The 72,089-nt window shown below is 44.7% G+C and overlaps 3 protein-coding genes and 2 pseudogenes across 6 annotated transcripts in view; 1 reads left to right on the plus strand and 4 right to left on the minus strand.

Moving 5' to 3' along the window:
* The window catches only part of LOC310770947 (proteasome subunit beta type-7-like), a 31,441-nt gene extending 28,403 nt beyond the window's left edge, over window positions 1-3,038 (plus strand). The window contains exons 7-8 of the mRNA XM_083663644.1: window positions 414-565; window positions 2,800-3,038. Coding sequence (XP_083519770.1) covers window positions 414-565; window positions 2,800-2,911 — 264 coding nt within the window. The 3' untranslated portion in view covers window positions 2,912-3,038. The remainder of the gene's footprint in view (window positions 1-413; window positions 566-2,799) is intronic.
* A 21,635-nt stretch (window positions 3,039-24,673) lies between these two features.
* On the minus strand, window positions 24,674-27,064 carry LOC310770948 (CCR4-NOT transcription complex subunit 4 pseudogene; annotated as a pseudogene). The gene has a single exon. The product of its transcript is annotated as a CCR4-NOT transcription complex subunit 4 pseudogene (transcript).
* A 2,051-nt stretch (window positions 27,065-29,115) lies between these two features.
* Window positions 29,116-48,798, minus strand: LOC310770946 (CMP-sialic acid transporter-like). The gene is made up of 8 exons (XM_083663643.1): window positions 48,703-48,798; window positions 46,041-46,218; window positions 44,567-44,726; window positions 38,858-39,010; window positions 34,583-34,649; window positions 33,252-33,428; window positions 33,022-33,156; window positions 29,116-31,596 (listed from the first exon to the last, which is right to left on the minus strand). Exons 1-8 carry the CDS (start codon window positions 48,710-48,712, stop codon window positions 31,463-31,465), a joined length of 1,014 nt encoding a protein of 337 aa, XP_083519769.1. The 5' UTR covers window positions 48,713-48,798; the 3' UTR covers window positions 29,116-31,462.
* A 2,749-nt stretch (window positions 48,799-51,547) lies between these two features.
* LOC310770949 (protein yippee-like 5 pseudogene) lies at window positions 51,548-53,307 on the minus strand (annotated as a pseudogene). Its single transcript has 2 exons — window positions 53,167-53,307; window positions 51,548-51,769 (listed from the first exon to the last, which is right to left on the minus strand). The product of its transcript is annotated as a protein yippee-like 5 pseudogene (transcript).
* Window positions 53,308-68,344: 15,037 nt separating this feature from the next.
* Window positions 68,345-72,089, minus strand: part of LOC310770950 (serine/threonine-protein kinase Nek6-like) — an 85,699-nt gene continuing 81,954 nt past the window's right edge. For both annotated transcript variants that reach the window (XM_083663645.1, XM_083663646.1), the window contains exon 11: window positions 68,345-70,637. In XM_083663645.1, coding sequence (XP_083519771.1) covers window positions 70,527-70,637 — 111 coding nt within the window. In that variant the 3' untranslated portion in view covers window positions 68,345-70,526. The remainder of the gene's footprint in view (window positions 70,638-72,089) is intronic.

The raw sequence follows: 72,089 nt of genomic DNA on the forward strand, positions 1-72,089 counted from the left end.
GTTAGCGATCTGGAGACTTTTTCTGACATGGGATTAGCATTAGCAGTAAGCAGGCAATGATGATAGGTCCCGCTAGCTTTGATGCTAAGTTAGCATCGCCTTTTAGCTGTGGTAAATAAAAAGCACATTTCCAGGGATGGCCCGCAGTGACAACAGAATGCACACGCAGGCTTGGGTAAAGGTCTTACCCATGTGTATGAGGGGGGCATAATTTGTGCTCATAACATGTATAACTAACGTTACTAAAGGTCTTACCCATGTGTATGAGGGGGGCATAATTTGTGCTCATAACATGTATAACTAACGTTACTAAGTCTATTCAAACTCTGTAGCGTTTCTATGTGCCTTCTTTGGCCAGGTGAAAACAGCATATTTAGAATGAGTCACTGACTGCTTTGATTGTTTGCTCGTAGGAGGAAGACGCCAAGCGGCTTGTGCGTGATGCCATCGCAGCAGGCATCTTCAATGACCTGGGCTCTGGCAGCAACATTGACCTGTGTGTCATCACCAAGGGCAAGGTGGACTACATCAGACCCCATGATGAGGCCAACAAGAAGGGTGTCAGGTAAGGAGCCAAGCCAGACATGTGACCACAGTGTCTGACTGTCAGGGCTTTCATTCTGCAGCACTAACTGAAAGTGCCATGTGCTCTGAAACATCCCTCTCCTCACTAAAGAACCCTCTCCTCACTAAAGCACCCTCTCTTCACTAAAGCACCCTCTCCTCACTAAAGAACCCTCTCCTCACTAAAGAACCCTCTCCTCACTAAAGCACCCTCTCTTCACTAAAGCACCCTCTCCTCACTAAAGCACCCTCTCCTCACTAAAGCACCCTCTCCTCACTAAAGAACCCTCTCCTCACTAAAGAACCCTCTCCTCACTAAAGCACCCTCTCCTCACTAAAGCACCCTCTCCTCACTAAAGCACCATCCTCACTAAAGAACCCTCTCCTTACTAAAGAACCCTCTCCTGACTAAAGAACCCTCTCCTCACTAAAGCACCCTCTCCTTACTAAAGCACCCCTCTCCTCACTAAAGAACCCTCTCCTCACTAAATCCGCTCCAGTCTTTTTCCAAGCCAACAAAAACACTGGCCAGCGCTATGTGGACACACACCCTTTACTTAGCTTTATTGACTGAATGACCAATTCATGTTTTTTGTGTGTGTGTGTGTCGTCTTGGCTGATTTGATAGAAGCCTAAATGAGCTTGAAGCCTTGCACCTGTGAGTAAAGACGTGTTTGTAGAATGCAAAGCTAACAGCAGTGTCAGTGTGGCTTATTTGACGACTAACCCACTTAACTCAGTTGTCTTCTCTCATTTTGTCTTGATACATTTTCTTTCTGCTGAATCTCAACATCACACAACTTAAACAAAACTGCATGGCTGTTTCTCTCCTAAACGTGTCCAGACCGGCTTGCTGTGATGATGAAGAGGACATTTTTGGCTACGTTCACACAGCCATCCTTAGTGCTTGAATCTAATCTTTCCCCCCCTAAGTGACTCAGATCAGTCTTTTTCATGACTGTGTGAACAGTACAAGTCACATTGAAAGTGACTTTTTTAAAGACGACCTGGGCTACTTTCAAACGTGGTAAAACATCAAATTCGAATCTGATGTTTTTGAAAGTGACTCCGGTGTGAACAGACATCTGGCCCATATCTGACTTAATGCTTCAATGTGACTTCTTCTTCTTCTGTTGAGTTTTATGGCAGTTGGCATCCTTGATGGTGATCCTATTCTGCGCTGGCGGGAGGAGGGAGGGGGAGGACCAACACGCGGGCATTGAAATTAAACCGTGAACAACAGATGAAACGACATCGTCAGCTACCGCCATGTTTACTGCGGTCTTCTTCCGGGTTTACGTAGAACAGGACTGCGCTGCGTGGGACGTTATTGTTGTTGTTCTGTTCACACTGGAGTCGGATGTGGGCCACTTTTAAAAAGTCTGTGTGAACAGCCACACAAGAAAATCAGATGCGAGCATCAAGTCATATTCAAGCACTAAGGATGGCTGTGTGAACGTAGCCTTAGTGACTCAGATCAGTCTTTTTCATGACTGTGTGAACAGTACAAGTCACATTGAAAGTGACATTTTTAAAGACGACCTGGGCTACTTTCAAATGTGGAAAAACATCAGATTCGAATCTGATGTTTCGGAATGTGACTTTGGTGTGAACAGACATCTGGCCAATATGAGCGACATTCGTCACTATTCTGCGCTGGCGGGAGGAGGGAGGACCAAGCGGGCAGATTGTGATTACAAACATGGAGGACAGCTGTGAGGCAGCTAATCAGTGGAGGGACAGTGAGGTTTTAGACCTTATAAGTATTAGCAAGAAGTAGCAGCTATTGCTCCACAGAAAGCCATCATTCAAATGTTGGCTCTCTTTCTCCTCTTCCTCACTATCATCTGCTCCCGTATTCGCTGGCTTCCACTGCACAATAACTTGTAAATTAAACCGTAAACAACAGATGAAACAACATCGTCATCTACCGCCATGTTTACTGTTGTCTTCTTCCGGGTTTACATAGAACAGCAGTGCGTAGCGTGTGACGTTATTGGTGTTCTTCTGCGCATGCGGGTCATGTCCGTGATCTGTTCACACTGGAGTCTGATATGGGCCACTTTTAAAAAGTCTGCGTGAACAGCCACACACAATAAATCTGATCTGAGCAAAAAATCTGATTGGAGCACTAAGGTTTGCTGTGCTGTGTGGAATCCGTTACCCAACCAGGGCTTATTGAATTGTTGTAAACTTCTCCTGTTCTGTTTCTCCTGTTCTGTTTCTCCTCTGTAGAACTGGTGACTACAAGTACAAAAGAGGAACAACCGCAATCTTGACGAAGGCTATAACCCCATTGAACTTGGAGGTGGTGGAGGAAAGTGTACAGACCATGGACACCTCCTAAAGCAGATCTACATGGTGGTGTTTTCTCGCTGTAACTTCCCCTCCCCAGCTCCCCAATAATTACTTAACACAAATAGCATGTAGTTGTTTTTTCATGGTTTTCAATAAACAGTTTGAGTTGGTAAGCATGTTTTGTCAATGACCATTTTTATGCCTCCGCCGGCGATAGCCGATCTGGAGGCATTATTTAAGTTTGGGAAGATGCCTTAAAATGACATGTTGGTATATAGATACAGTCGGTCTGTGTGGGAACGCCCACAAAATGTTACTATGGCTGGCGCGTGAGTGGGGTAAAATCCCCCATATATCTCAATGGGCTGATTCACCAAAGGACGGTGCTGCGGCTCTACACTACAGGATTGGGGATTCTAGAGCAGGTACATAAACGTCTGTTCAGATGTGCGTTTACTGCAGTGGTTGAATCATCAAGCCGGCTGGGCTGGGCTGGGCTAGCGGCTAATCGCTAACTATGCTGAATGGGGAGAACGGGAGGATTTACCCCACCCTGACCATGCCCCCAGCCAGCTACCCCATGACGATACTCTGCGCTTCCAGATTTTATATATATATATATATATATATATATAATATTTATTTGAAAAAATAAACACTTGAATATCATGGATCCTGTGTGAACTATATGTTTTTTGCATTAAAAAAAGCAAATATAACGGTACAAACTCCAGTTCATGACACGTCAACAAAACCTGACAGCTTAGTGGCGCGCATGGAGTCTGCTTTCACCTAGTGTTCATGGAAATTTGTCGTAGCATACTTATAGAATATTTATTTTGAGACTTTGAGATTTACCTCAATAAATTAGGACATCTATGCGATGCCACAAGTGAAATAACCTCTTGAACATAACTAACACCTGTTGAAAGATTAAAACAATTGTGAATCACACAATGCCAAGTTCTGTTTGACAGAGAAAATAAGTTGAGAAGAACACTGCTAAATGAATGAACTACCTACAGTACAAAATGTGTGATGGAGGGATTATTAAATCAACCGACCATATTTCAACTGACAAACTACACGATGCTGTTCTCTGTATGCTGAGAGAGCAGCGTTAGCTTGAAAAAACAAAACATGGCTTCTTCTGATTAGTTTATTTGAAGGTGACCTGGGCTCTCTTGCTCCCTCTAGTTGATCGGCTGTCAAATTTCACACTAGCAAAGATAATCTGGCTAAATGGCTTGTAGCAGGTTGCATAGAAGCATGGCTTAACAACAATGTGTTCTATTACATTATATTAGTTGCATTACACATAGGTGGCAGAACTCATTCTACAGACTGATTTCAGTCAGTTAGACCCTTAATATAATCGATGCAACTGTGCTTTATTCTTATTGCCATTGACTATTTCCTTTACATTCATTTTGAGAGTAGCAGAGGACTTTACATTGATGCATTAAAAAACATAAAAATACATTTTCACCAGAATGCAGGAAATGAAGTGACACATTCACTACTTTTACACCACCACCAGGTGGCGGAGCGGGTATCAAACCGGCCACCCACTGGCTCCTGCATCTCTCTGTGGTCAACAACTCACCACCAGCTCCCCTTCGCTCTTCTCTCTCTCCTCTGGCTCTCGCTATTCAAAACTGAGGCTCGAACCCACGACCTCAAAACTGACTGAGGCTTGAACCCACAACCTCAATACTGCTGGGCAGCAATCAAACTGTCTGAGCCACTCGGGCACAGTTTGCTTTTCAGTCTTTCCTCTGGGTGTCCACTTTCAAAACTGTCTAAAACTGACTGAGGCCATGTCCACACGGAGACGAGTTTAGGTGTATCCGCTAAAGTTTTTTCTCGTATAGACGTTTCGTCCGGACGGAACCAGCGTTCTGAGAGTATACGCTAATTTTTGAAAACGGGTCCCAGAGTGAATAAATCTGAAGACGCCACCCTTGCATTTCCGTGTTTACAACCCATACGCATCTTTCCTGAACCGATGGCGCCATAGCCCCACCTCTCTCCACCAGCAACAATTTAGGCTCGAACCAGCCTGACCTCCAACTGGATATGTCGTTTGTACAAGCAGCTGAACACGACCTAGAATCACAGCCCAGTCACAGAATTTGGTTAAATAATATAACCGTGCAGGATTTGAACCTGGGGCAGCTGGCTTGACAGCTGCCTGTCGTAACCCCTCAGCTATCAATGCATTGCTGTCCCTACCCCTAACCCAAACCCACACCCTAAGTCACTGTTTCAACTTGCTTTTTGGGCAGAAGTCACGTAGTACTTTTTCTCTGCCACTGAGGTGCGCTAGTCTAGCAGATGTGGTATAGGGTCGTATTGCAGTGATACGACGTCATTGGTCGTATGAGTTGGAGGATATGTTGGCTCGAACCCACAACCTCAAAGCTGTCATGCTGCTGTCAAACTCTGTGAGCCACTGAGCCTCACGAGGTCAGGTCATTTCTGTCACAGCTTTTCAGTTTTCACTTGAGAAGTTCTTCAAAGGTGTGGTGTGGGTTAGGGTTAGGGCTAGGTTGGGTTAGGGTTAGGGTTAGGTTTAGGTTGGGTTAGGGTTAGGTTGGGTTAGGGTTAGGGTTAGGTTTAGGTTGGGTTAGGGTTAGGTTGGGTTAGGGTTAGGTTGGGTTAGGGTTGGGTTAGGTTGGGTTAGGGTTAGGTTGGTGTGGCCATAGCTGTCAAATGGGTTAGGGTTAGGGTTAGGGTTAGGTTGGGTTAGGGTTAGGTTGGTGTGGCCATAGCTGTCAAATGGGGACATGTCCCCACTACTTTTCAACACAAGTGATGCCCTTTTGTACTCAGATGTCGAATATGGTCTGACAGAGAAGTCTTGGAAAGTAATGTCAGTAATGTATTGTCTTACAGTGTCGGGGTAAAGCATTAAAGTAACTTATTACCAATAGGATTTCAGTAATATCCTACATGTAGTTATTTTGTCAAGTAACACAAGTTACAAATTGAGTTACATCATCTTTTTATCAAAGCATATTTAAATAAAGATACAATGATTTCCTAATCAAATTGTGTTTTTATGCAAATAACCACTATAGATGACAATAACAAAGGAAATGGATAACATTTAGAATTTTGGCCGGTTTACACTGACTTCAAGACGGTTGAAATTCTTTTTCGGGATGTTCCAGGCGGCGATGTCATACTGCTCCTGCTTAATATATTGATAGTATTCCGTTACATCACCACACGGCCATCTTGGTAGGAAAATAACAGATGATTGTAATCAATTAACAGGTGATTACAATCAAATGACACAAACAGCCAATGAGCTCTGTGTATTTTAGCGCCATATTGGTAGGAAAATGTTAGTGACATGGGAATACTATCTATATGCTAATATCAATCAAGTATCACATGACCTTGATTGCCGAATAACTTTTCCATTTGTCAAGCAAATAATTACTAACCTGAATATCTGCTACACACACACACACACACACACACACACGTGTTTATGTAGGCCTATAGTACTATATCAAATACCGGCAATGTTGGGGAGTAGTGAACTACATGTGGTTGAACTACATTTTGTAGCAGCTTGCTGGTAGTTCAACTACATTCCTATTTGCGTACTGACTCAAGAAGTTATACTACTTTTTGGTCAGTTTGGTGTAGTTTAACTACTCAAACTACAAACTACAATTTTGAGCAATAAAATGAAAGGAACAGGCACGGCTCCAGGATTCTTTCGAGGGGGGGGAAGGCGGGGCTCGGGGGAGGCTAGACCAATCTGTGGGGGTGCTAAGAAAATAGTCAATTTTCATGACTTCAAAGTTACTTTATAATGAAGTCCCCCCCACCTCCAAATAAAACCAGATATGGCACCCAGCACATTAGCACATTCAAAATAAATTTAGTTTTTAAATTAATTTAGCCAAAGATCTTTTTTAAGCTCTAATACTACAAGTGACCACAAGGCAATGGCAAAAACTTTCACATGCAAAGGTTTAGGCATGAGGAGTGATTGGTTAGGTTTAGGCTCGCAGAGTGATGATTGGTTGGGTTTAGGCATGATTGGTTAGGTTAATATCAGGGTAAGAAAAAGTCCACAATGGAAATAAGCCTTTTGATTGATTGGTTGATTGATTGATTGATTGGTTGATTGATTGATTGCATTTATTTGATAATTGATAAAAAGATAGATATACAACTGCCCAGCAGGAATTCATACAGTACATTTTAAAAATCATTGAGGCTGAGAACACAATAAAACATCAGGGACCATGTTGGAAATAAGTGTTTACACTTTTACATGTTATCCCTTGGATCTTTTATTGTCTCTATATCCATGAAACACGATTTCAGATGGCAGCCCGTCTTTATTGTCACACGAACACACTACAACACATGCATGCGGCCACTACACGCACTCATGCTGACGGTGGCCGGTGAAATATGTCCTCTGCATTTGACCCATCCACTTTCCTCCAGGGGGCAGGCCAGGAGCAGTGGTCGCTATTTCTTTCCAGCGCCCGGGGACCTTCATTGGACCAACTTCAGATGTTGTCGTCACTGGTCGGATGACGATCTTCTGCATGTATTTAGGGGGGGGTTATGTACGGAGGAACCCCCTGGGGGGTACAGGGAGAACATGCAAACTCCACACAAAAAGGCCCTTTCGACGAGATAGCCCACCTGGGCAGTGGGCACTGAAGATATGGGGGGTCACAACTCCAGCACCCACAGCGTCCAAGGTGGGAATCGAACCCAGGACCTTCGAGCTGTGAGGCGACAGCGCTTACCATTGCACCACCGTACCCCCAGAATAAAGTCAATCAATCAAAAGGCTTATTTCCATTGTTCTTTTTCTTACCCTGATATTAACCTAACCAACCATCACTCCTCATGCCTAAACCCACAGATGGGAAGTAACTAAGTACAACTGTTAGTAGGATTTTCAGGTAACTGTACTTTACTGAGTATTTATTTTTCTGACAACTTTTTACTTTTACTCCCTACAATTTAAAACAAATATCTGTACTTTCCACTCCTTACGTTTTCAAAACAGGCTAGTTACTTTAATTTTAATGCATGACAGACAAATGTAACGTTGTTTGTTTGTCTCTCTCGTCTCACACTCCCCCAGCTTTTACGCATTATGTGCACCTTTTTCGTGGAAAAACCATGTCACAAACTGACAACTACTACCAATCATAGTGTAATGCCTGAAGCTCTAAAAGAAACTTCTGGAATTGCTGAACTAGAAGGTTTACCACTCGGAACTAAAACCCTCTGTCTTCTGATCCAAAATCATACACCTTGTCCATTAGGCCAGGTGATTTGACTGCTGGGTAACTTCTTATTTATTTGCCACTAGAGAAAATGTTTTTGTTAAGTGTCGAAAAGCCCATCATACAACTGTTGTCATCTCCCTCTGGGTCCTCAGACTTTGATTGGTGTGCCACTTGCCAAGGCTTGAAGTGTAACCAGCAGTCCCTCAGTTTAGCACATGGTCTTTATAGCCTTGGCAGTGGACATGGATCAGAGAAATCTGCAATAAGATGAGAAACTGATAATGAGATCCAAACTGGAGCCAAAAACAGCCGACAGAAGCTCACAGATGGAAAAGAGCTTTTGTCGTTATGGCCTCTGGACAATGGCCTGTTCACCACACAGAACCACTCCCTCACACTGATCAATCAGCATCCAGATCTAGTGGATCCCAGCTGATTTAGTACCTGGAAAGATCTGGTCCAGATGACGTATCAAAGACTGCAGGATACCGTGGCACACACACACACACACACACACACACACACACGCGCGCGCACACACACCAGCTTTATGTTAACTGACAGCTGAAATGCTGAAAAAAGCTGATTTTCTTTTCTTTTTTTTACCAGGTCAAACCTTTTACAGCGGGATTTTGGCTTAACTCTGTTCTCTCTCTCTCTCTCCATGTTTCTCACTCACACGAAAGCGAGGCTACCTTCAGGTACATTCAGCTTGGGGGGTGGTGGTGGCTGCTTAAACCTGCTCTAAACCTCTGGTGTCACTCCACATTTACTCTTTAGGCTTTAGGGCAAGGTTCCACAATGATCTACTGGAAATGTCTTGGACCCAGTAATGTTGTTTCTTATGAACCTTTATGATTGAAATGTAATATTTATGCCTAGTGGATGAAATTCAACTTGGTTGCTAAGAGTTGCATGGCATAACAATCTTCTTTGAGTTTTTATTCCACTTCTAATTAATTTGAGGATACTAAAGTGTTAACATAAATGTTCAATAAACTATACTGCAAAGGAGGGTTCCCACAGCGAGTTTTGATCCCTAGTCTATCAGAATAGAGACAACTGCACTCACCACTCAGCCACACAAACAAACCCATAAAGCTCAGGCTAGTTACACATCCATGACACACAGAGGGAGAGAAAACAAAGAATTTCATAAATATCTGTTTGAAATAAATTAAAGATTTGTAAAAAAAAAAAAAAACGTATTTGGGCTTTTCCGAATACCGGATTCGGCTCCACCCCTATTATTTTGTGTGTGTGTGTGTGTGTGTGTGTGTGTGTGCCATTTTTGCCTTTATTTGATAGGATAGCAGCTATCCTACCAAATAAAGGGAAAATGGCCAACAGATAATATAAAAAAAGACATCCTCAGCGATATGAGGTTAAAAACATTGCATTTGGAGAGAGACCGAGCTATCATATTTAATTATTGATTATGAATCATGATCATTAGACTGTTTTTAGATGCCCCTTCTGGCACTTGGTGCTACACACGGCGTGTGACGTGCGTGCAGGCCCGTATCCAGAGTTTCGAAATTGGGGAGGTCCAGACATGGCAAGGGGAGGCGGATTTGGTGGTGCCCGAAAAAAATGTGAGTTTTTCCCTCCCCCCTTTTTTAGCCATATTTAGAGTAATATATCATTTTAAATAAAATAAAATGATTTTTTTAACCTTTTTAGCCATATTTAGAGGAATATCTCATTCTAAATCAACATTAGGATTATACTGTTGTGATGTCATTATTCAGTATATTCTCTTTCATGTCACCACCTGCTCAGCTCTCCTGTCAACATAATTGTAACTAACAAACACAAACTGTTTTAGCAAAATTCATATCAAAATGACACCTACAAACACAGGTACACAACCCAAGCCGTACACAACACACAAAGTCACCTCTTTTTGTTACTTATTGGGTCATGAAACTGAAACCATGCATGAAACAGCCACCTGCATACCTGACTTCGGGAGCATGGCACTGATTGATAACAAGCCTTAATTGAGCCTTCATCATGCATGATTAGCCAGTAGCTTCCCAACGTGGCACACAGGTAACATTACTTAAGAGACAGACTAGACACTTACTTTCTTGGTTGTTGCTAAAAAATCTGTCAGTGTCACTCACTCACCTCGTCTGTCGTTCACTCGCTCACTGTCTCGCAGCTCGCTCACTTTCAATTATCTCGCCAGGCAGTCACCATGTCTTCCTGCTGCTCCTACCTCCTGCGCTTGTCAAGTGAAATCAAGTCACCGTGGACGCGGTGTCAGATGACTTCCTGCCTGCCTGCGATCCCGTGTTTTCCATGCTTTCCATGGAGCTTTTTTTTTTTTTTTCTGAAATTCTTACCGAGGTCCGGACCTCGGTGACCTCATAGCTAGATACGGGCCTGCCTTCACCAAAACATGCAATATCCTGGTTGCTGATGTGGTGCCTCCTCTGGTCGTTAAGGGCGCCTGTTCGGAGGGAGGGGAACTGGTTGAAATAGCGTGAACCTCCCACGTGCTATGTCCTACCAGTGAAGCTTCCCCTGTCAGGTGAATAGAAGCGGCTGGCTAACTGCCCATGTCTCGGAGGAAGCATGGAGCCAGTTTCGGCTCTCCCCAGATCGGCAGAGGGTGGAGCAGCAACCAGGATAAATAAATTAGATTAGCACTAATGGGGGATAAAAATGGGATAAAAAATCTGGGGGGGGGGGGGGGGGGATGTTCCACTGCAACGTCATGGCTGGAGCACTGTTGTCCAAAAAGGAGAACTCTCTCAGCACGCTCTGCTGCTTCCGCATCCTGTGTGTTTTGGCCGAGGCTATATGGGTAATTTCCAGAGGGGCAATGGACCTCCTGACATCATGATGTCACACTGATCTAGGGATGCAGGGGTTAACCGGTTTGACTATTAACCACGATTTAAAACGTCACGGTTATATAACCGCAGAGGCTCCGCTACACCGAGTGTTTTGTTTCACAACAGTCCGTCAGTTTAAACTCCTGTGCGGCCCAGACAGCGCTGGAAGGAGAGGAACCTGTCTCGCTCGCTTTGTTTCCGCACAGAGTTTTTAACAGAGGCACCAAACACAGGCAGCTGCATCTCTCCCAGTAGTAGCCAGTCTGTAGCCTAGCCATCAGAATCAGAATCAGAATCAGATATCATTTATTCACCATTATGTTATGTAACATATAGGAACTTGTTTTTGCATTAAGGTGCATTAATCTTTTTTCACATAAGAGCACAGTAACGCCACAGCAGCCATGGGCGGCGCCGTCGATGATGGACGCCAGCCAAACATAAACGTTGCAATACATGTCCCGCAAGGTTTCTGAGATTAGGGGAAAGTCTGAGCTGGTGTTACGTTAAACCATACGTGGGAAGGAGGCAGCGGATTTGTTTAGCGTTAACATACAGTCAATGACTTTAACGTTAGCTGTTGTGGCTAATGTTAGCTAGCTGGCCGTGGCCTAGCGTACATATAGTTCAGCAGGCAGCGGTCAAGCTCGTTGTGACCAAACATCGCCGCACTCCCAGAGCTGGCGTAAACCATAGAGAACCTCGTGCTTTAGCCAAAATGAAACGTCCAGGATTTGTGTCTTAACTCCAAAAGCTAACGTTACATGTAGGCCTAAGAAACATGAAGCTAACGTAGCTAGCTGCTTGGATCACAAAATAATTGCTCGATTTCCCCCCCACAATTGCTCGAGTGACATCACTGATGACATCATTGGTGACATCACAATTGCTTGGTGCATCATGATGTCACAATGTGATGTCAGCGAGCACTGATGACATCATCAGTGATGTCATAACTCCTAGTGATTTTCAGTGATGTCATAAATCCCTCTCTGATGCATAGTGACATCATCGATGATGTCATGAAACCTCCCTTCAACAACTGGGCTGCTGTCTTCATCAGCATATGCGTCCTACATCCATCCAGAGCAAGCTACTATATTATCAGCCCAAATATGCCTCCTTCCATGATTGGTAGGAAGTATTAATGCATTTCATTGGTGGTGGTCTTCTCTCCCAATCCCCGTTTGGTGCCCATGCCGGGCAATTTGCATATAACCCCATAAGTGTCCTTGCCATTGCTTAACCTCAGTCAGACCACGTCCTGACAATTTGCACAACCCATTATCCCTGCATTCTGCTTAAACATCAGTCAGCCCATGTCCTGACAAGTCAGCCCCCGTCCTGACAATTTGCTCAACCCATTATCTCTGCATTCTGCTTAAACCTGTCAGCCCACGTCCTGAGAAGTCAGTCCACATCCTGACAACTTGCTCAACCCATTATCCCTGCATCCTGCTTAAACTTCAGTCAGCCCACGTCCTGACAAGTCAGCCAATGTCCTGACAATCTGCATAACCCATCATTCCGGCATTTGCATAAACCTCAATCAGCCCTTGGCCCCCTTTTCCTCATCTCTCCCCATCATCACATGACAAGATCCTGGTTCATCCTTCACTTCAAGACCACACTCCAGAAATGCAACATCCCTGCAGAGAACTATTCCAGTCACTCCTTCAGGATCGGAGCAGCCACATCAGCAGCCATGCAGGGGGTGTCCTCCGCCTCCCTTCAACAACTGGGGCGCTGGTCCTCATCAGCCTATGCATCCTACATTCGTCCAGAGCAAGACGCCATATTATCAGCCCAAAGATCCCTCCTTCCATGACTAAAGAGGCAACAAGCACTTCGTTGGTGGCGATCAAACTCTCCTTTTCTCTTCAATGCGCCCATGCCCGGGCTATCCACATCCACTCCCTTGCATCCCCGCTTTGCCTTAAAAAACCCCGGTCAGCCCCTCATCTCCCGGCATGCATAAATTCTCCCCCGTCAGCCCACGACCTGACTAAAGCATACCCCAGGCGAGCTCCATGACCCCCGTTTTCACTCTCCCAGTTCCTGAAATAACTTTAAATTCCTTTGGGGGATGTCCTATCTCATAAAGCACCGACGCCCTCTCTCATAAGCAAGAGGAGCGTCACATCATGGAGTCATACGCCATACTCAAACCGTCTATTCTGATTCAATAAAGTTTGTTAAAATTATATTAAGAGTCTCTCATGATTGAAGTGTAGTCGTAGACTGAATTTCAATCATGGAAGACCAAATAAGGCATTAATAGAGCACCCCATGCTGTCATACCCCTCAGCCCAAATGACGTCACTAAATGACGTCACCATCTCCGACGTCACCTTCTCCATGACGTCACCTTTGCAGTGTGACGTCAGTTGCCCAAATGACATCAGTTATGACATCATAAATGACATCAGTTATGACATCATAAATGCCCTTCTCCTGGTACTATATAAAGCCCCCATCACCACAGCTTAAATCACACTTGTGCAGTCATCACTCACATTGTGTCAGCATCACGCATTCATCCAGCATCTCCAGAGCTCCAACCCAAATCCTACCTTATCCAAAACACCAAAGAACAAGAAGAAGCACGAGTACAACCCTCAGAGTTGACGATGACGAGCACCATCCTACAGCCCACAGCAACCCAACCACAAGCAGCAGCCCGCAGTCACTGGTCCTCCTGGTCGTCTTGTTTTCCCAACCACAAACGGCGTGAGTGCCAGCTAACTACTGAGAATCAACTCATACAGTACTTTAAAGTCCCTGCAGGCCATGTTGGTCCTTCGAGCCAGACAGCAGCGCTTATCCCTAGCAGGGATTACAACAGAGAAGGAGCTCGTCCGAAGCATCAGGCCCGTCCTCTACATCGTTGGGACGACTATGAGGTGGACTTCATCGGCCAGAGACACTGGAGAACATCCAAAAGAAGTGCATCCAGCCACAGCAGATCCAGTAAGCGTACAGCGGACGAGCTCAATGCTGAGAAGGAATGGAAACGGCTAAACGACCAGGCCAAGGAAGCCCAGTGGCTCCAAGATGAAGCCCTCGACCAAGCCAAGGAAGCTCAGCGAAGTAACCAAGCTTGTTACCTTGAGAGATGGCCAAGCAGCTTGTGCTGAGCCTCCCAGTATGCCAGACACTTTCCTAGACGTTCTTAAGGTTGCGTATAGCCGCCTGGCTGACACACTCCAGTCCACCTCTCAGAATTCAGCACCCATTCAGCTAGCTCCACCACGTGCAGCTACCCGCCACAGGCAATTCCAGTCTTGACGGCCCCTCCTGCTGATGCCACAACAACCTGCTCCAGTGTCAGCACCTGCGCCTGTGGCACAGCTCAATACTCCAGCACGCCTGCTGCCTATGACACCTTCTGCCGCACCACCTGTCACACCACAGCTCTCTGTGGCCCAGCATCTGTAATGAGGCTTTTACTGGACCTGAGCTCCTGCCAACGCAGTAGTCACAGCCGCGGGTCAGCCTCCCTATGGCCTCGCAGCTCTAGCTGAGCAAACCTACAGGGGATCCAAACCAACCATTCCCAGCTTCACTCAGTGAGTCTCCTGAGTTGACCATCTTCTGACCCGCCGGGCCGGCTGGCCAGCGCCATGAAAAACGAATAAATAAATGGGGGGGAAATTAAGCAATTAAAGCAGATATACCAATCTTGTTCTGTATATCGTTTTTTTTATTCTTTTAATTAATTAACAAATTCATTAATTTTGTTATTCTTTTATTAATAATTAAATTATTATTGTCGCAATTTTAATGTTCCATACATGCGGGGGCGTGGCAGTGGGAGTAAACTTATAGCTGAGAGGAACAAGATGCTCCCTCCATGACATTATCAAAGATCAGGGAACTGTGCTGTGTGTTTACATATACATACTCTTATGCTGTGTGTTTACATATACATACTCTTATGCTGTGTGTTTACATATACAGTACATACTCTTTGTGTTTACATATACAAGTACCAAGTCACAACATCTGTTGAACTCCTAAAAATGTACATTACCAGTACCATTACCAGAAAATTCAACTGGTCCTCCCTCTCTCTTTGACACCGAGCCAAACTTAATTCCATCCTTTAGAATTCCAGGAACTCAAGCACAGACCAAGATGGAAAAACTGTGGTTGTGGTGAGTCTTCGTCACACTGAAATGAAAAAGGACTTTTTCACTTTTTTAGCTTTTTAGCTTATTTGACAACGCCAAAAAAGACCCAAAATATCATATAAAACAAGAGAGAAAAAGGCAACAAAAAGGCAACAACAATAAACAATTGAACCAATAAAATCACATATTTTGAACAATCCGTCCTGCCCCTCCCATAAAACATTTTTTCTCCCTAGCAGATATTCCATTGCTTTACACTTTTGAATGATCTATCAAATCACATTAACAAGATGCTCCCAAAAATGTTCATTCTCTTTAACAGCTCCAGAACCCTCCTGCTTATTTGACCAACATCCATCGTACATCGTCTGAAAAACTTCTGGCTGTTTTACATATATTCAACAGAACAAATACACAGACATATGCATGATACAATTTGCAACAAGCTTCGTATTGTGTTAGCTAGCTTACATTAGCTTTATGTTGCTCCTGGATAGCATCAGCATGGCATGACAGACTCAGACAACGTCAGTATTGGGATTTAATACACACGCAGAGGGGCAGCTTGTGAACAGGCAAGGCAGGCAGCTGCTTGGGGCCCCAGTCCGTTCGGGCCCCCTGAGGCCTTACAAACTTTACTCCACAGCAGTGACCACTACCCTCAATCCATTAAAGAACCAATGGAAAATTTGCAATGGCATTGAAACCTCCCTAAAGGGGCTCCATGTCATCCCCTGGCCTGGACAATTTTGAATGACGTGAATTCACTTTCACTTTCAATTCAAGTCAAGTATGTAACTCCTTCCCGTCAAAATGGCATGATTCACGTATTCTCTTGAATTGAAAGTGAATGAAGTAAATTAATTGATCTGGAAGTCAAAACGAAAGAGAAAAAAGAGGATGTGGGGAAAAACAAGTGGAGCAGATATGATTAGGCAGACAACTGAATACTGTTATTTTAGTATAACCTATGGGGAGATAGGCTATTTGAATAAATTCAGCTAGCAATGGTGTCACTTTTTCTTTTTCGTTAGTTAACCTGGCTAAGCTAATAGTTAAGCTATTAATTGCTATGAAAGCAGGGCACACAATTAGCACCAGTCACGACTCACCAGCCGAATGCTGGTAATAAAATCTAAATCTGCAAGTGGCTGGTAGGTAGATTTGATTCACTCACCACCAGCCAAAAACAAACAATGCTAATCCATTGAGTGGCTGGTAACATTTGAACATTCACTATTTGGCCAGTGGACAAAAAAGTTTACTTTGCACCATGTATGAAAGTTATGAATAGGCTAATAAGATATGTCCTAGGAACTTGAGAAATTCCAATGATAATATTGATGTATTTTTCATTGGTGTCAGGTTATTAATAAAATGGTGATGAGGATGGAGGGGCCCCCAGGGAATTTTTGCCTAGGATATCGACTGATGTAATAATAATTAATAATTTAATTATTCATTCTTAATTAATTATTATTATAATTATAATTATTATTAACCGATAGTTTTCTGGGCTATATTGTCCAGCCATACTGGAGACCACCCTTGGAAAGGAAGGGAAGGTGGGAGAGAGGGAGAAGTGAGGGGACTGGGGAGCTGTGGCTGTGTGGCTGCAGGTTTTCATTGAGAACAGGATGAGGAAGGCCACCATCAGACAGAAGAGACCCATAGCCTCAGACAGAGCAAGCCCAGGATGGCGTAGGAGAAGAGCTGCTGCTTCAGGGAGGGGTTCCTGGTGGGCTGTTCTGATCCCGGCTCCTGAGCCGGCCACACCCACTGTGGCAGCACCCGCACCGGTTCTGTTCAGGAGGGAGAACCTGCTGCTCCAATGTGGCTTCGGTTCTGTTCAGGAGGGAGACGGAGACTGGCTGGGTGAGGACTCTGGACCGCCCACGCAGCAGAGCAGGAGACTGGCTGGGTGAGGACTCTGGACCGCCCACGCAGCAGAGCAGGAGAAGTGACGAAAGTGTCGGAGGGTCCGGGTTGCTCTCACTCGCACACAGCGGATGTCAATGAATCAGGACCGCACTTTATATTTGATGTTAAAAGCAGTTATGTCTCATGTAAACAAGCAATTGTGATGTCATCATTGATGTCATCATTGATTTCTTCCACCATTCTTTTCTCATCTACATTTCATAAATGCTTATAAAAATAGTTTTACTTGGTCAAATGAAGCAATTCAGCGATATTTGGAATCACAGGAGACTATAGAACATTTCACTCAGACCAAAACTCAGACCAAAACTTTATTTTCTTTTTTCGGTGAAATATTCTAGGTCTCTCGTGATTGCAAATATAGCTGAATCGCTTGCATTGACCAAGTCAAACTATTTTCGTAAGTATCTTACGAAATATCTATCTATGGGGAAAAAGGATGGCAGATGAAATCCCTTGGTTCGTTTGCCTAACCTAATACCTAATAGGCGTGACTTTGGCTCTCTATGTAGTAGGTATATTTGTGACTGTTACAAATTTGAGTTTTTTTCCCCCTTTTTTAGCCATATTTAGAGTAATATATCATTTTAAATAAAGAAAAATGTATTTTTTTTTACCTTTTTTAGCCATATTTAGAGGAATATCTCATTTTTAATTAACATTAGGATACTGTTGTGATGTAATTATTCAGTATTTTCTCCTTTTCTCACTCATTCAGAGCAAAGAGGGAGATATAGAGCATGATGATAATGCTCTATATCTCCCTATTTGCTCTGAATACACCAGTTAACATGACACAGACTTGTGAGGTCTCCAGACCATATTTCAAGCAGAAGGCCACTCATGCATAATCCGATCATCCCCTGACGTCAGTCAAGTTCTAGCATAACGTGGTCAGTCAAAGTCCTAGTATGACGTCTGCTATGACGTCAAATATGACGTCTGTTAATCCTCATATATATAGCAAGGGTTCTACGCCACCTCTCTCTCTCTGGCCGATCATAGCAGCAGTAGCTTCACGGCAGTCCATCTCCCTTGAAGCCGTCCTCCGAAGCGTTGTTTTGCACCATATCTGCAGACCGAATCAGCACCCCCAAGTCCTCTCTACCCGTGGACAATCCCCGCGGATCTCTCAACGCTCCCCACTCCTGGTATGTCGGATCCCGAGCCAGAACAGTCCATGGGCAGCGACGACAGCTCAAACAACGATACTCTGTTCCGGATCGGCACGGAGCGCATTGGCCTTCCGAGACGGCCGGGCCGCAGGCTGCCAACGCGGGGCGCTCCACTGCGAGGGGCCGCCGTGAGACGCCATGTTCTACGTTGTCTTGCACGTCGTCAATCTTTTCCTTGCTATCTCCATTCACGGAGCAAATCGGCTCAAGCAAAGCGGCCATTTCCCTCCAGCCAGGAGTCCGCCCCAAGTCAACAACAGACTTTCAGACTGACAATCAGTGACTAACATTTTCGTTCAGCAAGCAGCATGCATGCAGCCCCACTATTCTTCATCGGACGGGTGTCCAGGCGTCCAAGCATTCAGGCTTCCGCACCGCGATCATCGCGTCCCCAGGCAATTCTCCAGGTAAGCAGGCAGCACCAGGCAGTCCCCTCAACCTCGCCCGTGGTCAATTGTACAGCAGGCGCGGATCCCTCTGCTATCACCGGGCAGTTAAGTCTTTAACCGTAAATAAACGGGAGTTTGTGTGAGTTGAAAGATGTCATGTCGCTGCCTGATGATCACCGCACATCGTATATTTAATTCCCAATTCTTCTTGACAGCACGTTGTTGAGATCACGTGATATGCCGGTAAAAAAAAAAAAAAAAAAAAAATCACGCAACGGGTTATTCAAAACACCCTTGGCCCATGGAGCATGTCCTAGCATCAGTTCGAATGAGTGTTATAACTTTCAGACCGAAGTCAGACGGCCCAGGGGATGCTGACGTCTTTTTCCGTGTCAAGCTACCCAGTCTTAATACACCACTTCCTGTTCTTAACGAATTTCAAAGTGAAATGCCTTGGCGTTTCTTTTACCATAAATAATACCAAAGCTAAAATAATACAGTGTCACGCTAGTCACGTAACAAGAGGCAGCGAATCTCATTGTTATATGTTGGCCTACCATAACATATCACTGCAAGTTGCAGCCATTGAGTTATAATATGAATGGAGGGAGTGTCCCTATCTCCTCCCCGTATGTTTTTGAAGCCAAAATCCGGCCAGATCAGTGAACCAGAGTCTGCGCAGTAGCACCCTTGATTGAGAACCTCTGAGAGCTCCACGCCCCTCTGAGCTGCTGTTTCTAGAATGCGCACAGTGCGTTGCATATTTATATACAGTCTAGCTCCGTAAATATTACACTTTAAGTTGTAATATTTTTGTCTCGCCGAAAGTAACCAGGAAGATTCCCACTACGAGATCAGTTTATCAAAATGACGCCTGTACGAAAATCTGATTTTGGTTGTCGGAGACTTCAGATCTCCGCACTGCTGCTGAGTGCTCTCAGCGCTCTCAGCGCGGGCCGGAAGTGGAGGCAGGCCTCACTCACCCTCAGCCCAACCTAACATTAGCCCATTGAGTGCGCGAGCCAGGCTGCCCGGTCCATCGCCTGGTATATCGTTACTAAGAGAGGAGCTTGTGAAGAACGAACATCCCCACAGTCAAAGCATTTCCCCCAGATATGCATATAAAAAACGTTTGTTGCTTTAATAGCCTACAAAAATAAAACGTCTGTTCGTACGTGATGCTAATCCGCTAGCGATGAGCTAACGGTGCGTGTGTAGGCCTACTACTAGGCCTCATCCCATGAGCCACCCCGACCTCCAGGCCTGCACTACCCAAGCTAAGAGCCCATCTCCCGGCCCCACACACCCAGCAGAGCCACCCGACCTCCAGGCAGCATTACATAACAATGAAGCCGCGTGTCTTGTCTATGACGATAGATCTATAATGTGAAGAGCCTGTCCAGCCAATGACGGCTCGAGACTGGCTGCCACAGCTGCCAATCATCCATTTTTATCCCCTTTTTACATGTCAAATAACTACTTAAAAAAAAAAAAAAAAAGATCAGAAAAATGACCACTTGCACAGGCATTAGCATGATAATGACTATCTAAAAATGATACAAACCACCTTTGAAAAAAAAAAAAAAAAAAAAACCATCTGACGTATACTGTGACTATTTCGGTTTTGATTTTCCCAACCACTAACATGAGGAGGCGGGCCTCGTGACCCAATGCTGGATTCAACCGCCAGAGCGGCGATCTAACATGCAGCGGCTTCACTGAACCAGTGTGATGCCCAGTCCATCTTATGATGGGTCCATGGTTGCAACTAGCAGTCTATGGTGCACTCGCAAGCCGGTGAAACCACTGTTTTTCTTTTACTTGTTTATTAACCAGTTCTTTATATCCCATGCATTAAGCATTACATTTCAGCTCTATAGGGTTGCCGCCAGAATGAACCGTTTGCCCCATGGATCTTCCGGTCTGTCCAGAGTGCCCGAGATGCCATGGCACTTCAGCATCAGTGCTTCTCCAGGCCGGGTCCCGTCAATCACCGTGAATCTGCCCAGACTTCCCCATGGGGGGAAAAGATGGTCGCCATCTGAGGACATCATCACCGGCCAGCACCGTATATTTTCATTCAAATAGCTACTAATAATGCTTGCATTCCCATGAATTACTGGCTCGTAATTCTGAAATAATCGTCCCTGAAAGGGCTGAGAGCGTTGAAGCTATTATCATAAGAATTTTGCATCGGGTGAATTCTGTCTGCCTCTCCAGCTAGCGATCCTGTCCATGTGTCATATTGTTTATTTTCAGCTCATCAATCTCATCACGTAATGACTGCTGACCCATACAGCATTGCAGCTAAGCCCAAAATCAGGGGAAAGACCGCTCAGGCCCCAGACCGGCCCCCGGCTCCCCTGTTCCCCATCGCACCTCGTCACCACATGACAAGATCCTGGTTCGTCCTGCACCTCAAGCGGACGCTCCAGAAGTGCAACCTCCCGACGAAGAACTTCTCCAGCCACTCCTTCAGGATCTGAGCGGCCACCTCAGCCGCCGTGCAAGGAGTGTCCTCCGCCTCCCTCCAGTAAACGGGCCGCCGGTCTTCATCAGCATTCTCCAGCTACATCCGCCCGGAGCGGGTGGCCATACCGGCGGCCCAAAGGACCCTCCTCCCTTCATCGGCAAGCATGGCAACGAACAGTGTCCCGGACTTCCGTGCCAAATAATGTCTCGTTGGTGGTGGCTCCCCGAAAAGCACGGCGCCCAGTAAGGCGCAGTAAATCTCCCGGTTAATTTTTGGGGGGAAAGAGAGAGAGCCAGAGAAAGCCAGAGAAAGTCAGGGCCAGTCAGAAGGCCAAGTCAGGGGGCCAAGAAGGCCAAGTTAAAATGGTGAGGCGCCAAGGCGGCCAAGTAGGCCAAGCTGGGAAGCGCCAAGTTAAACATTAATGTATCAAGATCGAAGGCCCGACCGAGTTGGGAGCGCCAGCCGCAAATAGCTGTAAGTCGCTAAAAGGTCGAAGGCCAGAAAAGTACCATCAACTACCGGCGCCTGCAGATCTCAATTAACCTCCGGTAATCAGATCTTCCTTTTGGGGGATCCCCTAGCCTATGCAGGTGCCCTCCTCTTGCCTCAAGAGGAGCGCCACTGGCCAATGGAGTCATGCGCCAAAGTATTTGCATGCCGATTGCTAAATAAAGTTTGTCAAATCCTACCAACTGGCCTCTCATGATTGAAGTGAGGTCTCCAGACCATATTTCAAGCAGAAGGCCACTCATGCATAATCCGATCATCCCCTGACGTCAGTCAAGTTCTAGCATAACGTGGTCAGTCAAAGTCCTAGTATGACGTCTTCTATGACGTCAAATATGACGTCAGTTAATCCTCATATATATAGCAAGGGTTCTACGCCACCTCTCTCTCTCTGGCCGATCATAGCAGCAGCTAGCTTCACGGCAGTCCATCTCCCTTGAAGCCGTCCTCCGAAGCGTTGTTTTGCCCCACCCACCTCCCCAGTCCGCCACCAACGAGTCTTGACTCCTGATCCCACGGGGGGGGATCTCCTAGCCTATGCAGGGGATCTCCTAGCCTATGCAGGTGCCCTCCTCTTGCCTCAAGAGGAGCGCCACTGGCCAATGGAGTCATGCGCCAAAGTATTTGCCATGCATGCTGATTGCTAAATAAAGTTAGTCAAATCCTACCAACTGGCCTCTCATGATTGAAGTGAGGTCTCCAGACCATATTTCAAGCAGAAGGCCACTCATGCATAATCCGATCATCCCCTGACGTCAGTCAAGTTCTAGCATAACGTGGTCAGTCAAAGTCCTAGTATGACGTCTTCTATGACGTCAAATATGACGTCAGTTAATCCTCATATATATAGCAAGGGTTCTACGCCACCTCTCTCTCTCTGGCCGATCATAGCAGCAGCTAGCTTCACGGCAGTCCATCTCCCTTGAAGCCGTCCTCCGAAGCGTTGTTTTGCCCCACCCACCTCCCCAGTCCGATTGCTAAATAAAGTTTGTCAAATCCTACCAACTGGCCTCTCTTGAAAACATGATAGAAATATTATCAGCAAACTTAATGACTAGACTAATTATTCTGATCTGAATGGCATATATCAAGAAACATTGACTCCTCTCTTTGCTGTGCGGTTAATTGTTTGGAACAATCACACAGAAGTGTAACAAATTGGAACAGTCCATCTACTGTCTGATAATATAACATCTAGAGGAGAAGAGAGGAAGAAAATGGATACATCAAATGAAATAAATGACCACCTTAGTCACTCTGCTCACTACAGTAGGTCATCAGTCCTGTAGCCAAGCTTTGTAATGGATGTTAAACATCATGGCCACTATTAAATGCTCCATGCTGGATTTAAATAAATAAACCACTCTGATTAATCAAGCTTGGCTACATGCACAAAGACCAATAAGCATTTTTTTTTTAGCTTGCTTGATTATTTTCCCATGTTTTGAGTGTGCAGCATGGATTTATTAAGATAATACCCGTTTCCCTATTCCATTATTTCAGTCTTATCCCTGTGATTGTGCTTATGTGTTTTTAAAGAGGAGCCCTTTTGGAACTTGGTATAAAATTCAAAAAATAAACACAAGCATTCCTTAGATTCATAAATGCCAAAAATATAGTTATATCATAATTTTATGAAACAAGACGAGCTGAAAGAAAGACTTCTTGTGTTTCCCATTTCAAGGACTTCTGATGATGCAGCTTTCACGATGGCAGCACATCTTCTCATTGCACTTTCTCCTCCGGGTTCACAGGAGCATGTGACATTATCGTTTTCTTCTGACTCACTTCGTTCTATCCTGACTCCTCCCCCTCCCAGACCGCTCCATTTCCAATCTTCACTCCCAGTAATGCACCTCTCTAATTGCATTAGGCGCAACAAAAAAAGAGGAAATGTATGTTCCAGAGGGAAAGTCATTTCTCCGCATCTGCAAGTGATCAAATTTGAATTGTTATGCAGAGAGAGAGGCCATTTATGATTGGATGTATAAAGTAGAGAGCGGGAGCAGGAGGACATGACCACCTCATTACTGGCTGTCACATTAACCACTATGTATACTGTTATACTCCTGGCTGCGACAGGGTCTGTAAGCTGTAACATTTATGATGTGGTGTGTCTCTTTAACAGCTAACATCCATACCTACACATGTCATGATTTAAGCCACCATTGATGTCCCTGCCCAATAGCATAAGCGAGGGTGTATAATATCTCTAATGGGGGTGAGTCAACAACAGATTCTATTTACAATTGGAGTAAATGTAAGAAAGAAAGATCAGAAACTGGAGCAATAATTCATAAATACCCATGATTGAATCAGAGGTAGGCTACACTCACCTGTAGTTGTGAGTCAGCTCCGCTCTGGACCGCATGGGCACCTCCCGGTAACAACCAGAAGTACCCAAGTGTTGCATCAGCGATGTACAGAGGCGTGTGTGTGTGTGTGTGGGGGGGGGGGGGCAGTTAGTGGGGCACCTGGGGGGCTAAACACCGCTCAAAATTTTTACAAAATTTTGGCAACGGAAAAACAGGCATGGCCATATTCACCTCAATATATCTGAATGATGATTGGTTCTATGGGTACCCACAAGAGTTGCAGACTGTGGAGTGGGGTAGGCGCGGCTGAATGATGTGCTCTTTAAAGGCGGAATTCATTTACCAGCAACACATTTTTGTTCTGAGCTTTTTATATTAGTTTCTGCAGATTATTTTAGACTAAATCCGACATATGCAATACAGAAATTCATTTGAGATTTGTGAGTATAATTTGTTTTTCTGCAAGTGCTTCCTCCTTTTAATCGCGGCCAGCAGATCAAAGCACTTTCTCCGATCAGAAAACTGCCAATTGGTGAGTGGAAATTTCCACGCTGTGGAAAAAAATATGTCACACAATTATAATGATTATTTAAAAACTAATGCATTTATTTCAGATCACATAACTTTTACAAGCAAAAACATAAAAAAAGCGATTATGCAAGAATCAGCTTGACCCTGCTATGGGCATGACTTTTTGTATAACCGCGGTAATGCGATAATCGTGGCAGCCCTAGCAAGTTCTGCACATACTCAGATGTAGGTATTGGGGGTATAGGATGAGTGGGTATAAGATGGTAGTGGGAATGGATGGAGTCTCTGCTGTAGTCTGTGTTCAGTGGCGGCACTCTGTAGCAGCTCTGTGGCAGGCTGGCCTGGAGGTCTGAAGGCTGTCTGGAAGCCTGGGGGAGGAGAGAGGAACTGGCTGGCTGTGGGGGGAGGCAGGTAGGGAGCCCAGCTGCTGGCGGCTCTGTGGTGGAGGGGGAGGTGGCCGTCGAGGAGGCCGCTGTGGAAGGGCTGGTGAGTGGGCACCGTGGAGCTGGCTGGGCTGCCAATCTCTGTGAGCGCCTGCAGGGACTTGATGCAGTGTGGCCGCTTGTCATCCTGGAGACAGTCTAAACTGCTGGCCGCTGAGGCAGGCATGCATGTGATAGCAGGGTCCATCCAACTGGTCGCGTTGTCCCAGCTGAGACTGTGTGAGATGCCTGCTAGCCCTACCGGTCCACTGATGTGGTTAACATTATTGGAGGATGAGGAGGATGAAGAGGCGTTTGGGAGGCACCTGAAGTTGATATTAATATTGGAGGGGAGAACTCTCAGACCATCCTGCCACTCTTTCACTTTTAAGCCATCTATGGAGCCACTGTTCTCTGAGATAGCGATCCCTCCCAGTCCCGTGTTGTGCTGAGGGGGCAGATCCAGGTGTGAGGCAGCACTGGTTGAGTGGTTCAAGTGTGTGAGGTTCTTGCGTGTGGGGACACTCATCCAGGTGTGTCTGGTCACTTGCTGCTGCTGACTGGCCTGGCTGTTGTGACTGCTGTGGAGGGAGGAGCTGTAGTGTGGCTGGGGGAGGTGAGGAGGGCCGCTGGGGAAATGGTGAGAGGCGCCAGGGTTTGGGCTGGGGGGCAGCAGGTTGGGGTCGTGGTGGGACCTGTGAGAGAGGAACCCTGGGGTCAAGGGGGTCTGATCCTGCACCGAGAGCTCCTTGTCTATCAGGTCGGCCAAGGCGTTAAGGGAGACGTTGCATGGGTCAAAGCCCAAATCATCATCCTCCTGTTTGGTGGATGAGCCAAAACCAAAGGCTGCCTTTGTGGAGGAAGACACTGGTATTGTGTCTGATGTGAAGAAGCTCTGTGATTCAGGCGTCATGGGCCAGTCAGAGGCACCACGGGGGGAGCTGAGGAAGGGGGACAGCCGGCCAGCAGGGAGATGGTTTGGATGTCGGAAATTGCTGTTGTCTGAAAAGACTGACTGGGACTCTGCTGCCACGCCCATAAAGGGCGAATGGTCTGTGAGGGCTGCCACAAGCATGGACACCACCAGGCTGGGTTTGGTTAAGCCCGGGGGGGCGCAGGGGGAGTCACTTTTGGGTATATGTTGTAAAGTCTCTCCATTTACCAGACTGATCGATTCTGGAGGCTTGTCACTGCGACTGTTGTCACAGTTACAGATGAAGGGGGACAGGGCAGTACCCTGGCCAGGAGCCAGCTCTGCATCTAGCCCATCTGAAGTCATAACTTCTTGATAGCAGTCTAGCAGTGGAGGGGACTTGCAGTCTTCTGAGAGCCCATTGGCTAGTTTGCTATGCCCCGCAAGTGCCCGCCACCTGTGTTTAGCATTTCCGTTGTTGATCCTCTGTGTTGAGTCACTCTTTGACTTTTCTGCTGCACATGCTGGAGGTTGTACACAGCTAGGGTTCATTTCATAGAGAAATTTGTGCTCACACCTTCTGTGTTTCCCTGCCTGTATATCCTCTTTAGTAAAGCTAGCCGCTTTGTCCCCCTCAGCATGTAGAAACATACAATCTGCTTTGGGACACAGCATACCTTTGAGGAAGTAACTGCAGTGTTTAGCTGTGCCTAAATAAACCTTGAGTGTTCTACCATCAACAACCACATTATTCATACACTGTATTGCTGTGAGAGCATCTTCAGAGCGGATGTAAGTGACATATGCGCTGGGATTTGGCCCATGTGAACCTGCATAAGATGTGCTGTTGTTGATGATCACTTTATGGATTTTCCCAAATTTCCCAAAGTGCCTTTTTAGGATCTCGGGGTCGGCAAGCCGTGGTGACATACCCAAAACAAACACCAGGTTTCTCTGGACCACTCTGAGACCTGCTAGATGCTTTCGGTTTTCCGTAACCTTCTGCTTCTTCTCTTTCTGCTTCCTCTTCTTCCCATTTGTCATCCTTTGGGTCATCTCCTGTGACATGGGCTTGTACACAGCAGGGTTCTCTGGGTAGCGCTTTCTGCAGGCAGGGCAGAGGCCGTTCTCCTCTGTGCAGATCTGGTGCCAGCAGAAGCTACATATCTGGTAGCTGCAGGTGCAGGGGAAGAAGTTGCTGTCATCAATATCCAGCGGCTCCATGCACAGGGGGCACTTCATGGGTTCGTCCTTAATCTCAGGGCTGTGGGACATCCTATGACACGGCATGGGTGTTTGTTGTAGCTGCTCTTTTCTTTGTTCTTCTTCCTCTAATGGCTTTCCGGCAGACAGGGTGCCTTGCAACACATTGCCTCTCACAGGTGGGTAATCTTCTTCTTCGAATCTCTTCTCCTTCTGATGGCAGATGACAGAACCTGTCTGTATTTAGCTAAGGTGCCAGTGACATCACCGATGACATCACAATTGCTCGAGTGACATCACTGATGACATCATCACCGCTAGCATAAGTGACCATCTGTGATTTATGACATCACTGAATGATGTCACAATGTCTGACATCATCAGTGATGTCATAGATCCTTTTCTACTTACACACGGAGGCATTGTGACTGACATCAGTGATTTATGATGACATCATCACTGATAACATCACAATTGCTTGTGACATGATTGATGACATCACTGATTACATCACAATTGCTTGAGTGACATCACTGGTGACATCACAATTGCTCAACATCATCACTGATGTCATGTTCTACAAGCAAAAGGCAGCAATGAAATACTTGCTTACTACAAAAAGATAAGCAGTTTTGGTGTCTGGCAAAATTATTTAAAGTGACTGCCACCATCAGTGACAGTGATGTCATCAGTGATGCGAACTTGGGCAATTGTGCACTGCACATGCCAATAGAGCAGGCGATTGTGCGCTGTGCATGCCAATAGAGCAGGCGAGACCACGCAGCAGCTGAGCTGCAGGCGAGGCCGCATAGCGGCCGAGCTGCGTCTGAGGGTTTCAGCCCCGAAGGGGGCAATACCCTAGTAATTACTATACTTTAACTATTGTTCAGCCCTATTGAAATGATGCTGTATGCGGTCTTTGTTAGTCATTTATAATGATAGCTTTTGTCTGATGATTTGTGTGGTCCGTGACAAGGCGCCAAGACAAATTATCTTTATGATTTACCTTTACTGCATGAGTATTAGGTGGGTTAATCTCATCACTCGTTCGAAGATAGATTTTGATGTATTTTAATCTTTACATTTGGTAAAACATCCATATAATTTTTTTGTTTCATGATGTGATTTACAAGCTCGTGCCTATTCTTTCAATAGCCTGCAGCATAAAAATATGGAAAATAAATGATCAATCTGCATAGAAAGTAACATAAGTATAGTATTGAAGTACATTAGTGCTAAATTATTTTGTTTGTTTACTTTATTTTTCTGAATTACTCCATGCCAAGGTATGACAACTACCAATCCACACCCATGAACTAGTTGGGCCCTAACTAGGTCATGGGCGTGGCTTGGCACAGGATTAAAGCATACCGGTCATTTCAGATTCCTGGAGCCTGCCAACATCAGAGGATAATTGTTCACAAATTGTTTGATAAATAAAATGCTTTCATCTGCAAAAGTTAATTATTAGTTTTAAAGATTTCGTTTCACAAATTTCACAACAATTTGTTGAAAATCAACAGGCAAGGTTGCGGCTGTTCAGTGGAGCCTGTTCAGTCCTGGCCAGTGGGATGAGGATCCTGGGCATCACACCAGTTGATGCAATGTGATGAGGATCCTGGGAATTACACCAGCTGAGTTAATGTGAGGATCCTGGGCATCACACCAGCTGATCAAATGTCAATCCTCTCAAAGTCTTGTATTATTTTAACAATGTCATTTCATGGCTGTTGATGCCATACTGTTAATTTTGCTGTAAATAAAGATCCTTCATATTTTAAAAACATCTCCTTTGATTGAACCCAGTTCCTCACAGAAGTTATTTCTGTTGAGATGGGAATGAGGAAACGGTTGACATCAAGGTAAATACTACACATTCATTGTTGAAGCATCGCTGACAGAAATATAGCGCAGTCCACTGAGGAAGGCTGTCACTTCAACAGGTTCAACTGTTCATGTCACCGTCTGTACTTTGAAACCACAACTATGGAAGTTATTTTGAAAATTAAATTACGCTGAAATAAAATTACAAATTTGAAAAAACAGCAAAACACATGATATTCAAGCTCAATGTCAGTAAAACACCCACAATACTTCAATTCATATATTAAATATAGCGTTGAAACAGTCATGTTGTATATTGAAAGTTTTCACATTCTGCAATGAATATTCCAGTTAGTACATGGTCAGTATTATGTATGTTCTGAAAATAATTCAGGCATGGCAACTGTAGCTTTGAACAGATTTCCATTGACTTAAGCTTTTAATAAAAGCTTTTAAATGCCTTTCAAAAAGTAAATTACAGATATGATAAAAAAAACACATAACCACAGAATCAAGAGACTGGAGATATGCTACTATACATGCAGTCTGTTGTCCTCCCTCTGTCACAGCAGTACTGTGTGATATGACAATGATAAGACAATATGTACAGTTCAAAACGGCTTGAAAACTTCTAGCAGTTCAATTGCTATTTCTGTGCGCTCTACTCTACAATATACTGTACAAGTCTTTACTTCACGCTCCAGCATGACTGAAGACAAGTTACTATTTCAGTGATTGCTTAGAAGTTAGAATTATTTCCAAAGCTTATGAGCAGCTAGTTAACAGGAAATCGACTGACAATAAACTAATTTGTGCCATTCCTTACTCCCCTCTAGCTGAGGACATGGCCACTGTCATCAGGTCCCACTGGCATATACTGGCCACTGACTCCACTCTCCAGAGAACACTCCATGTATCACCACGCGTTGTTTTTAAGAGACCACCGAACTTGAGAAACATGCTTATCAGAGCGGACTGCGGGGGGACTGCGGGGCTGCTGCCCCGAAACCAGCTACGTTTTTACCTCCACCTGAACCTGGTAATTATAAACGCGGACACTGCCAGCAATGTAATTTCACACACAAGACTCACAAATTTTATCACCCTCACACTGGAAAGGCATACGACATCAAAGGATTGATCTCATGTAAAACCAACAATGTAATTTACCTTTTGAAATGCCCGTGCGGACTGGCGTATGTAGGGAAAACATCTAGACCCCTAAAGAACAGAATCTCAGAACATCGCAGCAATATTAGGACTGCTGATCAGAAAAGCCCAGTTGCTAAACATTTCAATCTCGACACTGTGCTGCATCAGTGTCGCCTCTCTGAGCTACATTGGCATTGAACACGTCCAGCTACCCCGCCGGGGAGGCGATATTGATAATCTCCTGTTGAGACGTGAACTTTTCTGGATGTACACACTGAACACTGTATCTCCTGGAGGTCTAAATGAGGAGATGGACATTCGCCCCTTCTTATGAAGCAGATATGTGATTTGTGTGTGTTATCAGATGTTTATTCCAGTGTGCCCTTTATAGTGTGGTAAAAAATGTTGTGGTTTGTGTGTATATATATATACATTGCTTGTTAATTGTTATGTATTATTGTATATATGGTCAGTTGCTTCACACTTTTTTTCTCGCACCTTCACACAGGTTGAGTCGCCTTAGTCACACTACAAGAAACGTACTGCTGTATTGATTTTTTTCTTCACTCATGTGATGACAGAAGTATTCTTGACTACAGACTGTTGTTTCTCTCTTTGTTGTATGACATATGTAGTCTATGACTTTCACTCCTCTGATTGATTGTTATTATACACAGCTGCGTTGTTCAATCATGTGACCTCTTTACTATCAGGTGACTACTGTATTTAAGATGGCGTCTCACCTCTGTATAACTGTCTGACGAAGAGCTAGTTAGCTCGAAACGTTACCACCTGCACTTGGTGCAATAAAGCTATTCAAAAGGAGTCCTTGTAGTGTGCGAGCGATTTTTCATTTGTTTCACAGCTAGTTAACAGGGCCAGGTTTGTTGAAAACGGCCAAATAGGAGTCCTGTAACATCGCTTGAAAGATGATCTGAATCATTTTTGGCAAACCAGTTGCCTGGCTCGAGGCGGTGGTGTGTGTGAAGCACAGGTTGTGCTGTGAGATGAACTGAATACAGTGCCGTATTGTAGCATTTACTTTCTGTAATATGTAGCGCTGTGTGGCTAAGTCTCCTTCTTAGACTGCCTTGTATTTTGCACTTATCGGTCTCTAATGCACTTTAAACTACACTGGCACTTTTGAACTGAACTTACTTTGCACTATGTCGTGGTCTATTGTGTCTCCATTTTGTTTTTATGGTTTTATGGTCTTTTATGGTTTTTATAGTTTTATGGTCTATTTGTGTCTGCACTTTGTTTTCATGTTTTATTTCGAGTCTTGTGTGATTTTATGACTGTTTTGTTTTTTGCTCTGCTGCAACCCAAAGTGCCCTTCTGGGACATATGAATAAACTTGAACTTGAACTTGTCCCACCTGTTGTGTTTGAGAAATAACAGGAGGTGGGTCGCTCGCTGCGGGGGGCTCCTGGAGGTCCAACACAGCTCGGCTCCTCCGCTGAAAGAAGCGTTTCTTGTGCCTGTGTTAAAGCCTCACACGGTGATCAGTTTCTGTCTGGACTCCCTGTCTGCATCTAGCCTGGGCAGCTTGAGGGTGTCTTGCTTTGGGAGTCCGTACAGATAGATGGAGACGCACACCAGCAGGGCTCCGGAGGCAAAGGTGACGGCTGTGGCACAGTGAGGGGAAAACAACGTGAGACTTTGACACCATTTGGAAAAGAAAGAAAAAAACATTACGGAAGCAAACTGAAAAGCTTTGTGGAATGGGAACAATTGAGGATGCCGTCGTCAGTTTTGAAATAATGAGGAAGCAACATTTGTCTTGTTGGATGCAATGGTTCTTTTGGCTTTCAAAGCTGTGCTGTTTCTATGGATTAAATGATCTCGTCATACAAAGAGCTCAGCAGGCCAGATGAATCAGATGGCTGAACAGGTCAAGCTGGTTTTTCTGTCATGGTTGGTTTGTGAAGTTGACAAGATCAGCAAATGGCCGTATATTTAAATATGAACTATACTCTCAAATCACTCATGAGTATTAACAGCATTTTATTTAGAAAAACGAATAGTCAGGTAGACACAATAGACAATAGTCTAGAAACAAATATTTTTCCATACTCTTCCTTTTTCCATACTTTTTCAGACCTGGAAAATACTAAAATCAAATTCCATACTTTTCCATACCTGCGTAGGAACCCTGTCATATGTATACGTGTATGCCAGCCTACTAGAGAAAATCTTCAAAATAAATAAATACTTGACAATTCATTTTCTTTTATGAGTAACCGTTGTGCATGATCTTATACCTAAAACACAACAAAGGCCACGGTGTTTCCTACACCACAGGCACATACTGTAGCGTGCACCTGCCTGATGATCTTCAGTGTGTTATTAGTAGTCCAGTTGGTGCGCATTAATGTGGTTGTGAAACCCTGACGTGCTGATCTGTAGTCCAAACAAGACCACAGACACCAGAGATGGGAAAAGTACACACATTCTTTATGAAGAAGTAGAGTTACTGGTGTAAAAAAAGACTGGTAAAAGCAGAAGTTGTGAACTTGTTTACTCAAGTAAAGTAAAAAAATAAATAATAATTGTTTTATTTTAACTATTTATATGGCTGTTTTTAAGTAACCCCTTTTAAGGTAGCCTTTATTCTTCTCTTTTATTGTGTCTTGTCCTTAATCTGTGTTTTGTTTGATCTATCTATGAAAGGTACAGGTAGCACTACCTTCCAAACATGGCCGCTGACCTCTTTTCCTTCCAAAAAGACAGATTATGTGCATGTTGGATTCATATTTCATTGTGTGGTGAGTACCCGAAGCACATGTATTTTGGCGCCGTCAGATGTGTGTTTTGGCAGATTTTTAACAGCTGTACCATTAGCCTCCATTCTATGGCGATACTAACTAACTTCACGACTGTAGCTCACTGTCAACTGCGCCGACAGTGCCGGTAAGGCATGGTGTATCTTGGTTATGTGGGGTGGATGTGGCAAATGAGCTAAACTCCCGAAAAAGGGCAGTATCCCTTTAAGTACAGTAACAAAGTATTTGTACATTGTTACTTCAAGTCTCTGACAGACACGGACGTACTTATCTGTAGTCCAAACAAGCAGACAGACTCCACAGTTGAGAGAACGATGGCGGCCGCCGCAGAGAAGCCCTTCATGATGTTGTCCGTGTACTTCACCACTATAGATGTGAACAGACCACCCACAATGGCCAGGACTAACAGGGCACAAAAAAAAGACAACAAAATTAATGTACACACAAAACAAAGTGAAAACAAAGAAGAAGAGAATGTGGGGTTTGGCTTGACTTACACACTACAAAGCACACCCATGGTGTGTAACCAAAGAAGAAGCCTTTCTCCACCACCTGACCGCCATCAGTCAGATAAACGCCAAACAGGGTGACCACGATGCCAGACAGGTACATCTGGATGTTCCTCACCCACAGGGATGTGTCAGAGCTCTTCACGACCTTCTCAAAGTACACACCTTGACCAGGACAAACAAAACATCTTAAAGGGACAGTTCACATTTTTTTTAAGTCTTTAGCCCCATTTGCTACTTACCATTGATGATGTTGATTGGTAGAGTTCTTTCTCAGCACAATCCATCCTGTTCCTCATAGTAGCTCTGGAAAGTTGGGCAAAAATGAATGCAAGGTGAATGGGGTCATGCGCCTGTATGTACAAGCTGACTGAGGCTCACTGAAATGTCATCCACAGTGCACATGAAGTAAATTTCAGTGAGATTCAGTCAGCTTGTACATACAGGAGTGTGAACCCATTGACCTTGCATTTATTTTTGCCCAACTTTTCAGAGCTACTATGAGGAACAGGATGGATTGTGCTGAGAAATAACTCTACCAATCAATCAACATCATATGGTAAATGGTAAATGCATTTATATAGCGCTTTTATCCAAAGCACTTTACAGTCAGTAGGTACATTCACCCATTCACACACCGATGGCGGCAGGTTACCACGCAGGGACCAACGGGAGCAATTTGGGGTTCAGTGTCTTGCCTAAGGACACTTCGACATGCAGACTGGAGGAGCCGGGAATCGAACCACCAACCTCTTTTATCCAAAGCGATTAGTGGACGACCCGCTCTACCTCCTGAACTACAGCTGCCACATCATCATTGGTAAGTAGCAAATAGGGCTAGACTTTTAAAAATCTGAACTATCCCTAATCCCTGTAAGGCTCACTTATGCTCCCTGACCCTTTGTGTAGAAAAATAAATACATGCATTTCAACATCACTTCACAGATACTTCCAATACATGTACTACAGGGCAGTAGAGAGTCAAAAGTGTGAGTGTGTGTGGTACTGCTCCATTTTGTCTGTATATTTCAGAAAATATGCACAATTTTGCACGAATTGAATGCAGAGTATAAACAGAAGGCTCTGTCCATATCCGTATTTAACGGTGAGCGTATTTGAGCCTTTACAGGTCATATGAATTCAAAAATACTTCATATCTTGTGATCCGACAGCACCACAATTGAAGGAATACACTTATTTTGTGTCATCAAGTTACTGTTGTCTGACTGATGTGTGTATTTTAGGTCCCCCAATATTGGGCAAAAGGGTTAAATAGGCTACCAATCATTTCTAAAGGTGTTCTGATCGCACAATATTACCTGCAAATCCAGAGCAAACGACAGCAATAGCAATGGCCATGAACCCAACAAAAGGGTTTTGCTCAACCTGAAAAGACAGCGGTATATATGGATAAGGGCGGGGTGTAATCATCTAAACAAGGATGGAAAATGAACAAGGCAAGATGGTCAATATTGGCTGTGGGTGAAGGAAATACAGGAAGAGTCTTGGGCTAGAGCCAGAGCCACGTTACAGGGAGTGAGCACAGGTCATGCATCCAAATTTACTGAGCCGGCAAGACATGGTGGTCTCGACCTAGTTTCAAGATGAAGACCAGACACGCTGCCTCGCATCACATGTAATCTAGTGACCTCATCATATGTAATCCTAGTGTGACGAGCACAAGTGTAATCCCAGCGTGACGTCCGTGTGACGCACTTGCCTATATGACGCTGATAATGTCGTCAGTGCCGAGGCTATGACGTGGCAGTATTTATAGCCATGCTCAGCTTGTCATCGTTCTCTTTCCCTGATCTTCTGGTCGCTGTACCTGAGCTGATCGCATCCCGTTCTCTGAAAGCTGTGTTTCGCTCATTTTCAAGTCTCATCCATCCGCTGCCCTGTTCTGTTCCGGCCATCAAGCCATTCAGTCTCCCAGCGTCCGCTGTTCTGATCCTGCTAATCAAGCCATCGTAATCGCAGGTCCTCCTTAATCATCGTTCTCAGCATGTCCACGTTCGAGGCAGGCGCAGTTCCACGACGAGGACGGGGAATTCGGCTCGGACTAGAATAGAGAATCCCTTCCCCCCGTAGGGGATTCTTCAGGAATCAAGACATTGGTGGTGGACTGGGGAGGTGGGTGGGTCGAAACACAGCTTTCAGAGAACGGGATGCGATCAGCTCAGGTACAGCGACCAGAAGATCAGGGAAAGAGAACGATGACAAGCTGAGCATGGCTATAAATACTGCCACGTCATAGCCTCGGCACTGACGACATTATCGGCGTCATATAGGCAAGTGCGTCACACGGACGATTACACTTGTCGTCACGCTAGGATTACATATGATGTGAGGCAGTGTGTCTGGTCTTCATCTTGAAACTAGGTCGAGAAGACCATTTCAATCATGAGAGACCAGAGGGTAGAGTTAACAAGCAAGCTTTATTCAAGTATGGCATGGCGATAAGATCTATGGCATGAAACGGTATGGCAACTAATTCTGATGGCATGGCAGCATGGCAACTAGTTCTTTGGCGTAATGACTCCGTGGTAAGATGCCTCTCTTCTTGCGGCGAGAGAGGGCATCTGCTCGGACTAGAAGGGGGGTTTTAGGGGGTTTAGGCTAGGTTTAGGGGGTTTAGGCTAGGTTTAGGCTATAAGCTAGGTTTAGGCTAAGGGAGGGTTTTCCTTCTTAAATGCCAAGTCAGCGCGCCGAATTATGCCGGATTGGTCGATCACCCAGCGCCCGCTGTATCGCTGCGGCCACGCCCGGTCGGTGGTTTTCGTAAGTCGCTGTGCCGCCAAGCCAACCGGTCGGCGACAAGCGTTGCATTCCGCCCAGCGCCCGCTGTAGCGCTGAGGCAAGCAGACCGGTTGGCGGTTGTGGGTTTTTCTTTCTTTTGGGGGATTCTCTATTCTAGTCCGAGCAGATGCCCTCTCTCACCTCAAGATGAGAGGCATCTTACCACGGAGTCATTACGCCAAAGAACTAGTTGCCATGCCATTAGAATTAGTTGCCATACCGTTTCATGCCATAGATCTTATCGCCATGCCATACTTGAATAAAGCTCGCTTGTTAACTCTACCCTCTGGTCTCTCATGATTGAAATAGCTTTTACCATTTTAACACAGTGCAGACTGTGTTTCACGACAGCCCTACCTGGACTTTGGTGGCTTCTGCAGGTCTACTGTACCTGGACTTTAGTGGCTTCTGCAGGCGTACTGTACCTGGACTTTAGTGGCTTCTGCAGGCCTACTGTACCTGGACTGTGGTGGCTTCTGCAGGCCTACTGTACCTGGACTTTGGTGGCATCTGCAGTCCTACTGTACCTGGACTGTGGTGGCTTCTGTAGGCCTACTGTACCTGGGCTTTAGTGGCTTCTGCAGGTCTACTGTACCTGGACTTTAGTGGCATCTGCAGGCCTACTGTACCTGGACTTTGGTGGCTTCTGCAGGCCTACTGTACCTGGACTTTGGTGGCTTCTGCAGGCCTACTGTACCTGGACTTTAGTGGCATCTGCAGGCCTACTGTACCTGGACTTTAGTGGCATCTGCAGGCCTACTGTACCTGGACTTTGGTGGCTTCTGCAGGCGTACTGTACCTGGACTTTAGTGGCTTCTGCAGGCCTACTGTACCTGGACTGTGGTGGCTTCTGCATGCCTACTGTACCTGGACTTTGGTGGGTTCTGCAGGCCTACTGTACCTGGACTTTAGTGGCTTTTGCAGGCCTACTGTACCTGGACTTTGGTGGCTTCTGCAGGCCTACTGTACCTGGACTTTGGTGGCTTCTGCAGGCCTACTGTACCTGGACTTTGGTGGCATCTGCAGGCCTACTGTACCTGGACTTTAGTGGCATCTGCAGGCCTACTGTACCTGGACTTTAGTGGCATCTGCAGGTCTACTGTACCTGGACTTTGGTGGCTTCTGCAGGTCTACTGTACCTGGACTTTAGTGGCATCTGCAGGCCTACTGTACCTGGACTTTGGTGGCTTCTGCAGGTCTACTGTACCTGGACTTTAGTGGCATCTGCAGGCCTACTGTACCTGGACTTTGGTGGCTTCTGCAGGTCTACTGTACCTGGACTTTAGTGGCATCTGCAGGCCTACTGTACCTGGACTTTGGTGGCTTCTGCAGGCGTACTGTACCTGGACTGTGGTGGCTTCTGTAGGCCTACTGTACCTGGACTTTAGTGGCTTCTGCAGGTCTACTGTACCTGGACTTTAGTGGCATCTGCAGGCCTACTAGTCTCGGCTCCCAGACGTTTGGTGAGCTGCGCCACCAAACGTCTGGGAATTTCACTGTCAGAAACTGTCTGTCCGAGCCCGGCGAGAACGGCCGGCAGCAGACACGCCTACATTTATTATTAGAATTTTATTTGGTAGCGGCAATGCCATTTATCATAGTCCTAACACAGAGCATGAAGCTGATATGCTCCAAACAAAATTTATAGCTGTTGTTTATTTTACAATAATGTTTCCTACCCGGAAGTGGTCCGCTTGCTACTGTGAGTCATCAGCAGGCTCTGTAACGTTAGCCTCGGGAGTCTGGCTTATGGCTGGGGGAAAGACCTCTAGCCGCCGGGGCCGGATGAAACACGTCCTATTAACAGGTTATGTTTGTTTCTAAGTGATTAATATGTTTCTCCGCAAACGCGGCAATGTTTTGGGAGACACCGGTTCTGCATGAGCGTCACTGCCCCCAGAAAGCAGGCCCGCCCACAACACTCATGATTGGTTCTCCGATGCAAGGCTTCCAACAGCGCCACCTAACGTTATGCAAAGATTTAAATAGTAATATTCTCAGTCTTACAGGAGTGAAATGGATTAAGACTGAGGGCTGAGTCTACAGGCCTACTGTACCTGGACTTTAGTGGCTTCTGCAGGCCTACTGTACCTGGACTTTAGTGGCATCTGCAGGCCTACTGTACCTGGACTTTAGTGGCTTCTGCAGGTCTACTGTACCTGTACTTTAGTGGCATCCGCAGGCCTACTGTACCTGGACTTTGGTGGCTTCTGCAGGCCTACTGTACCTGGACTTTGGTGGCATGTGCAGGCCTACTGTACCTGGACTTTAGTGGCATCTGCAGGCCTACTGTACCTGGACTTTGGTGGCTTCTGCAGGCCTACTGTATCTGGACTTTAGTGGCTTCTGCAGGCCTACTGTACCTGGACTTTAGTGGCTTCTGCAGGCCTACTGTACCTGGACTGTGGTGGCTTCTGCAGGCCTACTGTACCTGGACTTTAGTGGCTTCTGCAGGCCTACTGTACCTGGACTGTGGTGGCTTCTGTAGGCCTACTGTACCTGGACTGTGATGGCTTCTGCAGGCCTACTGTACCTGGACTGTGGTGGCTTCTGTAGGTCTACTGTACCTGGACTGTGGTGGCTTCTGCAGGCCTACTGTACCTGGACTGTGATGGCTTCTGCAGGCCTACTGTACCTGGACTTTAGTGGCATCTGCAGTCCTACTGTACCTGGACTTTGGTGGCTTCTGCAGGCCTGAATTTGGTGGCATCTGCAGGCCTACTGTACCTGGACTTTAGTGGCTTCTGCAGGTCTACTGTACCTGGACTTTAGTGGCATCTGCAGGCCTACTGTACCTGGACTTTAGTGGCTTCTGCAGGCCTCCACTGGACGAGGGTGACGCCCCCACACAGCATGAAGACGGAGAACCACTGCAGCCGGCCGAGCGAGCGGTTCAGCATGAGCACCGTGCACAAGGCTGTGCACGGGATCTTCAGCTGATAGGTAACCTGCACAGAGAAACTCAAGTCAAAGCTCAAAATGTCCAAACTTTTTGTAGGCTATTCTACGTTCCCAACCTGGGGGTCCTGACCCCTACTGGGGGGCACCAAAGCTTCACGGGGGGTCGCAAGGCCTTCTTGGCTTTAAGGCAGTGGCTCTCAAACCTTTTTACATCAAGGACCCCTGAACTGACACAAATTAGACCACGGACCCCCATTTAACAAGATTTTGTCCCATTGTCCCCCATCTGAAAAGACATTTGCTTTTAGATGTTCTATAGAGAATAGGTATACACTCATGATACACTGTGCCACTCTCCGTTAACTTCAGTGTAAAATAGCAGTAGAAAAAAATCGACAGAGGAAAAAACTAGAACGACCGCAACGCGGACTTATGCCTCCGCCATTAGTTCATTCTTGAGTCCAAATCGCCATTTGAGGCAAATTGGAAGAAATTCCGTCAAGGCACTCCTGTGATGTTGCATTACAGAGCTTGGAAATTGGGTGTGTGAGGTCACAGTGACCTTGAACTTTGACCACCAAAATGTAATCAGTTCATCCTTGAGTTCAAGTGGACGCTTGAGGCAATTCGAAGAAATTCCATCAAGACATTCCTGAGATATCGCATAAACAAGCTTGAAAATGGCATTCGAGAGGTCAGTGACCTTGACCTTTGATCACCAAAATGTAATATTTTCATCCTCGCGTCCAAGTCGATGTTTGAGCCAAATCAGAAGAAATTCTATCAAGCCGTTCTTGAGATATTGCGTTAACCAAGTTGGGAATGACGTTCGTGAGGTCACAGTGACCTCGTTTGACCACCAAAATGTAATCAGTTCATCCTTGAGGCCAAGTTAATGTTTGAGGCAAATTTGACGAAATTCTGTCAAGGCGCTCCTGTGATGTTGCATTACAGAGCTTGGAAATTGGGTGTGTGAGGTCCAAATTTGACGAAATTCCGTCAAGGAGATATGGCGTTAACAAGCTTGAAAATGGCATTGGAGAGGTCACAGTGACCTTGACCTTTGATCACCAAAATGTAATCCTTTCATCCTTGCGCCCAAGTCGACGTTTGAGCCAAATTGGCAGAAATTCCATCAAGCCGTTCTTGAGATATCGCTTTAACGAACTTGGGAATGGCATTTGTGAGGTCACAGTGACCTTGACCTAATCAGTTCATCCTTGAGTCCAAGTCAATGTTTGAGGCAAATTTGATGAAACTCCGTCAAGGCATTTCTGAGATGTTGCGCTAACAAGCTTGAAAATGGCGTTCGAGAGGTCACAGTGACCTTGGCCTTTGACCACCAAAATCTAATCAGTTCATCCTTGAGTCCAAGTCGATGTTTGAGACAAGTTTGATTAAATTCCGTCAAGGCATTCCTGAGATATCGCATTAACAAGCTTGACAATGGCGTTCGAGAGGTCACAGTGACCTTGACCTTTGACCTTTGACCACCAAAATCTAATCAGATCATCCTTGAGTCTAAGGCCATGTCCACACAGAGACGGAAGCGATCTTTTTTTTTTCGTTTAACCCTTGTATCCCAATTATGAATAATCCTCAATTTACCGCTAAGGTCCATCTGATGGACCTTAACGCTGGGGACATACCAGACGCGAAAATTGTGCAGAAGTCGCTTAAAGTGTCCACACAGAGAGCGCAGCTCACTTTGCGCGCTCTGCTCGTCCGCTATATATTTTGCCCCAGATCTCCTGTCTTCGTTATCATGGCCAATTAAATGATGACATAAATATCTAAAGTAATAGGTTTGGGATAACAGTTAATGGCTACCTTCGTTATAAAATGCAATTGCATCATTTGTCTGTTCTCCTCCCGTTTTCCCAGTGCGTGCTGGTGCTGTTGTAGAGAGAAGGCGAGTCCTAGCTCTCTACTTGTTGCTCCGCAGGCAACGAGCCCCTAGAAGCCGCTCCCCCTCTCCCACTGCTCTTTCTCTCTTTTCACACTTCCAAAGGGGCAATCAACAACGTAAATAAACATTATTTTACTTTGAAATTGGTTTTATTTGACGAATGTCCGGTTTCAGAGTTCCTGCCTGCCCTTATCTGATCTGTTCAGCTTGACAGAGTCGCTCACGGGCGCAGACGGCCGCGCAGGAAAATAGAACTCCAGGCTGGCCTGAACGGCCCTGAGCGGCCGCTGAGCTGAGCTGAGCGGCGCGCTGCGCGCAATTCGGTGTGGACTGACAGATCTGTTAACATGGTGTCCTAATGAAAACTGGCTGCGCACAACGTCGCAAATGGTCGCGCCGCGCAGCTTACGTGCAGGAGACGCGTGCGGTGTGTTTTCACCGTAAGGGTAATACTGTAATAATTTATAAATATTAATATTCATTTTTTTATTTGAATGTTTATAATTCATTGGTAACTTCATCCCTAATACCTCATACCACCATTTCATACCTATTCGAATTTTAACCCCTCAAATGCCAGTGTACAGTAAGTACAGTAAAAAAAAAAAGTACAGTAAAAAAAAACAAGTTAATTATTTTCCTTCCCATAAAGTCAAACTGGATTTGGGTCTGATATTATGGGCAGGTTGGGGTGCTTTACAAAAGTCACCACTGCAAGATGCCTAGTGTCAAAGATTGGCAGGAATGATGTCACAATACCTATGACATCACTAGCCTATGACATCTTCAGTGATGTCATAAGATGATTTTGGTCAGACATTGTGACATCATCAGTGGGTTTTCATATTTTTTGTGATTTTTTGAAAAATAATATTTTTCATATTTTGAGCCAAAAATCCAAAAAGCACATGTTTTGGACTACCAGCCATTTTCCCCAAAACACACAAATGAGCTTTAGTCCAGCATCCATCCTGGTCTAAAGGCTTCAAATCAGTAGTGTGGACTGTCAAATTCAGTTTTCTAATATTTTCCCATCTTTGGCATAGGAATCAGTTTTTTTTACATTTCATGTAAACTGTATGGAATTTATTGCTATGCCAAAACTGGGGGAATATGGGGAAATAGCCAAACACAGTAGAAACTACAATTTTAACCGCTTGAGTCAAGGTGAGATGTGTAACATCAAGGAAATAATGATTTTTTGAAAAATTAGCTGGGAGTAAAAAATAAAATGTTGTTTTTGTGAAAAATTAACATTGAAACCAATGGGACAACTATGCAATGGACTTTGAGACCATGTAACTCCCCCAAATTTTCTACCAACTCCAAGGTTAGATATTAAGGTCAAATTTCAAGGTATTTGGTCCAGGATGCCCGCTGAAACAAATGAAATAAATTAATTTTGTAAAAATTTGCTGGGAGTACCAATAGAGTGTTTATAATGGAAGTCAATGGGTCCATCTGATGGACTAATGGTAAATTGATGTGTACTTTTGAAACAAGGTCTTTGGATGGTAGAAAGATGATAGATATGATTGATTTTTGTCAAATACCCCCAAAAAAATACCTAGCCTTAATTTCAGACCATTTACTCCAAAAATGTTGAAACGGCCCATAGGTGAATGTAGGAAATATCCATCAGATGGACTAGTGGGGTACAAGGGGAAAAGTTTTCCATAAACACGGAATCGTTTCAAGAAATGTGTGTATCCACATGAAACCACTGAATACCACTGAAACCGCTGTGGAATATATGCCAGGCTGGTAAGTGGCGCTGTAACGCTGCCACAAAGTACACCAAAAACAGAGAATAAGACAATCTCGTCAATAATGGCATTCAACCACTAGGGGCGCACAGTCTATAATGTGTATCTCACTGTAGCGAGCAGCTTAAACCCTTGGCTTTGCGGGGAGGTTTGCCATGTCAATGAATAAAATAATTAAACCTATACAGGCAAATGCAGAGCTGTTCAGCAGGGCTGATGGTCTCCCTATGCCTATAGCCTACAATATAGAACGTTAACTATCGGTGACGTTCCTGATATCATCCACTTCCATGATCTTTAGACATATATTGGGGCGGCTTTAGCTCAGGAGGTAGAGCGGGTCGGCCAATGACACAAGGGTTGGCGGTTCGATCCCCGCTCCCTCCTAGCTGCTGTCGTTGTGTCCTTGGGCAAGACACTTAACCCTCCTTGCTCCAGGGTGCGTGGCAGCCTGCCGCCATCGGTGTATGAATGGGTGAATGTAGACTATCTACTGATTGTAAAGCGCTTTGGATAAAAGCGCTATATAAATGCAGGCCATTTACCATATTGCAAACACATCCCAGCGTATTGGCCGCTCCTGCACATCACAGCACAGGCTAAATGATGCAACATAAATATACATTATATAAACTCATGGCATAAATGTGTTTTTATTGAAAAAGTGGCGTCAAGTAAGCTAAAGTCTTGTTGGAGTGGACACGTGCGGACATCACAGTGCAACCGTGTGTTCGTCAAACCTCTCACTTCACTATTCACGTTGTATTTGCAAGGGCTATATATACAGTAGGGCAACCCGAGTATGTCGGTTACACTCAGGGTTTACATTTCATTTCATTTAATTTTGTCCAATATTAAAATATTCCAGAATTGCACGTTGTATTCAAAATTAATATTATTTCTATCTAACACGTTAAGCCTGATTTTGTTTGTGTTATTGTACAAACTTAGCCGCCGCTAAGCCTTCTGGGAAATATCCGATGAAGGGAGGGGTGGATGGGAAGAGTCAGCTGTGGAGCCCTGAGGATGTTATACGCTGTTCTCCACTTGTTGCTGATGGTGGTAATAGAGGAGCATTATATTTTCCTGCAAGATCCCCTAACAGGCTCAGTAGCTGCTGTAGCACGAACGCTAGTGCCATGATTGTTATTGTTGCTGGTGGAGAGAGGTGGGGCTATGGCGTCATCGGTTCAGGAAAGATGCGTATGGGTTGTAAACACGGAAATGCAAGGGTGGCGTCTTCAGATTTATTCACTCTGGGACCCGGTTTCAAAAATTAGCGTATACTCCCAGAACGTATACTCCGAGAACGCTGGTTCCGTCTGGACGAAACCTCTATACGAGAAAAAACTTTAGCGGATACACCTAAACTCGTCTCCATGTGGACATGGCCTAAGTCGATGTTTGAGGCAAATTTGATGAAATTCCGTCAAGGCGTTCCTCAGATATCGCGTTAACGAACATCGTACGTACGTACAGACAACCCGGATCCATAATGCCTCCGGCCTGGCTATCGCCGGCGGAGGCATAAAAAACAGAATTTAATTTATAAATGACAGGGCCAGCGTGGCGAGCTGCAGGACGGGCAGGGCCACGCAGCGGCCGAGCCTTGGAATCGAGCACGCGAGATGCCTAGTAGTTAAAAAATAAATAATACAGAGAATTGTATAAAATGTTCTTAAACATCAGGAAGACTAATCTCTGATGCCATATTCACATAATCTGCTCAATATTCATCCAAATTGCTTACTTTACACAAACTTTCTGCAGTTATTGCATTGATGCGTTCACGAGTTGGGTTAATTGTACAGTTCTCCTGTGCCGTTATTGTTATGCATTGAATTGAATATAATATGAAATATATCCATAAAATATGTCAGTTGGTCAGGGGTCGTCAGTGATAGAATAGGCGAACAACATGTTCATACCTGATAGACAGCTGCATCCAGGTTGCTTAGGGCAAGAAAGGCCATGTTGTTCTGAACTGCGTACAGTACAGAGGGAACACTCAGCTTCAGCAGCTCTTTAGGACTCTGAAACACGTGTTCCACTATCGACCTCTTCAGCCGACCGGGGCTGCCCGTTTCTCTGGAAGAACAAATAGAAATACACACTTGTAAAAAAGAAAAAAGAAACCAGCGTGAATTCACAATAGCTGCGACCACATATGTGAGCATCCGAAATGCAGGACAGTGGGGCAGCCCAGCCTACTCTAAACTTGCCCACCCACTGCCCCCCTTTTAGCCAATTGGCATGGACACAAACACACGCCATCATGCCACATTTCACCCTCCTAGGGCAAAAACTGTTCCCGCTAAAGAGTGAACTTTTTGTGGACCAAGCAACCAACAGAGTGGCTTATAGAGCTGCTGGTCACAGGGTTACTCCATTCACTCAAATAGCATGTTAAGGCTTACTTGTGGTGAAGAGTCAGTGTCATCAAAATTGGCTCCAACAAGTAAAGAAAAAAACTGTACCACAAAATACTAAATACCTGCATGACTCAGTCCATGTTTCACATCACAAGACTGTTGTGAAACCAGTTCACCTGGTTCCTGGAACAGTAATCCACGTGTATGATGCTAGTAAAAATAACTTGACACACAGACTAAACACTTACGTCAGTGATACTCAACTTGCGGCCTGCGACAGGGTGCAGAGTGGCCCCCCGACCATTTTCGAATTCACAATGAAAACTAATTTTGAATAAAGTTTGTCTGAGTTCCAGCTAAATTGTAAAAAAAAATATGGTCTGCTGCCCAGGCACTGACAGTATATGTACTTAACTTAACCTAAGTAACTAGCTATCCTGTGTACACAAAATTGTGAGACTAAACTCTGGCTGACACCCCAAACCTACAATCCACTACAGAAAAATGAATATTAATGTTTGTTTGTTTATTTATTTTTAATGGCAGGAGGCCAGGGGGGCATTTTGCAAAAGTGGCCCGCGGACAAAGCAAGTTGAGTATCCCCGACTTAGGTAAATAAATTACTGAAATGATCTGTATAGGCTAGTTCAGAGGGAAACTGAAAAACAGAATTAAAATGTTATTCGTATCATCTTGGTTAACAAAATGTTGCTCTCACAATAGAATCAAGAGGAGAAAAAAGGAGCTTTGTGGATACTTATAGATAGGTTTTTAATTCACGAAGTAAAGTACATGTCTACTACAATAGTTAATCAAACAATGTACATCTTCAATGAACAGGGGCACAAAACGCAACGCGTTTCAACCTCTCTGGTCTTCGTCATACAGAAGACCAGATGTGATGGAACGAATGTCACCAGGAATACAGTTCCAAGAGACTACAGCCCTATAAAAAACAGCCTTCCTTAAATAGTTAGACCTAGGTCGGGGTAAAGTAATTTGTAATGGAACAACGGTAAGGAACACTTACTTTGCCAACATCCCCAGACTGAGTATTAACTTGATGACCTCAGTAATGCACACTGCAGTTGTGGAGAAATACAAGTCTGATGAAATAGTTCTTGTGTATCTCAAGGCCACTATGTGTGTTGCTGCCACCATTGTCATCACTGACAGGCAGTAGATCTTGAAGACCACGCTCACAGGCTCTGAAAGGACAGCAGCAGTACAGGGTGAATGGAAGGACAAGAGCAGTACATTAGTGTTACTAAATGCAATACAACATGACAGCAAAAGCCAGAGCAGCGCAAATGGCTGTTAAACCTAGCAAGGATGTAGATGAGGGGTTTTCAACGTCAGACTGTGGGCCCCCTTCTCCCCAGACAACGCTTGGGAAAAGGTGCCCCCCTTGGCCCTCGCTAAATTCCTGCCTATGCAGTGTAGGAAATTAGAAAATTATTTTGGGGGCAACTTTTGCCAAAAAAAATGTACAAAATTTCAGGGGCACTTAAAAAAAAAAGTAATTGGTGCATAAAGTTCAGGGTTGCCACGGGTCTGGAAAGTACAAAATAATCAAGGACTTAAAATGCTTGGATTTATAAAGAGGTCCTTGAAAGTACTTGGATTTAGCCTACCAGAATCTCTGAGTTTGAGCCTTGTGCACTCTTGTCATCTCAAAATGCACCTATGATACCATTTTGATATGTCATCAGTAGTGCTGGGCCAAGATTGATACACTTTCTTCCTACTGTACCTACACTATCACTCAGCAATTTGCTGATCGCTGAGCTGTCATTGGCTGTTGTGCTCTCTCGTAGGCGTTCTTAGCTCAAATATGCAGCTGGTCGCGTAGGTACCGTGCGGTGGATACATTTTGGATTTCAATCTCTTTTTTCCCAGGCTTTATTGCTTGAAAACTGCTCGAAAAGTCCTTGAAATGATTACAAAACTGTGGCAACCCTGAAGTTGCTAAAATGTAGTGTGTGTCTGTATTACCTTCTTCTGGCAAACAGCTTGCAGGTGCTGAGTGTGTGTTAGAGATGGACATGGAAATTAAATTAATTGAATGTAAATAAAATTATCCAAATCTTGAGGGCATTTTTTACCCCTTGATCACGGTTTTTAGGGGCATTCTGAGATTTCTTTGTGGCATTTTTGCCCTGGCCCCTGGCTAAATTCCTACACTGTGCCTATGGGATCATGATTATGTTATTTAGGCCAACAATTGAGCCAAGAAAGCCTGATATTGCCATTTGACTTCAGGCTATACCAAATACTTAAAAAGATCTGTCTGAAGGCATTTTTTTTGTTTGACTCTGGGAAAGTTGGGGAAACTGTTAATTCAACCAAACTACTGTTTCCCTGAACCAAATCTCACACATTTAGGATATTCTATGTGATCTCCTTTTGATAACTAATGTAACGTTAATATGTTTTCACTTCCATTCACTGAGCCTCCCCTGAAACTGCTTGGAGCCCCCCTGGGGAGGCCCGCCTCCCACTTTGAAAACCTACTAAGGACTGTGCAAAAGTCTGTCATATGTGCATAATTATGTCAAAGAAATCCATAAAGCGAAGATGCTTTCAAAACTAATACAATAGACCCCTTATACGCCTACGTCACAATGACAACAAGCAGCGTCAGATGCGCAAGACGGAGGCAGAAAGACAGACACTGCGCAGCCCTGTCAAGTAGTTTTCCAATGGCCCGAAAACTATTCGAGCTAGATATGTCTTCGTGTTGTGCAGTGCGATGCCAGAATCGGAAAGCTATTGTAGCAAAGTATTCGGGTCCGCCTATTCACACTTGGTTAATAAAATAATAAACGATAGAGCCAGGCTGTAAGGTTATAACAAGCTTTTCCCCACATATCCTGTTCTACGCAACTCGAGGGAACATACACAGCCTCGCACACACGCAATAGAACACAACACAATTCACTGAACAGTCTGTTACACTATCAACAAAGCAAGGACTAAAGTTTTACCGAATCCCGTCAACTCATACTGCTTTTAATGCTAACCGTAGGTGTCTTTGGTTGCAAGCCGAAAGAGGAAATCGTTAAAAATGCCCGACTTTGCAGTGCTCGCTCATTTCATATCAGGTAAACTGTACGTAGTAGGCTGCTAGTAACAGCCACATCGCTTGGTTAGTTAACAACCAAGTAACGTTAAATAATGTCATTATTGAGTTGAACTGATTGGAACGAGGACATCATTAAAAATGCCCGACTTTGTAGTGCTCTTCATAATCAGGTAAGCTGCCTGAAACTGTAGGCTGCTCAGCCACATCGCTCGGTTAGTTAACGACCAAGTAACGTTACATAATGTCATTATTGAGTTGTGTGCATTATCAACATAACAATATATCTTTGCAAGTTACAGAATAATTATCTACGCTATGCCCAGTTATAAAGGAATGCACGATATGTATTGCCGGCCACTAGGCTTGGCCAATTGACAGCGCCAGTGCATATGGGTCTGTAAGACATATCCCATTAAACAGCGTTAATTTCGATGCATAACATTGCTTATCACTAGGCGATAAGCTGTGGTAGTAAGCCGAGAACTGCATTTTAAAACTAAAATATAACTGTGTGTTGCAGATGGGCATAGAGCAGTCCTGACAGCGGGGCTTTTACACAGTTCTCACTGTCTGTCAATGCTGGGCTGACAGCTGATTAAAAACTCACCGTTAGCCATGGTTATTGTGCCGTGTGTCAGTGTGTGTGAGAGGAAGCCAGTTATCCACTACATGTCTGTTACAAGTCACTCAGGGCCAGCTCCTGTCTGCTTCTCCCAGAATGCAACGAGAACTTGCGAAGGGTCAGGTGTTGGCATAGATATTATATTACTATAGATGGGTCACCGCAGGCTCCGCCAATTCTAACAAATGGTAGCAGCAAGTCTCCTAAATTGTCACGTGACTCCAATAGACTCACAGACCTGCCGAAAGGAAGTGAGTTGAAGTTGGGCCGTCTTGCTTGAAATCCTATCGTCTTTGGTGTTGGTTATCCCCATGCAGAGCAATCTAGTAGGCTAAGTAATCTATATCCATGACTCAATATCCCTCTCTATTTCTCGCCTATGGGCGTGCTCTGTAGCTACTTAGGAGGGGTGCTCTGTACTTAAAGGGGCGTGCTCTGTAGGAAACTAGACGATAGTGGGCATGCTCTGTACTGCTCCGGTGTTTTTCTTCTTCTTCTTTTGTGCTTTATGGCGGTTGGCAAGCCAACTTAAATGTCCATTACCCCCACCAACTGGACTGGAGTGTGGAACAGCGACGGGTGTGTTTGTTTCTTAGGCCTGTATATGCCGGCGGCGGGAATCTAAAATAAAAATGTCTAGTAGTTTGATCACATTTCCAATGGGGAAAATGAAAGGAGAAATGCGGCCTGGAACCAGCTTCTTTCTTTCTTTTCTTTCATAGTGAATATAATTTATTTCCTTGGTAGCCTATATAATATAATTTAGACTTTTACAATGACAATGCACAGAACAGGAAGGACATAAGGCATCTCAATCATGCTGCTGGTGCTTGAAACTAATGATTACAGTGGATTATTGTCATCTTTATCCAGGTTGATGTAGACTTTGGGGTGGCCCAGGTGGCTCCTCCCCCTCATCACAGGACACCACCCTGGCTGTAATGTCAGTCTGGCTCCTCTGCTACCAACTTGAAGGCAAAGCACTTGTTCACCTTCTGTCTGCCAATGAATCTAGCCCTCTTGGGGGACATCAAACGCCTGTCCTGTCACTTCTTGGACTAAATCACCTACAATCCATCACACCCTCACCTCGCCACACTTGCACTTCAGTACACAGCCGCCCAAAATCAGGACTGGTTACACCACTCTGTTTAGAGCTGGCCTACACTGTATGTGTGTGTGGGGGAGGTTTACCTTTCGTTGGCGTTATATTGCTCGTTTACACCCCGTTTCACACACTTCTTACAATCCATGGCACACACACAGTTGTGCCAACACCTTTGTACATCCTTGTATCATCCATCTTCCTTCATCATCAATAAATTGTTAAATGGCCCTTGGATGCTCATGTTTAAATGTTCTCTGATCCATATATACATCTCCATAAGACTTGTGCATACAATAAGCAGCTGGATCATATGATTCCAATTTATCATTTGCAGTTTCTTCAACCACATCACATTCTCTATCTCGTTGGAAAATGCATGTTTCTCCTTCACATGGACACTAGAGGCCGCCCTACTAAACACAACAGTACTAGGTTTTTCCTTTCACCTGTTTTAAACATACAGTAGTGTAGTGTAGTCTTTGTAATAAATGGGTCTAGTTCAGTCTACTATTGATATCTTTGAAACTGCCAATAGCCAATATTTTGTGCCCATATTCAATGTCTTTAAATTTGACCATTTTCATGCAAAAATACACATTTAGTGTTTGACAGAATTTCATTCTTGGAATGGTGGAAAAACAATTAGATCATCATGGAACACTAAAACCATCTGGGATCCATTAAGCCTTTAATGAAGACGGAATTAAAAAATAAAATGCACAGAGAAAATAAAATGTCACTGCAGGTTTTCCATGCTATTTTTTGTAGCCCTAAAACCATCTGGGATATATTAAGCCTTCAAATGAAGACAAAATGAATAAATAAAATGCACAGAGAAAATAAGATTTCACTGCAAGTTTCCTGCTGTTTTTTTGTAGCCCATCTGTGGTCATAGGAACTTCTGTTATATCAGATGTGGATGACATGACAGGCAGATATCCAATATTTAGTAAAAGGCCAATATGAGCCATATATAGGCAACCAAATATTGGAAAACTCATATTACTTAGTCAAACTCTAACCCTACCTTTCACAAACAGGTCGTTTTTTTGTAGGGTTTTGGCTAACGTCTGTTTTGCATTCCTCTTGCATTGGCAAGCTGCAACCCTGGCAGTTGTTCTGACTCAAATGACTTTTGATGAGTCAGTACTAAATGAGTCACTTGGTCCTAAACACTGCCCAAGAATAACAAAATCCAACGATTTTTTTCAGCATAGTCTAAGAACTAAGAACTTTATGCCATTAACAGATGGAGCAGCATTTAGGTATTTGTGTGATTAGGCCTAAAACATGTGAGTCACTTAATTGGTTGCTGACCATTTGTTGTGCTCTTTGTCTAAGATGAATATGAATTTCATTCCACTAATAGCCTGTGACTGCATCATGTTTCAAAAGGGACTTGTTCTGTGCACTTATCAGGCTGCAGCACGTCCAGCACATTTCAAAGCTTCTGATGTTCCTCTGTGAAGATGATCTCGCTGAACACAAAGGTCACAGTTTCATAAACTTGTCTTAACCACAGACCTTATTCCAGGCATCTAACCAAAAATCCCATTGACTTCGAGACGAAGGAACCAGGCGATGCAAACTTTCGGGTTTTTGGATTCTTTCCTGCTGTGATGTTATTTGGGTGTGGTTGCAGCATATTGACGAATAGCAGACTGTCCATGCACTTGTTGCTGGTAGAAAGTTGCGGTAGGTATTTGAGGAGCACAGGTGGACTCAGGGCGTGTCAGAGGGCACGTGCACAAAGCCCTCGCTCTCCCTCACCAGCGCCCTCTCCAAGATGACGCGGCCCTCCTTGTAGCGCTGGCTGTCCTCCATGGCGAACTCATAGATCCAGCCCAGCTTGCTGTTGCAGTTCTTGCAGCTGACATCTCGCACCGTGTGCCTCCCAGTCAGCATGACGCGGTCCTGCACCTCGCTGTGCTGCAGATTCACCACCTGGAGGACAACATGGGTCATACATACAATCTGGCTCATTGAATCCACAAGAGTCTTAAGCTTTCCAGTCATACCCAATTCATGCAATTCCAAGACTGTTTAGGGACACCAGTATGCAGAAATATTCCAATAGAATAGGCAAAAATATATTTATACTGCATGCAAAACACTGCATGGTTTTTGCAAAAAACTGCATGTGATTAGCATAAAGTTCTCAAGTGAAAGATGTGCTCAACTCAGCCTTATAAAAAGTACATCGGGTGCCGGCCCAACAAAGCTTGAAAAGTCACGTGAAACAGAGAAAAAGAATCAAGCACACAGCAGCACTTCGGCTTTCCTCAGTGTTTCGCCTAAAGTGGGGCATGTCTGTAAAGGGGAGACTCGTGAGTACCCATAGAATCCATTCTTTCAGGTGAGAGGTCAAGGGACCACTTTGAAAATGGCCATGCCAGTTTTTCCCCTTACCAAAATTTTGCCTAACTTTAGAGCATTATTTAGCCCCCTTCCCGACAAAGCTAGCATGACATGCTAGCTTTGTACAGATTGTACAGATGTCTTGGGCCTTATCTTCGAGTTTTCATATGATGACAGGATATTCACTTTAGCTTTAAAAATGAGCCTGCTAGCAGACACCAGTTGATCCAATTTGAAGTTGCTCACCGTCTTCACTATTCCAAGCATACGTTACACAAGTTCTTCCTTTCTGTCTCGCCACTGTGTGACAGGTGTCAAGTGTTAGAGGATTCTGGGCCAAAATATTTGATTGGTACTCTTAAGGCCTACAAAATAACCCTCCAGCCGGAGGCAGCACTCACCATCTTCGGCTGCTCGGAGTCCTCTCTGAACTTCACTACAGCTGTGCAACAGTCTCCAACACAAGGGACTACTGTTGCAAAAAAAAAAAACATTCTGAAGGAATGAAGTCCCCCTCTTCACCTTCTTTTCAATGGTGGTTGACGTACATGAATTTGGTTATACGGTTGGAGAGACTTACATGTAGGTTCCTGAGGACCAACTCACTTAAGAAGTTTTAGGCTGTCTGGGGGTGACAGGTGACTTGCCTGGCTGGTTTCTCATATACCCATTGCATGGGATCCCATGCATAATATCCCTTACAAGCACATAAACACTTTATGTGGCTACTAGCACCACGTTGTAATGTTGAATGTCGAATATACCATTGTTTTTTTTCTTCTTTTCCGGTGTCTGAGCCTGTTCTGTCCTGCTAGTGTATTGTTCAAACAAATAGAAAATAAAACATTGGGGAAAAAAGAGCCTGCTACAGACAGAGTAATATCAGCTGCAGATGCACATTTCAATTGAGTGTGGAAGATATGAAAGTGAGGGTGCAATGCATGCCCGTAGAAGCGTATGTGAGACGAGTGCTTTGTGTCCACCTTGTTAAACAGGAAGGCGCGGCCTGTGGCCCCGGTGAAGCGTGTGGCGATGAGCTCGGAGCGGTTGGTCAGGATGGTGTCACAGTTGGCACAGGAGAAGAGGCGGCTCCCACCGATGTGGTCCAAGAAGATGCGACCCATGTTGCCCCCGCCAGAGAAGAACAACCTTATGCAAAGACGGAAGCATGGTTAGACACACGCACACGCACACAGTAAAGGGGGAGAAAATGTTGGCAAATTGGTTTTGGGTATAATCACAGAGATATTGTACTGTATAGTAATGTACTGTGGTGTGGTTATATAGGTTGTAATGTATAGTAATGTACTGTGGTTATATGACAGAGATATTGTGTCAACTGTTAAGAGAAGTCCCATTGGTAGCACGAAGAGATGGTACACGGCACGGCAGGACCACCAACACAAGATTGGCTGAAAATTGTGAATGGAAGATATGATATGGAACAGTTAACTCATACATAGGATAAGTTCAAGAGGAGCGATGTCAGGAGAAATGGGGAAAATGGACAAGGCTGACATCAATGGCAAGGCAAGACATTGGATGACTGAATATGTCACAGCATTAGTGGACTTTGTGGAGACCATGAAAGCTCCATGTGTTGTAGGGTGTTTAATTGTACTTATACCATGGTCTGGGTGAATACTCGATTCTGATTGGCTGCAAGGTGTCCATTAAAAAGTGATATTGTACAGTGATAATGGACACCTAGCTAAATGGTCTGTTCACCGTTCATATCAATGCGCCATAGTTTCATCAGTGTTATCAGGAGAGCAGTTTGAGCTCTATACCCCCGTTAAGGGTTAAAATGACAATTTTGGAACTTGAGAAAAAAATGGAGTCGGTCAAAGTAAGTATTTAAATCACCCCTGTGTGCTCAGTTTATCAAAAATAACTCTTATTTACAATTTTGATTTTCGTTTCGGAGATTTTTTAACCTCGCGTCATCAGGCTCTTCTCGGCGAGAAAGAGGAGATTTCCCTCGCTCGTGCACGAGCGGGGGCGAGCCCGGCCTTTGACACAGAGAGAGAGAGAGAGAGAGAGAGAGAGAGAGAGAGAGAGAGAGAGAGAGAGAAACCGGGCTCTCAGCTGTCAACTGTCAAACCTCCTGTTTACAACTTGCAGCAACCAGCAGCCAGGCGCTCTGGGAGAGCGCGCGCTGCCTCTTATCACTGATACAAATCAAGGGGTCCACCCGCTATGCACAAATCAAGTCAAAGAGGAAAAAGACGAGATCAACAAAAAGGCAGTTAACAGCAACACACTGGACTCCAACATACTGAAAGCAGATAGTTTTCACTCTACTCCTGCCGGAGTAGAGTGAGAGAGAGAGAGAGAGAGAGAGAGAGAGAGAGAGAGAGAGTTCTCTCTGCATGTCACCACATACAGCCCCCGCTGCTCTGTGTTACTTCCTGAAACTCGATCGCTCTTAAATGTTAATATACTTGGCCAATACGTATCTATCATACAAAATAAAGCAAGCTGCCAAACGGTAATGTCTTCATTTAATGTAGAACGCAAAACATCGTTAAACCCGCATTCCTGTGATAAAGTTAACGTTTGAGTCGGCTTTAAAACGGAGGGTGGTGGAATAGTGGGAGGGACTATTTTATTTCGTGGAAGACTGATTTACAGTATGAATAACAGACATTTAGCCATTTAGATTGCTTTATTTATTACACATGGAAATATAAATGACTGGTCTTATTGTTTTGTTGGCAAGTGACCATGGTATAAGCGGGTTAATGCACTTCGAGGTGTACATTATCACTTTTTAAGGGACTTCGCGGAGGCAACCATCCTCGGCTTCGCCTCGGACGGTTCACGCCTCTCGCGTCGTCCCTTAAAAAGTGATAATGTACACCTCGTCGTACATTAACCCTTACATATATGATCACTGTGACTATTTACACAAGTGGTTCTCAATTTTTTGTCAAGGACGTCTAAAATGACACAAATTAGACCACGGACCCCCAGTTAATACGATTTTGTCCCAGGGTCCCCCATCTGATACGATTTTTGTTTTTAGACCTTGTATTACAGAAAGTGTATGACACCGCATGACCAAAACAGTCATAGGCTACATGTTGTCATTGTGTTATGGATGGTATCAGGAAAATGTTATCCTCCTTTTTGTTGGGGACCCCCTGGAAGCCCCTAAAGGACACTGCGGTCAACTGAGCCGTCGTTTGCGAAACCACAGTCAAGCCAGCCGCCACTTGGTTTTTGATGCGTGTCTATTCGTGCTGTAACGGTACTGCTGCTTCACCGGTGTTCGGAGCGGGCTAAACAGTCGAGTGTCACAATTCAGCGATCCTTTCTCACATTGACTTTACCACACTAGATCGACATTACAACAAACAGTGTATCCAGGGCCGTAACCAGGGTTCCGAAATAGGGGAGGTCCAGCAAGGGGAGGCGGATTTGAGTTTTTTTCCCCCCCTTTTTTAGCCATATTTAGAGTAATATATCATTTTAAATCAACATTAGGATTATACTGTTGTGATGTCATTATTCAGTATATTCTCTTTCATGTCACCACCTGCTCAGCTCTCCTGTCAAGATAATTGTAACTAACAAACACAAACTGTTTTAGCCAAATTCATATCAAAATGACACCTACAAACACAGGTACACAACCCAAGCCGTACACAACACACAAAGTCATCATCGATAATAAAAAAAAACATACAGAGGGACATTTATTTATTCCTGATAGGAACGATTGAAAAATAAAATAAAATATATTATGTTGTTTTTAACTTTACACCACCTCTTTTTGTTACTTATTGGGTCATGAAACTGAAACCATGCATATAGCCACCTGCATACCTGACTTCGGGAGCTTGGCAATTGGCATCATGCATGATTAGCCAGTAGCATCCCAACGTGTCACACAGGTAACATTACTTAAGAGACAGACTAGACACTTACTTTCTTGGTTGTTGCTAAAAAATCTGTCAGTGTCACTCACTGTCTGTCGTTCACTCGCTCACTGTCTCGCAGCTCGCTCACCTTCAATTATCTCGCCAGGCAGACAGACAGTCATCACTCACCACCATACTGCTGCTCTCTCGGAATCAAGTTACCGCGGATGCGGCGTCAGATGACTTCCTGCCTGACCTGCCTTTCGTTTCAAAATAAAAGCGATCCCGTGTTTTTCATGCTTTTCCATGCAGATTGTTTTATATAAAAAAAAAAAAAAAAAAAAATCCTCTGAAATATTAGGGGAGGTCCGGACCTCCCCGTCCTCATAGCTAGTTACGGCCATGGGCTCAACACTGCTCCGCAACTCAGCCGCTCCTCCTCTGGACTCCTGCAGTCAAATCTGGCATCTCAACTCCGATCTGATGTTCTGTTTCAGTTCAAGCATTTATCCCTCACCTGTGGGTCCTAGTCCCTCCTCCCAGGAACATGATTGGCTCAATACTGCCACATGGTAGGCTGCCAGCTTAGTCAGTCAATTGTCTAAAATGCTACCAGCTGTTACCAACCCTCTTGCCAATTACAACATGTCTTTCACCTTCATACATGTAAAGATTGGGGCAGATTTGACCATGTAGCCTACAGTCAAATTACAAACCACCTTTGGTGTTGCCAGTGGGGGGTGCTATGACTATAAATGGGTATATTGGCAAGTAGATGTCTTCAAGTGTGGTGCAGACTGAACAATGTACATTCAGGTTTAACAACTTTCTGTCACGGCGAAACGGTTTCGCCATTCAATGAACATAGTCTTCACAATCAAGCATCATCAAGGTCATTCGGAAACAGCAGAGGACTTATGAGACTGGTATATCTGAACATCTCTGTGAATTATTGGACAGTAATTTTGAATAATCTGTCCTTGAAATATGCTTGAAATCTATTACAAAAGAGTGACTGGCAACCCTGCAGTAGTGAAACAAAACAGAGAAGGGATATGTCACAGATGATAATCCAACCCATTGAAAGACAAAGAATACTATAGCCTATCAGTACCCCAGATTTACACATGGATTTACAGACGTCATATGACATGCAGGGCTTTAAATTAGGTCTACATCCAGATGTGCAGTCGATCTGACGCTTTTCAAAGCTTGTCTAACAAATAAATACGAAGAAACAATATGTAAAATATCAATGTTTCTACCTGTTAAAAGAAAATCTATAAGTCACATTCACAATATTTCTTGTAGGCCTATTTTACTGTATTTCACATGATTTCGATAGGTGTATGCCAAGTCCACCTCTCCAGCACTAGTCTGTTGTCTATTTGTAGATGTGTCTAATTTAGCCACCCACTTAATCTCAGATTCTTTAGTTATTTGTTTCATTTTTTTTAATGTTAATTTACTATTACTTTTCTGGTCAATTGACTCAATCAATTTAAGCGAGCAGGGGCAACATCTCAATGATTCAAATATACCTTGGGCGGTTAGAGTATCTTGAAAAGGTAACTGATTATGAGTGTCGTGATTACAAAGATCCGGCTTGGGCCAGATAATGAGCTGGACCACAACATCTGTTCTAAAAAAAGACTTGATTTGATTTGATTTGGGATAAAAAAAAGTAAAACATAGGCTACATGGTAAAAGTAGGCTACTTCATGTGAATTTGACCCCAGAGGATAGCACAAGAAAGTATTAATTAAAACACTTATTTCCATTGTGGTCCTTCATGGAAACAAACATTAAAATCCAACAGTAAAAAGCGCAAGCAAAATTGGCACAGATAGCAGACATATTGAGATGAGATGAGATGAGATAAACTTTATTGTCCCAGGAGGGAAATTTGTCTTGGGCAAAAAGTTCTTGTACCAACATCGGTGTAACAGACACAGTAACACAGAACAGACACGGTCACAGTCACAGCATTGCACTAAAACACAGGAAGAGTGCCAGCTAGGCACAAGATTGCACTATTGCAAAGATAGCACATGCCCTATTGCATGGTGTGTTTAAATCATCCAAACCCATTAGTAAGGGAAGAATAAAATAAGCAGTAAAACCATAATACCATAAAAATCATAAAAATCATAAAAGTAAAAATCGGCAGCGGATTAGATAAAAGAATAAAAGAATAAACCAATAAAAATAGGATTAAGAGGTAAGAGAATAAGAGCAAAGTAAGAGCAGTAAAAACAAAAACAAACAAACAAGGCTTTAAATACCGCTCCTACTTGGATACCTACCTAACCTAACTGGAGTGCTACACCTGGGGGAAGAGCAGGCTGTTTGTTCAACAGTGCAATAGAGGTGGGGATATTGAGTAAGCACATCCACAAGTACGGCAGCAAAGCAGGATGCTACATGTAGGCTAGCACAAGCAGCAGCATACAAAACATGTCAGACATACAATGTAGCATTTAGTAGCAAAGAGAAAAAACAGACAGGCATACAGTCAGGGCTGCCGCTCCCTGCACGCGCACAACGCGCTGAGCCCTTGCAACCAACGTCTTTTCAAAGTGGCACATTTCTTTCCTTGTTGCAGGTGCTCCCCGTAGACTTTGGGGATCAACATTGAGCTACCCAAGACCACATTTCACCTTTCCCTCACCTACTCTCTTCTTTTCCCTGTATCAGGTGTTCTTTGTGATTCGGTTGATCGCGGGCCCCATGGCCAACGCCTTGCCACCCATCACCGACCCGGATCCCCTGATGGCGTGTGACCTCATGGCCGGCCGTGACGCTTTCCTGACGCTGGCCCGGGACAAACACCTGGAGTTCAGCTCCCTGAGGAGGTCCACGTGGAGCTCCACGTGCATGCTGGTGGAGTTGCACAACCAAAGCCAGGACCGTTTCGTCTACACTTGCAACGAGTGCAAGCACCACGTGGAAACCCGCTTCCACTGCACCGTCTGTGAGGTGAGGAGGGCAGGGTGGGGAAGTGGGCTGACGATGGGTTTGCGTTTGATTTGTGGAAACGGGTAGTGACTAAAGAGGAGATGTATGTCAGGATAGGCTTTGTGATGCTATCAGGAAACTGGTTATAAATCACTTCTACTCATTCCTAACCAACATCCATCTCATCTGTCTCTCTCTCTCTCATTTTAGGATTACGACCTGTGTAGAAAAGGCCCTCTCATACCGACTGATGAGACCATGCCTGGGAACACCCACAGGCCGGATTCAAACCAGCGACCCAACGATGATGTCACTGACTGTAGCATGTCATCACGGCAGGTGCACCTGTGATGTCATCGGTGATGTCATAGTTGTTGCTATGATGCCATCGGTGATGTCATCGGTGATGTCATACTTACTTACAACTTGTGCATCACCTGCTACAACACTTATTTTGGGGGATTATCTATCCTATACGTCACTGACGCCCCCCCTCTCTCATCTCAAGAGGAGCGTCATCATATCATGGAGCCATACGCCACACTTAAACTGGTTATTTGTTCAATAAAGCTTGTTAAAACTTCCTACAAGTCTCTCATGATTGAAGTGTGGTCTTTGACTGAATTTCAATCATGGAAGACTAACCTCTACCTCGTCATTCAGGGTGTGTAACTCCTTAGTGACATCACTGATGACATCACAATTGCTTGAGTGACATCACTTATGACATCACAATTGCTCAAGTGACATCACTGGTGACATCACAATTGCTCGAGTCACATCACTAGTGACATCACAACTGCCCCTTCTCCATTTCCCAATATCCAATCAGCTAAGGACATCTGTTTCTCCTGATCTGCTGAGCCAATCACCTAAGCAGTGGTGGTGGTATATAGAGCCCTTGCTAGTATGTTATTACTCACATTTGTGCCATCCTCCTCAGCTGCTGTTCATTATCACTGGAGCAGTTGAGCACAAGATGGAGAAGCTTGGCCTGGGGTTGGACAACGAGAGCAGCAATGCTGCAGCTGCGGCCACCCAGAGCCCTGGAGACTCTCGCCGCCTCAGCATCCAGCGCTGCATCCAGGCCCTGGTGCACGCCTGCCAGTGTCGAAACGCCAACTGCTCTCTGCCGTCCTGCCAGATGATGAAACACGTCATTCAGCACACGAATGGCTGCGAAAGGAGAACCAATGGAGGCTGCCCCATCTGGAAGCAGCTCATCGCTCTGTGCTGCTACCACGCCAAGCACTGTCAGGAGAACAAGTGCCCAGTCCCGTTCTGCCTGAACATCAAGCACAAACTCCGACAGCAGCAGCTGCAGCACCGGCTCCAACAGGCCCAGATGCTGAGGAGGAGGATAGCCAGCATGCAGGGAGTGGGCCAGCCACCTCCTGGAGGAGCTCCTAGGGGCAACGGGGGCTTACCCTCTCCTGGAGCCAACAACAGCGGAGCAACTGGCCCCGGTACCCCTACATCTGTGGGGACGCAGCCTCCCAGCCCGTAGACACCCACCCAGGGCACCATTCCTGCGCTCCCTCAGCAACAGGGGGTTGGGATTCGGATTTGAAAATGTTGTTACTCATCTTATATCCCTATATGTGCGATACTTTGAAATAAAAGTACTTGAAAAAAATAAAATCACATGATGAAATACTAACATAATATCGTATTTGCCATTATTATGGGTTGCATTATTACTAGTGGAATACCTGTCCCTGTGTGACAGAAATGACTTGACCTTGTGAGTGCACAGACTTTGACAGTTTTGAGGTTGTGGGTTCGAGCCGCAGTCAGTTTGAGCGTTTTGAAAGTGGACACCTGGACGAAAGACTGAAAAGCTCTGAGGAAACCTGTCTTAAGAAGTGTGACCCATTGGCTTAGAGCTTTGAGCTTGTGGGTTCAAGCCCCAGTGGCTTAGAGCTTTGAGCTTGTGGGTTCAAGCCCCAGTGGCTTAGAGCTTTGAGCTTGTGGGTTCAAGCCCCAGGCAGTTTTGAACGGCGATAGCCAGAGGAAAGACTGAAAAGCTCTGAGAAAGCCTGTCTTTAGAAGTGTGGCCCAGTGGCTCAGAGTTGGATTGCTACCCAGTGGTTTAGAACCTCAGTCAGTTTTGAGGTTGTGGGTTCGAGCCTGTCCGTTTTGAATGGCGACAGACAGAGGAGAGAAAAGTGCTCAGAGAAGAGCTGTGAGAGCCAAGGGGAGCTGGTGGTGCGATACAGTTACTGACCACATAGGGACGCGGGAGCAGAGATGGACAGTATTTTAAATACATGTATTTAAAATAGTATTTAAAATACATTTGTGTATTTTGTCATTTGTATTTGGCTGGACCGAGAAAAATAAGATGTAATTTGTATCAAAATACTTTCAGACCTTGTATTTTGTGTATTTTAAATATAATAATTTTTTAATGTCATTTTATCCTCGTATTGTTGGAAATTCCCCCAGCGAATTACTAATATAAATTGATGATTAGATATTGCATGCATTCGCCTATCTGCAAACGAAACGTTTTACTGCATAATTCAATATCATACAACTTACACAACTAATATCTTCTTAATTCAAATTGGCTAAGTGGGTGCTGTGGCAGCACTGTGGGTCACGGTTGTGATTTCATCAGTGATGTCACTTGAGCAATTGTGATGTCATCAGTGATGTCACGCGAGCAATTGTGATGTCATCAGTGATGTCACTCGAGCAAGGGTTTGACCAACTGTGATGTCACTCAGGCAGTTGTGATGTCATCAGTGATGTCACTTGAGCAACTCGTATGAGCTGATGGCGCACAGTTGCGCGATGGCCGTTAACATGTAGAAACGCTGCCTATCATCATCAGTAGTATGTAAATGGGAGCTGGGGCTCTGTTTGTTTCTCTGTCCCACTGTGATGTCACCACCACTACCTGGAGCTAGCCCCCCCGACCTCCACAGAGACATGAGCAGGGGATTATGAGAGAGGAAACCACAGCCAGCTGAACTTTGACCTCTACACAGCAAGCAGCTGTTTATCTAACTGAGCTAGAGTGAGGGAATGTCCAGTCTTCTTCATCAGCTTATTGATATCAGTGTTCAAACTAGTGATGATAAAGAAGCATCACTGCCGGCACCTTATCATGTGAACATTTCTGAAGCCATATCTGATGCAGGGATTGAACAGACAACCTTCAGCAACATATCCAAATCATATCTTGGTATTTTTAGGCTGAACGGTGACCCACAGGGGTGCTCTTTACACTTCCTGAAAGATTCAGCATGTTCGCACATAAAATGGCATAGCTGTGGCAGAACACAATTCTGATCACTCACACACACTTCACATTCTTATTATAGGATAGGATTTTTGTTATTCCAGGAAATCCACCTTCCCAAGCACAGGGATGCAAACTCATTGAGAGTGAAAAAGGTGACAGATACCAGGGCAGGCACAAAACCACTCAAAATCCATCTTTTGTTGGGGATCAAAAAGGTAACCGTCACCTAAAGGTGACTAGTTTGCATCCCTGCAAGCATGAAAATAAACCACACTTTGTACATAGATCCAGGCCCATGCCAAACCTCGTCCAAGTGAATTTGGGGCCAATAGTCCTGATGGTGGCACTACAGCAACCGTCTAAAAGCTTCAAACTTTGAAAACTCATAACAAACCAGTCGTACATGCTACAGCTGCAGCATGTAGACTACATGTACATGCATGTATCATCTACATCTACATGTAGACCCAAGTGAGGAGAAATGTTGAAATGCTTCGAAATGGCAGGAAATATGAAATCCATCACTGTTTTTATGCAAAAAGACAAGTGGAAAGAGTCAACGGTGCAACAAGTGAATATTTTTTCCAATGGTACAAACATACTTTATTGTACAATTAATTTATTGGCCAAAAAATAATGATAATCAGACCACCAAAATAACTTAAAAAAGAAACTAATGAAAATGGAGCAACAGTTTATTCATGTTTGCTTTCTCTCAGCAAGCACCAAAATTGTTAACAAGAACAAAAAAGTGGTCAGATTCCATTTGAATACTAAACAAATATTTAAATAGTCTTATCTCCAGTCTCTTTTTTTAGAAGAAATGATACAAACAAAACTATTTGTTCAGTTGCCATGGTTACAGTGATTCAGTATGTTTACATCTATATTCATGTACATGAAACATCTCTTCAAAACAAGGGGGGGGGGGGGGGGAGGAAATGGCATGATATACTCCACAGCCTCCCCAGGGCAAACTGAATGACTGTCTGCTGTGTCATTTTGCATCACCATAACATCTTCAATACGAAACAAAAGAACATGTTTTATCTAATAATTCCTGTAGCTTCAAGTTTTATTTCCCAAAAAATTAAATTAAATAATATATCTATATATAGACAGTTTTAACTTGACAACAATAACAACCGTCACAACATACAATCAATGGTCACAACCCACCTGAATATCCGGTTTACTTCCTGTATACATAGCTGAGCGCAGGCTGATATTCGGCTCATATTAAATGTTAACGTTAGGCCGTGTCTCCGACAAACACATTAGCAAGGTAGCCTATTTCGGTCTTTATGTCTTGTAGTAGTTAGTAGTAGTAGTTGTTGTTGTTGTTGTTGTTGTTGTTGTTGATAGTTGCCATAACAACCACCCCTGTCGGAAAGACGTGCACACGCTGGGTAGGAAGCGTTGTTGTCCCGGAGGCGATGTTTTTTTTCGGATGATGGCGAAGGCTATGCGAAGGCATAACGAGCGTCAAACTTCCATCCAAACACATTCGCTTGGCTATCCTGCATTACATCTCTTTCTACAGTCTGTGGTAGGCCTACTTCATTTGAATTTGATTATAGTACTGTGTTCATTTGGCACCCCTAAATTAGTGGGTGCAGTAATTCCAACAAAATTACCATGGCATTCGGCTACATTGAACAGTTCTGATAGGCAGGACGAACCCACCGCTCTAACCACGCTCTAATGTAATCACTATGGGAGATTTCTGCATTCTGGGCTCATTTCAATCTACCGTAGTATTAAACATACTTTCGGGTCATGTTTAAATAAAATCACGGCTTGTATCGATAAATATGCACCATCACTACTACAAAATGAAAAAATAATTTTGAAAAAGGCCGAAATAATAAGTTAAATCAAGCTCTGTTTAGAGGAGGAAATGCAGCGTTTCAGCCCGCTTGAATAAAAACGGCACAACAAAAAATCGTCACTCCTCCTCGCCTTTAAGAGTGGATTCCCAACTGGATTTTTTGATTTGTCCTTTGGTCTGTCACTTAAATTATAGCCAACCCCTGTGTACACGTCATGGTGAATGGTTCCTTTTGATTTGTTTGGGTTATACTAACTTCAACTTTGAGGAACCAGCGAGGTAAAGACATGAAATTGTCCGCCAACTTGTTCTCTTGAATGCTGTCGAGTCAGTCATGGCCGTATCTAGCTATGAGGATGGGGAGGTCCGGACCTCCCCTAATATTTCAGAGAAAAAAGAAAAAAAAGCTGTATGGAAAAGCATGAAAAACACGGAATCGCTTTTATTTTGAAACGAAAGGCAGGTCAGGCAGGAAGTCATCTGACGCCGCATCCGTGGTAACTTGATTCCGAGAGAGCAGCAGCATGGTGGTGATGACTGTCTGTCTGCCTGGCGAGATAATTGAAGGTGAGCGAGCTGCGAGACAGTGAGCGAGGCTGGCCAATCCCGGCGCTTGACTGCTGCGTAGGCGGGCACAGGGCGTGGTTGTTGCGTAACCTATGTGCGAATAGAAATCACGCGGATCTGACAGATAGTGCAGTCAGCAGCTATGATAGCAGGAGCCAATCGGGAGGAGGAAGTCGGGGGGAGGAAGTCCATATATGGTCCATCCGGTCATGGGGCACAGGACATTATGTCATCACAGGATATCGCGATTGGCTGGCTCTGTTCAAATCTGAGCCAGCCAATCGCGTTGTTTGGGACCGTGTATAAAAGGCGACCGCTGACTGGGGTGGGTGGGGGGAACCAGAGAGGCTGCTGGAGAGGAGAGGGGGAGAGGAGAGGAGGGGAGGGGAGGGGGAGAGAAGAGGAGAGAGGAGAGGAGAGTGGAGGAGGAGAGAAGAGGAGGGGAGGGGAGAGAAGAGGAGGGGAGAGGCGGGGAGAGGGGAGGAGGGGAGAGGAGAGGAGGGGAGAGAAGAGGAGAGAGAAGAGAGGAGAGGGGAGGAGGAGAGAAGAAGAGGAGGGGGAGAGAAGAGGAGAGATGAGAGAGAAGAGGGGAGGAGGAGAGAAGAGGAGGGGAGAGGAGGGGAGAGGGGAGGAGGGGAGAGGAGAGAGGGGAGGAGGAGAGAAGAAGAGGAGGGGGAGAGGAGGGGAGAGAAGAGGAGAGAGGAGAGGGGAGGAGGAGAGAAGAGGAGGGGAGAGGAGAGAGGGGAGGAGGAGAGAAGAAGAGGAGGGGGAGATGAGGAGAGGGGGGAGAGGAGAGGAGAGGGGGAGAGAAGAGGAGGGGAGAGGAGGGGAGGAGGGGAGAGGAGAGAGGGGAGGAGGAGAGAAGAAGAGGAGGGGGAGAGGTGGAGAGGGGGGGAGAGGAGAGGAGAGGGGGAGAGAAGAAGAGGAGAGGAGGGGATAGGGGGAGAGGGGAGGAGGAGAGGGGAGGGGAGAGGAGAGGAGAGGGAGAGAAGAGGAGGGGAGGGGAGAGGGGAGGAGGGGAGAGGAGGAGAGGAGGGGAGAGGAGAAGAGGAAAGGAGGGGAGAGAAGAGGAGAGGAGAGGAGAGGGGGAGGGGAGAGGAGAGGAGGGGAGAGGAGGGGGAGAGGAGATGAGAGGGGAGGAGGAGAGAAGAAGAGGAGGGGAGAGGAGAGGAGGGGAGAGGAGAGGAGAGGGGGAGAGGAGAGGAGAGGAGAGAAGAAGAAGAGAGGAGGGGAGAGGAGAAGAGGAGGGGAGAGGAGAGAGGAGAGGAGGAGAGTGCCGCCAGGCCAGCCACCCCAACCTCCAGACTGCCACCACCCAGGCTAAGTGCCCCTCTGCTGGGCAGACACCCAGGGCAGCCACTCCCACCACCAGGCTGCCACCACCCGCCCTGCCCCTCACCCTGCCCGGGTCCCACACCCCCGCCCGAGACCCCCCTCCAGAACCCCGCGCACCAGGCGGACCCGGTGCATGGCGCGACGCAGTAAACAAACTCATGTTTCCCTCGTCACCAGTCATGCTGGACATCAGTACAAGTGTGAGATCCCTCTCATTCCAGCAAATATGTAACATAGCCTACGTAAATACAGTGTTGTGTAGTGGACAGGTCCGCCCATAAGAGGGGGTAAAGGGGTAAGCTTCCAGGGGCGTCGCCACTAGGGGGGGGCGCTGGAGCCAGGCAATTTTATTTTTTACACTAAAATATATCTCCCATCCTGAAAATGCGGCAACTAATTTATTTTTTTGCAAGGAGTCGAACAAATACACAAAACACAGCAGCAGTAACAAGGCAAGGCATGCTTGGGCAGGAGTGCTCCTGTGGAAAATAGTGCCATTCTGATATAATCCCCCATCCGACCAGTGCAGTGAGAGGCAGCAATGTGCCGCAAGGCATCTAGTCTGCCGGAAAGCCAAAAGAAGAAGAAGAACAACAAGGCAGGCTTGGGGTGGACCATTTTGCTTGGGGCAGCAGCGCAGGAACCATTTATGGTGTAACACACAACACAGACAGGTGATAGCAAACAAAACAAGACCGGTGATGGCAAAATGCCAGGAGCAAAACAAAAGTCAGGATGCCAAAATCGCACGGCATAAAAAAAAGCGGGAGCAGGCAAGGGCTTTAGACCCAAATAATAATCTGTTAACAAACTTTTTTCAGTCAGCTCCGAAAGCTGCAGCGTTGATATGAGTAAAGCGCGTACGGGGGAGAGGGGGGGGGGCATAGTGGCTGGACCCTTCCAGGGGCACTGCCATCTCTCTGGGCGGCCCTGGTAGTGGAAGCGATCATCTTGCTCTATAATGACCAGAATGGGTGTTGTTCAAACTGAACATTTATTTCTTCAACATGCTGCAGCAGAAAGGGAGATAAACAGCCGACACTATTTTCATAGTTAAGCTATGAAGTAGCCTACTTCCCCGGGCCCCGCAGCATCGTGACATTGAATGAAAGTATAGGCTATAATGGCTCGTTTGAGATGACTTCTGGCTCGCCTGGGAAGCAGGCGAGAGCAGCCGAGTGCAGTCAGCCAATTAGAGGCAGAGAGGGGCGGGTCATGCCTTCGCCTAGCCTTCGCCATCATGGGAAAAGAAAGATCGCGTCCCGGAGCTAGCCTGAGAGGCTAATAAAAGCTACATGTTACAGAGTAAGCTGACTATCAGTACGTTATTGCACGCATAGGCCTATCTTTACATTTAAACGTTTACATAGGAAAAATAAAAAAATAGAAATAGAAGTAGGCTATGTCAGTGTTTTCCCCTGAATAGCTGAGAAAGTGGACACTGTCAATAGTTCGCACTGTGAAGCTGATACAATTCAGGTGGTGGTAATGCAACATTTAAGGATGCCAACTGCCATAAAACACAGAAGAAGAAGCTGAGAAAAAGGAAGTGCTGTGGGGTTGCAGCTGGTGAAAACCGTCTATAAAAGAGTTTTTTTCCCATTGTTTTTTAAATGTAATATTTATGCCTAGTGGATGAAATTCAACTTGGTTGCTAAGAGTTGCATGGCATAACAATCTTCTTTGAGTTTTTATTCCACTTCTAATTAATTTGAGGATACTAAAGTGTTAACATAAATGTTCAATAAACTATACTGCAAAGGAGGGTTCCCACAGCGAGTTTTGATCCCTAGTTTATCAGAATAGAGACAACTGCACTCACCACTCAGCCACACAAACAAACCCATAAAGCTCAGGCTAGTTACACATCCATGACACACAGAGGGAGAGAAAACAAAGAATTTCACAAATATGTTTGAAATAAATAAAAAATTTGTAAAAAAACAAAAAAAAACACGTATTTGGGCTTTTCCAAATACCGGATTCGGCTCCACCCCTATTATTTTGTGTGTGTGTGTGTGTGCCATTTTTGCCTTTATTTGATAGGATAGCAGCTATCCTATCAAAAATGGCCAACAGATAATATAAAAAAAGACATCCTCAGCGATATGAGGTTAAAAACATTGCATTTGGAGAGAGACCGAGCTATCATATTTAATTATTGATTATGAATCATGATCATTAGACTGTTTTTAGATGCCCCTTCTGGCACTTGGTGCTACACACGGCGTGTGACGTGCGTGGACGTAGAGGCACCCCTGTGACAGTGTAAATCATACGTCCTCATTTGAAAAACAAGGGAACAAGACTCATTTGTGAAAACAAGAGAGCATCCATGATTTTTCCAACTTTAATTCATAAATTGTTTTACCTACTACAAATGCAATGAGGAAACACTTGAACGTGATTCGACACAAATCACCAAAGTCCATTTTATGCGGCACAGTAAAGTACATTTGGTAAAAATATAATTGCGCAATACTTTAAAGTCACAATGCAATAAGTACAGTAGATGGAAGCTCTCAAAATGTGTACAAGGCAGTTAATTAGCCCCGATATATTTTGCAGATTTGTCTAAACTAAATGTGAACTCATATCTTCCCCCTTCCTGTGTATATAATCTGTATACAGTAAGTTGCTATAAGAACACTGAAATAAGATGATATGCTGTGTGATAAGGCACTGTGCCATCAGATATGCTTTCTACATGGCACGTTTTTTCTCTTTTTTTAGGTTTTGTATGCTGCCATCTCATTTATACGTTTACAATTTCACAGTAAAAACTCGTCTATATTTGCAAATATAAACTGAACACTTTGAACAAAATCGTAAATGGACTTTTTTGTTTACATCACAGAAAATTGCAATCATATGCAACAGCTTCAGAACAAACAAAGCAACACCCACCACCACATATACTACTTGTACTTTTATCAATAGAGCGAAACATACACCCATTTCACATTTTGGCTAAATCGAGCTTGCTGGTTCATTTCCACTTTGTGTGTAACTTTATAACACAGACTCAACAAAAGATATTGTTGACACAAGTATTGTGGCATTTCTTGGGGTTTCCAGGAATATTGATGATGATCAAGTTATAGGTTCCTCTTTAACAGGATTGTCTGTGCTTTTAGTACGAACTCATTTTCCTTGATTCTTGAAGGTACTTTTACAACCAAGAGCAAACTACACCCGGGATGGTTTATGAAACTCTCTTTCCTTCTTAAAGGGATACGTCACTTTTTTGGAAGTTTACCGCTCAGTTTACAGTGAGCTACAGTCGTGAAGTTAGTAATTATCGCCATAGAATGGAGGCTAATGGTACAGTTGTTAAAAATCTGCCAAAACACACATCTCACTGCGCCAAAATACATGTTGTGCTTCGGGTACTCAACACACGATGAAACATTAATCCAAAATGCACATAATTGGTCTTTTTGGAAGGAAAAGAGGTAGGCGGCACTACTTTCCAAACATGGCCGCCGACCTCTTTTCCTTCCAAAAATACAGATTATGTGCATTTTGGATTAACATTTCATCGTGTGGTGAGTACCCGAAGCACAACATGTATTTTGGCGCAGTGAGATGTGTGTTTTGGCAGATTTTTAACAGCTGTACCATTAGCCTCCATTCTATGGCGATAATTACTAACTTCACGACTGTAGCTCACTGTAAACTGAGCGGACAGTGCCGGTAAGGCATGGTGTATCTTGGTTATGTGGGGGGGATGTGGTAAATGAGCTAAACTTCCAAAAAAGTGGCGTATCCCTTTAAGGCCAAAAAACAAGATTGAAAACAATGATAATATGCAAAATATAAGAAAGATATTTTAGGCAACGTAAAGGTAAACACTAGTTCTAAATACGAGTTAACTAATGGAGTAAAAGAAAACTGCATGAAGTCATCTGCATATAGTGTGCGAGTGTTATCCAGGAGCAAGGACACCGAGTTAGTCTGCACAAGCTTTACCTGAAACACAAGTTATCATCAATTTGGAATAAATCCCTGTGAAATGACACAAAATAAAGGTAGAAAAGTCTGTGACACCACCATAGAGTGAGACGCCGTTGACTACCTCCAGCCAGCAAAGACACCATAAATGCAGTCACGGAAATCACCGGCGTTTAATCGCCTCCACTTCCCACGATGCAACTCTTCAAATCCTCCATACGAAGCAATAAGTGGTCGTTTGAAGTTGAAACACTCGTTTCAAAGTCTTTCCACAGTCTCCCCCTGACCTCTGTGTAATACAATCTCAAACACTTTACTGCCTCAGACTTGTCAACTGGGACAGGAGGTCAGGTGCTGGCAGGCCACATGTACATCTGTTTGAGATGGGAGGTCAGGTGCTGGCAGGCCACATGTGCATCTGTTTGAGATGGGAGGAGGTCAGGTGCTGGCAGGCCACATGTGCATCTGTTTGAGACGGGAGGAGGTCAGGTGCTGGCAGGCCACATGTGCATCTGTTTGAGATGGGAGGAGGTCAGGTGCTGGCAGGCCACATGTGCATCTGTTTGAGATGGGAGGAGGTCAGGTGCTGGCAGTCCACATGTGCATCTGTTTGGCGATCTGCAACACAAAGACTATGTCCGGCCGCTGGTCTGGCTCCGGGTTGATGCACATGCTAACCAGCTCCCGTAGCTACGGTGGGATGAAGAGAGGTTCCCATTAGCATTAGCAGTCAGCATTGGATTTTATTTTTTTGCTTTATGTGTGTATGTGTGTGTGTGTGTGTGTGTGTGTGTGTGTGTTTAAATGTAGAACAGCAAGTCAAGTCAGAACAAATAAAGAGTCCACTATCAATTTCACATCTGAAAGAAAAGTAAATATCTAGGACTTTTCAATGGTTTTAATAATTTAACAATAATTTTTTAATTTTAATAGGATAAACACTTGGTAAGATCATCATGAGTTCGATTTCTAGAATCAGTTTCAACTTCAATAAATTCTATCATTCCATACAAATTAGGAAAACAGAATTTAAATTCAGTCATCTGCTGTCATTTACACAAACACAAGATCTCAAGTCAACATTTAGAAACCTTTTCAACTCATCAAAGTACAGGTCCTTACACATCGGGAGCGTTTTTTTCGTGCGATTCATTCGCACGTCAATAATATTTTCCGAACCTATATCAGTCAATGCAACCGTGTATACCGACGGCGAAGTTTCGCCCAGCGTTATTGCGGTGTTGATTTTTTCGAACCACGGCCGATTTGTCAGAAATTCTCTTCCGACGTGTACACATGTGTGGCTGTGATTGACAGGTGGGTCAAAACTGGCATCGCAATTCTGTGCCGTATATTCGCATCGCTCTCGATGTGTTAAGGACCTTTAAGATCAGCAGAAGTCAGGTCTCAAGTCTTCTCTTCATGCATCAAGTCACGTTTCTTTTCTTCTTCTGATTCCTTCCTCATTTTCTCCCCAATAGAGCTGAACAGTCACGTGCCATTTCTTCCATAGACATTTTGAAAAATCCTTATATAATGAGTTTTAAAGGTCCAATCTGTAAGTTTGGGGGGGGAAATAAATGTTTACAAAGTGTTTTTTATTACCATTGAGTGAATGTAACTTAATAAATGAGCCCAGCCGCGTCTCTCTGCGTTCACCCATTGTGACCTTCTGCGCGTTCACAAGCCTGCCTCTTGTACTGGCTCCGGCCGGAAATACAGCAACGAAGAAGAAGGCTAACAGGCAGCGGCTAACATTACATTTGCTAGCTAAGCAAAGAACCAACAACACAGAGTCCAGTAAAAAGTCACACAGAAAAATAAATAAATATTTATCTAGTGAAGCCCATTTGGCCAGACAGCAGCAATGTGACCGATGTCGGGGGGAAACTAGAGTCGGGGCTGTGTTTTCAGTTCATGGAGGGACCTTGTTGCTTGTAGCTGCTGTAATGTTGTTTTGGCCAGATAATGTTAGCTGCTTGCTAATGGATTTTTACCACCTGGTCAGAAACTCAGCTAATAACATTACCGTCTTGTGTGAAGTAATGCAACAGTCGCAAATATACCTAACGTTACTACCGTTATGCTTATGGTCATGGAACATTGTTTGACTGACTGCAGTTAGACTGCCTATTCTCTATG

Source organism: Poromitra crassiceps (assembly GCF_964638095.1).
Source record: "Poromitra crassiceps genome assembly, contig: HAP1_SCAFFOLD_272, whole genome shotgun sequence".
Taxonomy (NCBI): domain Eukaryota; kingdom Metazoa; phylum Chordata; class Actinopteri; order Beryciformes; family Melamphaidae; genus Poromitra; species Poromitra crassiceps.

What these genes read in the sequence shown, in the direction of transcription:
- LOC310770946 (XM_083663643.1), bottom strand. An exon ending in TGGATGCAGCTGTCTATCAG is followed by an intron (nt 39,011 to 44,566) that starts GTATGAACATGT and finishes TTCTCTGTGCAG; the next exon opens with GTTACCTATCAGCTGAAGAT. An exon ending in CAGAAGCCACTAAAGTCCAG is followed by an intron (nt 34,650 to 38,857) that starts GTACAGTAGGCC and finishes CTGTCTTTTCAG; the next exon opens with GTTGAGCAAAACCCTTTTGT.